General features: G+C 38.8%; 2 protein-coding genes across 3 annotated transcripts; both read left to right on the top strand.

Annotated features, from left to right (window-relative positions):
* Positions 1-27,051: 27,051 nt before the first annotated feature.
* LOC148876183 (ABC transporter G family member 22-like) lies at positions 27,052-33,279 on the top strand. Of its 2 annotated transcripts, none has more exons than XM_088966278.1 (11): positions 27,052-27,377; positions 27,662-28,132; positions 28,443-28,561; positions 28,647-28,885; positions 29,220-29,375; positions 30,982-31,165; positions 31,248-31,556; positions 31,658-31,949; positions 32,040-32,320; positions 32,438-32,545; positions 32,784-33,279. In XM_088966278.1, exons 2-11 carry the CDS (start codon positions 27,673-27,675, stop codon positions 33,033-33,035), a joined length of 2,400 nt encoding a protein of 799 aa, XP_088822404.1. In that variant the 5' UTR covers positions 27,052-27,377; positions 27,662-27,672; the 3' UTR covers positions 33,036-33,279. The 2 variants fall into 2 exon arrangements, with proteins under 2 accessions (XP_088822404.1, XP_088822405.1); XM_088966279.1 differs by having other exon boundaries at positions 27,238-27,377; positions 28,455-28,561.
* Positions 33,280-55,771: 22,492 nt separating this feature from the next.
* LOC148876182 (protein ACCELERATED CELL DEATH 6-like) lies at positions 55,772-66,209 on the top strand. Its single transcript, XM_088966610.1, has 4 exons — positions 55,772-56,213; positions 56,306-56,428; positions 64,863-65,293; positions 65,610-66,209. Exons 1-4 carry the CDS (start codon positions 55,772-55,774, stop codon positions 66,207-66,209), a joined length of 1,596 nt encoding a protein of 531 aa, XP_088822736.1.
* Positions 66,210-72,089: the final 5,880 nt, after the last annotated feature.

The following is a 72,089-nucleotide window of genomic DNA, read 5'->3' as shown; positions in this document are numbered from 1 at the left end:
ATGAGACCAAAAAGAACCCTATTTTTATCCCCTAATGTTCACTATTTTATATTTATTTAGCACTTAAATGGACTCATTAATCTTGTATTTCGATTCAGGGCAATAAAGAAGGCAATTGGAAGAAAACTGGGCAAATCGGGTGATTTTGTACAGTTTCGGTGATAGTTAGTAATCTGGGTCTAACTCTCAATTCTGAACTCCGAATTGGACAATTCAAGAAGCATTGGAAAGATGAAAGGAAGACCCACAGCTTTTATGTTTTGGGTTTTGACAGATTCGGCCCGCATAGAGTACGAAAACGAGCCCGAAGTTGGAGCAAGTTCGCAATAGGCCCATTTGACAACTTAAGCCCAACTCGTAGAAGTACCTTGAAACAACCCAACTCGAATTCAAGAGTCAAGAGTCCAAATCTCGAATGTAGTCTTCAAGGAGAGAGTCTTATCAGATCTAAAGTCTTGAATGTAATCCTAGAGAGATAAGATGATTGATATTAGATCATTAGATAAGAGATAGATAGGATTAGTTCAAAGAAGATCAAGACTCCCTAAAGATAAGATGATCTCCTAGAAGGAGTTGAAAAACAACCCTCTCCTTTGGCTATATAAAGAGGAGGGCGAACCAGATCTAGCATCACTCACTCCAAGATCCAAGAGATCATCAAGAAGACCAAGAAGCTCAAGAAAGCAGTTCGGCCATGGAGAAGCAAGGCATGGAGATTGAGCAGATCATGAGTAGCTAAGCTTCTTTTTCTGGTTCAAGGGGGGAGGTTCGATTATGTCATTGTGAGGTTCTGTAGTTAATTTATTTTCTTACTTTTTAATTCAAGTATTCATTGATTCTTGAGCATATTTTTAGTGGATGTTAATGTTAATTAGTTTGACAAACTGAATTAATGTTGATTTTCCTACTACTATCCATGATTTTGGTGATCCGTAATTGTCACGAATAATGGTACAAGTAGCAATTAGGTTGAAATTTTTTTGGGTCAATTGTTCGTGACAGCCTTTGACCAATGTTTTAATATGGTTCAACCTAAAAGGAATCGATGGAACAAGATTCAGTAATTGCAGTTATCTCAATTATTGTTATTTTGGTTTAACTGTTTTCACAAATCTTAACGCTATCCCTGTTTAACATGGAACGCTATCGTACCCAGTTGAGTGATGATAAGTGTTGATCGAATGTTTGGTTTGGTCAACTGAATTAGGAAAACACAAGGTTTATTATGGCTATCCTAATAAATCTAAGGTTAAATGCTTGAATTGCGAAAATGCTGAAGTGTACCTAGGATCGATGGCCAATCGATTCAACCCGAAACCTTGAACCAGAATTCGGTAAGACTGATTTTCTCTTGTTTAAGTTGCTATTTATTTTCTTTTCTTTTAATTTCAGTATTTAAATTCTCTCACTCAATTACATTACCCATTCGGCAAAGAGATTATTGATTTGCTCCCAGTGGGATTCGACTTAGAACCACTTTTACTGCAAATATTTTATTGTGAGACTAGTATTAATTTTGAGGGCTTCGACAAATCCGCCAATGTATCAGCTATTTTTAGGAGCAACCCCAACCAGTTCAATTATATAAGGGCTATGTCTGCATTCTGTCTCTTGATTATAATTGGGTGGGAATTAGTTTTCATTGTTCTAAATTGTTTAATACCTTTCCGAGATCTATACCTATTTTTCTTATGATATAGTTGTAATATATTAAAGAAATAAATAGTTTAGCTGTGAAGCTATGGATTAAAATTATAGCCATTGCATAATTAGGTCTTATTGAGTCAGACTTGATAGTCACAATTATAGACCCTATGGAGTGTAATTTAATGCTAGTTTTGCACATTTACTTGATTGAGAGTTGAGACCGCGCAACCCAAACATTAGTTAGAGTGTGAGTTCCATGTATTTTATAATTAGTGTGGGGAATTATCATTAGTTCCACAGGTTTCATCTATTCCTATAACCCCACATTTTATGACAAATGTAAGTTACTATTATTGGTTGCACAGTTTGTTGAACTGCTATTGCATTCAACTAATCCTATCTCACATACACTAGACCCAGTCCAATTGATAGCAGGTATCCCTGTCATGTGTGCTTTCAAATTTATGAGCATTTACACAAGGAACATAGGTCAAAACTAATTAATATCTTATTAACTTGTTATAGGTATCTCATCCTGTTTGTTCTCATATTGATCGTTATTTAAGCATGTATTATAAGAAACTTGTTATATATTAAATGGAAGTTCACGGGAAAAATGCAATAGAAAGCAACTCCTGGGTAAAGTTATTTATGTAGATAAATGCATTTATATGGACACATGTTTTTTGGAAAATATTTAATGGAAGTGTATTTATTAATCTTCTTTTGTTTTTTAGGTAAAATTAAACAATGATTGTTTTATTCATTAATTTGTCATTATTTTTTGTGAGATACACTAATACCGAAAAATGAATACATGGATGAGCCCTCATTCTCATGCTAGTTAGCTCGAGATTTTATCATTAATAATCTAAGTAGTGACGCCAATGCTTTGAAACTCATATAAATATTATAACAAATAATATACTATAATAATGTTAACATATATATATATTGGAAATCAATCTTTTCATTATTCAGTAGCTATAATAGTTTTTCTTAACTTATGTTTGTAGACATTCCTATATACACTAGAGTGGCGAGCCTAAGTTGAGCTCTTCACATCAAGGTTCAAAGTATCGACATGTATGGGCTGATACATATTGTTTCGGGACTCCTCTGATACGTCTCTATAATAGGTGTATCGAGGGTCTGACCGATTCAGGGGGTGGAAGAGCTCTAAACCGGCCCCCTCCTAAACTGGTTTCAGAAAAGAAATAAAAAAAAATTAAAAAAAAAATAGTATCGATTCACATGCCCATACCCATGTATCGGGTGTATTGATATTCTGAACCTTGCTGCACATTGAAAACCCTACTACAATCCCCTTTCAATGAAGAAGAGATTAATAAAGAAAAGATTGCATATAGGTGCATAATCTACCAGTTGCAATGGCACAATAGTTAAAGAAGGTCATTTGGTATCCCTAGAAACAAAACATGGAGGTAAATCAAACCTGTGCAATTTAATTGTGAGTTCTCTATGTACCGTGCATGGTAATTAAGGACAACAGACCCATGTGCCCCTGGTAAGGTCAACAGATTTCATGCTTACCTGCTCTGTCTCTGTCCCACCCTAAGATGCCCAATTCACATCCACCGTGACGTCACAACACTCGTTTGTAATCATACTAGGGAAGAATTCACGTAAACCACTTCTTTTTTTCTAACTTCAAATGTTAGTGTGTTCGTGTTTGCTTGAGAATCCTAAGGGTATCAAAACTATAAATATTTTGAATTATCAATATAACATTTGCTTCTATTGTTGTTTCTTTAAAAAATACCAAATTTAATATTTATCTTATAAATGTTAACACCCAATCCAATGCTTATATTTTTTAGTGGAACTGGTTATCTGATATAATGTGATAACATCATTTTTCAAAAATTTGTACCGATCAATAAAACATTCCAAGCAAAAGTGGCAATGTTACCAAACATTTACGAATGCCAACCTAGGTTTTGATTCCACCTGTCCATAATGATATCAATATTGGCATCGAGAGTCTCCATGGCTTCCTCCCATCTGAGTCTTACAATGAATTGGAGGATGGACAGATTGGGTTGGCTTGGCATTTAGGATGAACTATCTGTCCCACTTGCTATGCAGAACACCTCCTCTTCTAGCCATGTTATTTTGCTTGTCAAGAACACCTCCCATTTAAGGGTCATTTACTAAAACACCCCATAGTTTCATGAATTATTAAAATCTATCATATAGTTTGCATTTTATTTAAACACACCTAAAGTTTGAAGTCGATTTAATTAATCAACATTCTATTAGATGAGAGTGAAAATTGACAGCTTTAACCTTAATGTTCATTTGAATAAATTTAATCAAGAGAAAAATAAAAATGAAAATATCATTTTTTTGTACACAAGCAACCACTCTATGTGGCTCTATTTGTTCAATTTTGTTTTCTGTATGAAGACATGTTAGGGGCAATGTTTTCAACTCATTGTTGACCCAATTGGTTGAACCATTTGGACCATCACCTAGCCATGATTCTTGGTCTAGTTTTGTTGAAACCTATTATTCAATCAAAACGCATTGACTTGGTCAAAAATTGTCCGAACAATGCGGTTCAACCATCGAGCCATTCGACCTAGTCACCGAGGTGCGGATTACATAGTTAATGATGTACAAACTTTCAGAAGCCATAACTTTACACTTTGATGTCTGATTGGGGTTTTTTCTACTTTAGATAACTTTTCAAGATCTATGTCCCAAGGTGACATAGGCGACTTGCCCCACTATTTTTGTGAAAAAACCTTGTTTTGGCATGGAATCACAATTTTTAATATTTTTTACAAATAAAAAATTTAAAACTGAATTAGGAAACATAAGTCAAATATAAAATAATACATATATTATATATAAAACATAATTATATACTATTTTATCTATAAAATATATATTTATACACACACGTGTATCTATCTATCTATCTATCTATATATATATATACATAAGTGCTAATGTAACACGGTCTGACCCGTTGGATCCAAACGATCAAACTAGTAACCTGCTATCTGGAGGCAAAAGAGAACCGACCTTTGGATCAGTTTTTAAAACATTGGTTATGGGTACTTTTGGAATAAACAAAAAATCAAGTAATGCAAAAGTATAGAATAGGTTTAAATAAATTGGTGAAATTATAGGGAAATTACTTTCAATCGTGATTGAGTTAGTTAGCCTATTGTACACCTTATTCGTAGCATATTCCAACCACCTCTCTTAGGGGAAAAATTGACTATTTTCTCTAATATATTGCTCCTCACTGATCTTTCTCTTTAAAATTCTTTCTCATCAATCTGCTATATTTCCGTCCTCCACTTGTGAGCTTGGATAACATTGCATAAACTTTTCGCAGTATTTTTTTTTAATAATAAAAATCAACAAATACTCCGTAGAAACACAAAAAAGAAAAAAAAAAATAACAAAGCAAAATCAGCAATCCAAGGTGTAGGTGCACAGTGGGTGAGATATATACGCATCGGCTCTCTAGTTGGAAGTCTTTGTGGTAAGATGTGGATTATCTTCCTTGAGCGCCAATCCATTTGCATGAACGCAATAGAATTGGGTAATTATTGGTTCCCCATTTACGCTTCTCTCATCTTCCCAGTTCCCATGAACAGCGCTAATCCCCTGATGCAATAGCCCCTATCACACCATTAACCATTAATTATATCTGAGTACGAGTCGGAACAAAAACTTAATTTGGAAAGAGTACAAATATATATATATATATATATATATATATATATATATATATGTACAATACAAATGCATATAAAATTTAAGGTTTTATACTCTATATATTTGTATTTATACTCCTTCTAAATTGAGTCCAAAAATAATTTCTTATTCACCTCTCTTTATCCACATCCTACCCACAGTATACTGCAGCCTCACATCTCACAATACAAGATGGTGGATGTATGACAATAATTGAAGATGGGTAAAATGTGAGTATAGAATTATGAGCAAGAAGTCCAGAGTGCATGTCTTCTGGGTGTCAATATCAAATTTGGATCACACTTCGATTATTCAGCAGGCTGAATTCATGGGCCATTGTGAAAAGTGAGGTCCATATATTTTATTACTGGCATACAAACCTATCATTGATTGCACAGCCCGCTAAATAGCTTAAGGGTTCATCTAAACTTTGCTTATCAACATCGGCATGGGACTCGCTGCCTTACGGAACCTTGGTTCTGCTTTAAACTACTGATTTCCATCTATTCCCTCTTCCCCAAATCTGGATCAGTTAGGTTTCATGGGTTTTGAAAGGAGAATTGGGCCCTCAAGGCTCGACAATAGCACCAAGAATCTGGATACCTGGCTACCTGATATGCCTACCCTAGGATTTAGGGCCCATTTAAGACCCACTAAGAAATTTGTCCAAAATTTTCTCTCCCACCATTTTCGTAGGTATTGGCCACACAACTAGTAAATCCAAATAGAAAGCATGAAGTGATAGATTTAGCCAAGGACTCCGTAATTGAGTTAGTGGTATGCCATCCCTCATCCCTATTTTCTTTTGTTCACATTTCTTCAAATCTCACCATGGGTTTTGAATCTTCTCCATTCTCTTTAGGTTGTATTTGGGTATCATTGTCGTTTTTACTTGACACATTTGGAATTTATTTAATATTTGAAAAACTATCTTGTCTCATCAATACATAAGATTGCCACTTCCACCAGTATATATAGAGAGAGATATATATATACATAAAACTTATCATTGGCATTTATAGTGGAAACGTCAAATTTAACGGTTCATGAATAACCAGCAACAGATATGTAGAAAAAAAAAATCCTTGTACTCGTACCTTCTTCTTTTTCATTACAATTTCTCAAAATATTTAAATCAGCAAAGCCCATGGAGTCTAAGTGGTCCGGCCCATGTGAGCTAATTCATCCCATATATGTTGCCTACTTGCCTATGAGAGAAATATATGGATTGCCTCTATATTACAATCCCTCAATATTAACAATAATGTTGGTCCCCTGGCTTGTGTAGGGCTTACTTAACACTTAACTCTTACCGTAGTTGGATGAAAGCGTCTGACTACTTACTGATTTTCATATCTAAACCCAAAATCCCTATACCCTTTAACTTTAAATCCTAAAATTAACGTGTAAAATGCAGTTGTTCAGATGCATGTCATCTTCCAATTTGCTAGGAGCTAAATATTCCCCATTTTGAGTGAATTCTGATGAACTTTTTTCAAATCACAAAAACCTCTATCGCACCTTTCACTCGTTTCATTACATTTGCCGATCCTTTAATCTAATAGCTCATAAGCTTGCCGGTCATGTAGGAAATCCCTTCATCAAATCAGAGAACCTTATTGGGCCAAGCCTCAGGCAACCATGGCCCAACATTCTTCTACTCGCATCAAACTTAATTGTAAAATTTGCACCCAATTTAATTGTAAATTGGGTGATTGAAACTTGAAAGTTTAGTATGCCTATCAATTGACCCAGTATATTTTGTCAATCCCCAAGTTAAAAATATTGATAAGGAAATCTCTAAACTTTTACTTGCAATTAGGGATTATGGACCAAAATTTTCACTATAAATTTAATTCCAATGGGAGTTCAATTCATTCCAACTGGGTATTCTTCATGTATTCAGCTATTTCATTGGGTAAAACACGAACGTTGTCGGATTGAACATTTGTAAAAGTTTCCAGCTAGCTTTAATAAAGTCTATAATAAATTATAGCAGTGACTAAGGATTAAATCTTGATTTCACCAAGTTGAGGGCAATTATTGTTTTCCTTTTTTTCCTTGTTAATCATAATACTGTACTTCATTAGTATATAATATAAACAAATTATACAATCATAGGTTAGACATCTCCCATATATTTTTTACAATTGTGCCTAGGGAAGTTGTTCCCGACCCACTCTCTATTTAGCTAATCCATCAACTGTTTCATTTAAAGACTTTTTTTTCACTCAATGAATTTGTAATTTCATATTCCCTGTCAACCACTTGAATTTCTTTATTAGATTTCTGTATCAATATTAGATAGCCTTGGAATCCCCTCTAATGATTAATTTTTAAATTTGCACCTTCTTGGTCGCTGAATTCTCTGTAATACTGGCCGCTATCAATTCTGATGAGGGCTACCTTTCTTGTGTTGTCCTTTAGAAGGAAAAAAAAAACCTTCCACCCAGCTACTTAGGTGGCATTCGGTAGCATATATATATTGTGGATGGGACCATTTTGGTCTTGTCCACAGTAAGATATGACGTTCTGCTATGTGTGGATGGTCTCCATCCACAAAATAGCGTGGACAGGGATGAGTCACACCCCAATTTATTGTCCATAGCATTTTCTCATAGATGGTCCATACTATGGTGTAGACAGTTTGTGGGAAGGTTTTAGTGTAACGCACATGTGTTACATTGGCCCAATTACTCTCATTTTATTTAATCTTTTAATAATTTTTAACTTTTAATTTTTTAATATTTTATCAATAAAATAATAATTTTTAATGTTAATTCTACTACAAGTTCGACTGTTCTCCTTCTCAACTCTTTTTTTTCATTATTTAAATATTATTTTTTAAATATTTTTATCAATAAAATAATATTTAAAATATTAATATATAATTTTTTAATATTTAAAATAATATTTTTTAATTATTTAAAAAATGCAATTGTTGTCTACACATTGATGACTTTTTTTTCAATTTATTTACCATACATATATATGTATGTATTTTTGTATGTATGTATATGTATATATTTGTTTATTTATAAATATGTTTATATTGCATTTTCGTAATTTTTTGTGATATTTATTTTTTATAAAAATACATGTATATATATGATAAAATAGTTGAAAAAGTGCTTTTATTGTTTTATTTTTATTTATATAGAATGCTATATTTTTCATTTTAATAATTTTTAAAATTTTACAAAAATTAAATTGAATCGGATTATATTTGGATATTTGACATCCTAAATGGATTTGAGCTTGAAATAACCTTTGTAAGATCCAATCAGATTTTCAAACCAAATAAGATAGGAGATTTATATTATCGGATCGGATTCAGATACACCCTAATTTGAATCCAATATAATCCATTTGCATTCCCACTATGTTCCCCAATCTGGGTTGTGATAGCGTAGATCATCAAGTAGAGCAGTTGATTACTTTTGTAAAATTTCTAGGCTTGTCTATGTGTCGAATCCAAGGAAAGCTCGAAGTTGAACTTCTAGTTGTCATAAGTGTCCCTTACTTCTAGCTCACATTATGACAGATTTGGATGGTGTGAAATCTATTTTCTCTTTAGCAAAATCTTTTATTTTATATTATTTTGTATGTAATTGCACCTTACATATTTGTATTTGAACTCCTTCCAAATTAGACTCAGTTTGGAAGGAGAATAAATACAAATATATATACAGTACAAAAAACTTATATTTTGTATTATTTTATATGTATTTGCACTGTACATATTCGTTTTCGTACTCTTTTCAAATTGAGCGTTAGAAAGTTTGCATTTTCTTCATAGGAGTAAAAGATCCAAATTGTTTTAGGCCCATGGGTTTTGATTTATGACCTATGGGGCTCGCTGGTAGGGCTAGCAATCTTGACGCCAACCCATTTGACCCACTCAACCTACTAACCTTGGAACCCACACATTCTATTGGCGGGTCAATATGGGTTAAGTAACCCATCAGGTTCAGTTGAAAAGGGTTAGGGTGGGTTTGGTCGAGGATACTGTTAGGGTTAGGATCGGTTGGGTCAAAGTCAAATGTCTATCTATACTTGCCAAATCTCACAACTATAGTAGTTAAAGTGACTTAAACTCAAGCCTCCTAGAATTTCCACTTCTAATTACAACTCTAAACCACCATGCCACATTTCATTTTGTAATTAAGAGTGAAATAAAATAGATTTTATTAACTTTCATGTTCACATCCAATTTTACATGAAAACACATTTACAAAAGCAATTTTATAAAGTAATTTTATGAAAGGTACTTTTACGAAAGCACTTTTGCAAAACTACTTTTATGCAAAAACACTTTTATGAAAGCACTTTTTATAAAATTACTTTTACGAAAGTACTTTTATAAAAGTATTTTTACAAAAGTACTTTTACAAAAGCACTTTTACACGAAAGCACTTTATGAAAGTACTTTTACGAAAACACTTTTATGAAAGCATAAAAGCAATTTTCTAAAATTACTTTTACGAAAGCACTTTGAAAAAGTACTTTTACACAAAAGCACTTTTATAAAAGTACTTTATGAAATCACTTTTATAAAAGTACTTTATGAAATCACTTTTATGAAAGTACTTTTATGAAATCACTTTTAAGGAAGTAATTTTATAAAAGTGATTTCATGAAAGTACTTTTACAGAAGCACTTTTATAAAAGTTAAGCATTTTTTTTTGCATTTTATGCAATTTTCTACTATTTTCTACATTTTATGTAATTTTTTGGTCTTTTTTGCATTTGTTTTTGTAATTTTCTGGTATTTTATACATTTTCTGAAAATTTCTGGTATTTTTCTGCATTTCCTACAATTTTTCTGGTATTGTTTTCATTTTTCTGATTTTTTCTGCAAAAGTTCTACATTTTTGCAATTTTCTGATCTTTTTCTGCATTTTTCATAAATTTTTGCTATTTTCTACAAATTTTCTGCTATTTTCTGCATTTATCTACAATTTTCTGCTATTTTTTTGCATTTTCTACATTTATTTTCAATTTTCTGCTATTTGTCATATGGCAATCTTGAGAGATGATTTTCTCAGAAATGTTTTTTTTTTTTGGTATATGGGTCGACTTGGCTTGGTTCTTTCATGTGGCGTCCTTGTGAGAGATTATTCTCTCAAAAATTGTTATTTTCAAGTATATAGGTTGCCCTGACCCATTTATGCCATGTGACAGTCTTGAGAGATGTTCCTACAAAAAAATTGTTATTTTCGGGTATATGGATTGAACCAACCCATTTATGCCACATGACAACCTTGAGAGAGTGAAAGAGATGTTCCTCTTAAAAATTATTATTTCGAGTATATCAGTCATTTTGATCCATTTTTGTATTTATAGGTGAGGGTAGATGGGTCAATATGGGTGAAGGTGGTTAAGGGTCAATATGGATGGGTCAAGTGGATCAATATGGGTGGATCAATGTGGGTCGGGGTTAAGGTGGATTATGACTCTTTAACAAGGATTGATGATAAATCATGGTGGGTTGGTATTCAAGCCTTAGCCAACCCAACCCAACCCACTTATTTGCCACCCCTACTCACTGGGCCTAGTCATGTTTCTTTGTAGGATTGGTCTTTGGCTTTTTCGGGTTGTTTGTGTAGGTGTTGCTTTTTATGTGTCTTTACAGCGTGTTTATTGTACCTGGCTGGACTTAGTTCTATTCTATGTGGGATTGGGGCAGCTTGTATGCTTTTACCTATTTGGAGGCCTTTTTTGCTTGCCTCTCCTTATATACAACTTTGTCTTAATAAATTTGACCTTACCATTTTCAAAAACAACTTGATACCAAGGAAACAAGATTTTTCTCAACGATAATTTCAATTACACATTAATTGTTACATATTATTTAAGGTAGTATATAGTTGAAACATGCATACCTTAAAATAGCTTGGGTGAAATTGCTTGAACCATTGGGCCCTTTTTTGGCATCATTGAATTGTTAACAACATTGTCATCTATCTAATTGAATCGTTGAACCATTTGAGTTGGTTAGTGGGGTTACACATTATACATAAATTCTCTTTTTTCTTCCTAGTTTTGTATTCCATTTTCATCATTAATAAAACAATTATTATTTACCACACATTTTTCTAAATTTGATGAATATATAATAATAGAGATGTGCTCAATTGTTCCTATAAATTTCTATATTTTCTAAAATTTTATGTTTTTTATTATTTAATTATCAAATCTAGGGTTGATCCACCTAGATAGTTTAATTGTTGGCCCACCACCTGGATGGAAAAGCTATTTTGCTTATGACAATAATGAAAGCAATTTTTATTTTCATAATTATTTTTGTTTAATATGATGAATATATAATATTAGAGATTTATTCATTTTCTATAAAATATCTGATTTTTGTGCTTCTGTCTTTTCTTGTAAATTAATATTTATTACTTAACTATGACATCATGAGTTAATTCATTTGACATGGAAGATTAGACCATTGACCCACCACCTAGATACGGATATGCTTTTGCTTTTGGATTAGTTTTAAATTTTGTATTTAATTTAAATCATTAATTAAAATTGTTCTTTTTTATCACACTTATTTTGTTCAGTATGACTAACATATAATATTAGAGGTGTACTCAAAATTTTTTTTTATAACTTTTGTGCCTTTGTATAATTTTTTGTTTTTTCTATTTTTAATTTTTTTTTTACTTTTTAAATATAACAAACATGGGTTGAACAATTTGACCCAAGTTGTGGAACCACTAACCGACCCTTGGATAAAAAAGAATGGCTTCTGATGGAGGGTGATTTGACCCGACCTCCTAACCAGGGGACACGTGGATATGACTCAACGTAAATGACAGCTTGGCCACAACTCGACATAATGAGATCACTGAAATCCCAGCAGAACAGCTCGCCACAAGACAATTCGCTACAAAACGGCTTGCTACAAGGCAGCTTGTTATTGAGTAACCCGGAGTCTTTGAGAAATTTCTCATTCGACAAGACCGTGCCGGTCAGACTGCTCTCACGTCTCTTGTCTGGCGGCGCAACACCTACCAGTCTAGAGGATTGTGCCCACGTCTCATGTCAGGCGGCGCCATGTACGTCAGCTCTGCATAACGTTTCCCAACTGACAGGACGGTACTCTGCGGCAGTTACCTGCACTAGTCGAATCAGCCTGGAAAATAACGGTTGTAGCAGAGAATCAGAGGCGGTTACACCCAATTTGATAGAGCATCAGTATATAAAGGCCCCGATTCCCAGGGGGCAAAGGTGAATTCTTTTGAGTAAGTGCGCATCTCCACTCTTAACTCATTTTCCTTTACAACTCTCTAAGCTCTCCATCGAGTTATAACTTAAGCATCGGAGTGTTCCCGCCGGGCGAGCTCCTCGGGAATCCTTTGTCTTCTTCTCCTTCTCATGCGTTGTTCGTTGCCAGTTAGGAGTGAGGCCCCTGCCAGGTAGGAGTGACCAGATCGCGCTACAGCATTTGGCACCGTCTGTGGGATACGCTTCAAAAAGCTTCTCACCAAGGAACTTCAATAAGACTTCAATGGCTTCCTCCAGCAACGTCGGACGAAGTGCCAACCAATACACCTCCGGGGAATGGCCTTAGCTCCCTACCATCTGCATTGGCCAGTTCACTGTACCCCTCTCCACAAACGGAATCCCTACCCTGAGCGCGCCTCAAGTCATGGTGCTAGTAAATGCTCCACTTCCTTCACCGGTAGAGGTGACCTTTGCAGAACCATCAGTTCTCCTAGTGGTCTGACAGAACCAGCTAGAAAACCTAGTACACTGCGTGCGAGCTATTCAAGCTCAAATGCAGCAGGTCCACTAGTTTCAACTGTACCAGCCGCAAATGCTCCACCATGTCTACCAGCAGCAGCTCCCACCGCTGCCTCAGCATCAACAACAAGTTCCACCTCGACACCCCACTACACAGCAAGCCCAACCCCGCCGTCGCAGCGAGTGTCTCCCCCACCGAGGAGAGACCTCCTAAACTCATAACCCTCTCAGAAGCCAGGTCTCATCCCATGGCAAGAGGGAAAGACAAGTTACTCCCCCCACCTTGCAGCCTATAGTCAAGTTGGGGACCTCTCAGCCAGTTAGACCTGAGTTGCCTCGGCGTTCACAGTTTGAACTTCCGCTTGCTGAGAACCAGTTCGAGGTCCTGGCCGCGGGCAATAGACAAGCCCCTTCAGTTCACAACCAGCAGCAGCAATCTGAGCCCCACCCTGGGCCCATCAAGCTCGGCAACACAGAAGCAAACGATACTAATGCCGAGCCAACAAAGCAGTGGAGACACCGCTGAGCTCACCGAACTGCCACTCACAACCTACCCGAGCTCAAGGTTAAGGAAGAGGGGAGCTCGGCCGAAGTGGAAGCCACTTCGCTCCTCTCAATGTTGTCCCCCCAGTCTTCAGAATTTCTAGCCGTCCCCATGCCTAAGGACTTCAAGGTCCCTCCCTTGGACAAGTATGACGGATCGTTCGATCCGAATGACCATGTCGACACCTTCCAGTCGCAGAAACACTTGGCAAGGGCCAGTGAGTCCTGCATGTGTGTGGCCTTCTCTACCACCTTCAAAGGAGTAGCCCACACATGGTACAAGAACCTCACGCCCGGGTCAATAAGAAGCTGGGCGCAGTTCATGCAAGTCTTTACCTCCCATTTTGTCACCAGCAAGCGGTGCCCGAGAACCTAGGAGAGCCTCCTCGGCATAGTTCAGAGGGAAGGAGAGTCCATCCGGAGTTACATCAAGCAGTTCAATAACACTTGCCTACAGATACCCCACTTGGACCCCGCAATGTGACTCACAGCAGCCAAGAGAGTCATAACACACAAGGAGTTGAAGTGGCATGTAGCTGTCAACCAACCTAAGACTATGACTGAGTTCCTCAAGCTCGCAAACCAGTTCATAGGGACGGAGGAGGAGATTAACCAAAAGAATGAAAATGTTCCTGAAAAAAGGAAAAGAGAAACTAGGTCCTCGACCCACGGGGATAGCAAGAAGAAGAAAGACTCAGCTTGGGGGGCAAGACCAGGTCAGCCTTTCCAGCCCCTCTGGTAGAAAGAACTGACTACACACCCCTGAACGCAAAGCGGTCCAACATCCTCATGGCGATCTAGGACGCCCCGTATGTGAAGTGGCCACCCCAGTTGAAAGGGGACCCCAGTGTAAGGAATAAGAATATATATTGTAGTTTTCATAAAGATCACGGTCACAGTACCGAAAGTTGTAAGAACCTCCACGATGAGATAGAAGAGCTCATCCGTTGTGGATACTTAAGGAATTTTGTACAAAATAGTAATAATAAAGCAAGTCGGTAGGGGGAGAAAGGTAGAGATGCTCCCGAGTCTAGTAGCAGGTAAGCAGAGCAGCCGCAGAGGCAACCCCCTGAAGAGAGACCAGTTCGGGGGACTATTCATGTGATCATCGTGGGCTGCACTTCGACTATAGCTCGGATTTCAGCTTGAGAGGTCTGAAGGGAGGAGCAAAACCCCTCGAAGCGACCAAGGACAGAAAACCCGATCTTCTTCACTGAGGACAACGTGCACGAGGTCCACTACCCCCATGATGACTCGCTCGCCATAAAGATAAGGATTAATGACTTTGAAGTCAAGCGCGTCCTCGTCGACTCCGGCAGTTCGACAGATATTCTTTTCAAGGCAGCATTCGACAAGCTTCAGCTCCAAGAGAGCGATCTCAAACCCACAAGTACTCCCTTGGTAGGCTTCAACGAAGAGGAGGTCAGGCCCCTACGGAGAATCACAGTACCTGTGGAGGTCGGCTTACCCGAGCTGGGTAGCCAACCCAGTCCTGGTAAAGAAGGCCAACGGTAAATGGCGCATGTGCGTCGATTATACCGACCTGAACCGAGCTTGTTCGAAGGATTGCTTCCCACTCCCCAAGATTGACCACCTGGTGGACGTGACCTTGGGGCATGAGTTGTTGAGTTTCTTGGATGCCTACTCAGGCTATAACCAGATAAGAATGGACCCTGCCGAAGAAGAAAAAATAGCTTTTGTAACTGAACTAGGCCTATACTGTTACAAGGTCATGCCCTTCGGACTGAAAAATGCTGGGGCTACCTTCCAAAGACTTGTAAATAAGTTGTTCGAGTCATTGATCGGCAAGAAAATAGAATGTTATGTAGATGACACGGTCGTCAAAACTCAGTTTTCAAATGATTTAATAAAAGATTTGCACTTTGTTTTTGAAATTTTGCGTAAGTTTAACATGAAAGTAAACCCAAACAAGTGTGCCTTCGGTGTCCCCTCGGGTAAATTCCTATGGTACATCATCAACTGGCGTGCCATTGAGGTCAACCTGGATAAAATTAAGGCTATCCTAGATATGAGACCACCCCGAAAATTGAAGGAGGTTCAGAGGTTGAATGGTCGTATAGCCGCCCTGAGTCGCTTCATGTCCAAATTGGTAGATCATTGCCTGCCTTTCTTTAAGGCGATTAAAACCAAAGGCTTTGAATGGACTGATGACTGTCAGCTCACGTTCGATGAGCTCAAAAGGTATCTCGCCAGTATCCCAGTCTTAACCCGACCCGAGGAGGGTGGTGTTTTGGAGCTGTACCTCTCTACAAGTAATGAGGTGGTAAGCTCGGTACTGATAAGAGAATACGACCTTCAGTACAAGCTCATACTCAAGCCCGAGGTGTCTGGTAGGTTGACGAAGTGGGTGATCGAACTCAGCGAATACGACCTTCAGTACAAGCTACGAACTGCCATCAAGGCCCAAGCCTTAGCTAACTTTGTTGCAGAATGCACTTTCAGCACCGAAGTCCCCAGGCCGGTCGAGCCCGAGGCCCCCAGGTCGGATGAGCCCGAGATTCCCAAGCCGATTGAGCTCGAGCACCGTGAGGTAGCAACCAGTGTAGCTTCTCTCCTAATTAGATCGGACCCGAATTGGGATGAGAAGCCTTGGATCCTTCACGTGGATGGCTCGTCAAACCAACAGGGCAGCGGAGCTGGAATCGTTCTGTATGGGCCAAGCGGTGTGAAACTGGAGTATGCGCTATGCTTCGAGTTTGCGGCGTCCAACAATGAAGCGGAGTACGAGGCGTTAATAGCTGGGCTAGCTCTAGCGAACGAAGTGAAAGCCAAGCACATCGTCATCTATAGTGATTCTCAACTCGTGGTCAACCAAGTTACAGGTGAATATGAAACTTGTGAGCCAACCATGATCGCCTACTTAGCCAAAGTAAGAGATGCTCTACTCAACTTCGAGTCACACTTCATCAAGCAAATCCCGGGAGCAGAGAATGCTGAGGCCGACACCCTGTCCCGGTTAGCCAACACCAGTGATTATACCATGAGAACCGTGTACATAGAGAACCTACCTCGGCCTAGCATTCTCGGGGGGGTTGAGGAGGCTACTCCTATCATACAAGAAAAGCCAAGTTGGATCAATCTGCCCGCAAGCTTCCTGCTGCACGGGACCCTCCCTACGGATCGTAATGCCACCAAGCAGGTAAAGCGTTAGGCAGCCAAATACGTCATAATAGACGAACGGTTATACCGAAGATCTTACTTGCTCCCCTATCTGCGTTGTTTGCAACCTTCTGAGGCCAAGCTCGTGCTCTGCGACTCATGAGGGCCTATGCGGCGGACACTTGGGGGGAAAGGCTCTTGCCTAGAAAGCACTACGATAGGGATACTGCTGGCCAACGATGAAGGCAAATGCGATCGAGCTCGTCAGATGATGTGACAAGTGCCAAAAGCATGCTAACATCCACCACCAGCCTGCCGCCGACCTGAAGTTTCTCACCAGCCCGTGGCATTTCACATAGTGGGGGACCGATATACTCGGACCATTTCCGCCAGCGACAGGGCAGAGGAGGTTCTTAGTGGTGGTAGTTGATTATTTCACTAAGTGGGTAGAAGTTGAACCTCTCACAACGATCACGGCGCGGAATGTGCAGAACTTTTTCTAGAAGAATATAGTGTGCCGTTTTAGACTACCCTGAGTACTGATCTCTGACAATGGTAAGAAGTTCGAGGATATTAAATTCCAGAACTGGTGCAAAGATATGGGAATTCAAGCAAACGACCAAGCGGAGATCACGAATAGAGCCATCATCCACGGACTGAAGGCATGCCTCGATCGAGCTAAGGGACTATGGGTAAACGAGCTACCCAGTGTACTATGGGCTTATCGGACCACGGTAAAGACCGAAACAGGCAAGACCCCCTTCAACCTCACTTATGGCATTGAAACAGTCATCCCAGCTGAGATCGAGGTTCCCATGCTATGTCTAGAAGCGTATGATGACAAAACAAATGAAGACAAGCTATGCACCAACCTCGACCTACTTGACGAGGTACGGGACCTTGCATACATTAGGATCACGGCCTACCAGTAGAGAGTAGCTCGGTATTATAATGCCAAGGTCAAGAATTGGAACATCCACGTCGGAGACCTAGTTCTTCATAAAGTTATGGTGCCTGAGCCAGGTGTTGGTAAGCTCGGGCCAAATTGGGAAGGACCCTACCGAGTAAAGCAGGTGCTCGAGGAAGGAACGTATGAGTTCGAAACCTTAGAAGGGAAACAAGTACCTCGGGCATGGAATATTGTCAACTTAAGGCAACATTACCTGTAATCACCGAGCTGAGTGGACTACAAGTTGCTCCCGAAGCCTAAGGGCCAAAGCGCCGAGCTAACAAAGACCTCGGCACTATAAGACTCAGTCGCCTCTTCGGCATGGGCGAACTCCAGAAGGGGGTGGACCGTAGTCGCTCCTAGAGCCTAAGGGCCAATACGCCGATCTAACAAAGACCTTGGCACTATAAGACCCAATCGCCTCTTCGGCATGGGTGATCTCTAAAAGGGGGTGGACCGTAGTCGCTCCCAAAGCCTAAGGGCCAATACGCCGAGCTAACAAAGACCTTGGCACTATAAGACCCAGTCGCCTCTTCGGTATGGGCGAACTCTAGGAGAGTGGACAATAAGTCACTCCCCCAACCTAAGGGCTAAAATGTCGAGATAACGAAGACATCGGCACCATATAAGACCTAACCGCTTCATCGGCATAGGCTAAGAATTAATACCAAAGGCGCAGGCAGCTTAGGTGTGAATCCTGTGATGCATAGCCCGCCCCGGTATACAAGTTGGACCCGTTAGAGACAACCAACTTCAACTTCAGTAACCCAGGTGTAGACAGGTTGGGCATATGCCTTTCTATGTTGCTCACCTCGGTGTGCATCATAAAATCACCCCTACTAAGTACGGGGAGACAACTCGGGGTGATGATAGTCGAGAAACCCCACTTCGGGTACTTTAGCCCTAATAGTTCAAGTGAAATAGTCACTTCGGCAAAAGAATAAATTGCACAACACTTAGCAAAAAAAAAGAGAGAGAGAGACGAACATTTCATTACTAGTTCTTATAAAAAAATGAGCCTAACAGCCTAAGAGAGTACATCAAGGCAAAAAGAAAAAAGAGAACTGGGCTCAGTCACCCAAGAACAACCACTTCAAAGATTCATTCAAAAGAAGAAAAAAGGGCAACCAGCCTCAAGGTCCCACCACCTCTACATCCTTGTCGCTCTCCTCCAAGGAGTTGGGCTCCTCCTCCTCCGCAGTGTCCACCATCTCTTTGGCCAGGTCCTTCATTGTCATGCCTTCAAGGTTAAGTCTGGAGAACTTCTTCCAGACCAACCATCGGCAAAGCTTGAACCCCGAGCGGTAGGACTTCAAGCCGTACTCGACCTAGAGGTCATGGAACTGCGGGGACTCTTTACATTCCTCCACCACGGCATCGAAGTTTTAGGTCCGCTCGTGGAGCATGGACTCCAAGCTCTGGACCTCCTGACAAAGAAGCTCCATCTCCATCGTCACCCTCGAAGACTCCTCCTAGTAATGGGCACTCTCCTTAGACAATCGAGAGATCCATGCTTCCTGGTCCTTAACGAGCAGCTCCTGAGCCTCACTCCCCTTTTGGGCCTAGAGGACCTCACCCCGGGCCTGGTCGAGCTCGCGTTGGAGCCTCCGCACTTCTGACCTCTGGTTGGTGGCATCCTAGGAGTGAATAGTAGTCTGACAGGCCATGGCGTAGATGGTGGAGTTCAGCTGCCAATAGAAAGCCGAGGTAAGTAAAAAAAAGGGGGGGAGAAAACAGGAAGAAGCAGACACTTACCACCATGCAGTGAGCCGAGGTCAGCTTGGAGAGCTACCTAGGGGGCATCCTGGCCCAGCCCGCGATCTCCTCATGACTGACCGCCTGTCTCCTCCGCAAGTCCACGAGATCGCCGCCTCCCATGGCTACTCCCTCAAACGATACAGGTGGGACCTCCGATGGCAGAACAAAGGCTAGGTCCACAGCCTCGAACTCGGTGACTCTAGAAGTGGATGTTTGGCCAGGGCATGACCTCTTCGCACTACACTTCTGGTTGCTTGACAACAGGTGACGTGCATCCACACCAGACATGTTGGCTGCAAGAATCACAAGGCATTAGTCCAACCTGCAAAAAAAAAAAAAAAAAAAAAAGAGAGAAGGTGACCTAAAGGTAACCTACCAGAGCTCAGGCCGGCCTACACGAGCTTGTCCTCAGCCAAGTATTCCGAACAGAGAAAGTCGACCCCTGCCCAGGACTGCAGCGTTTCCTGAACCTTCAGGTCCAAGTCAATGCCCGGATCCTAAATGGCGGCTCTCCAATAGGTCGGAAAGGGCCATCCCTCGGGGTTGCGAACTACAAAATAATCCTGCTTCTAGGTTGGGATCCTGTTAGGCAGCTCATGGAAGAGTTTGAAGCTATGATGGGCAGAAAAGTAATAAGAGTGCATTTCTAGAGGTGCTCCAGGAGAGGCATTCTTGATCGACAATATAAAAGCAAAGGTGTCAAGGGAAAGAGGAAGACAGTACTCAAAGAATAGGGAAATAGTCCCCACCAAGTTCCAAACAGAGTTTGGGTGCAATTGGTCTATGGTGACATTGAAGTGGGAAAGAACCTCCACTATCAGAGAATGTAGAGGGAGTCGAGACCAGCCACGAGCTGCTCTTTAAAAATCACGATCTCGTCATGATCGTGTTCCCAAGGATAGTTGTCGGATGGGAGGCTGTAAATAAGATCCCTGCGGAGGTTGTAATGAAAGACTAGGGCCTAAAGTCTCTCCATAGACATGGAGGAAGAGCCGAAGCTATCCGGCTCCCAACCCTAGGAAGTGAAAGCGAAGTTACCAGAGGCTTCCCAAGCCTCCAAAGACCACCCATCGGGGAAACCCCAAACTACCCCTGAGCTCGAGGGGACCTCACCCTGGTTACTGTCCCACGGGTACCCAGACATTATTGGACAAGATAGGGAACTCACTAGAAAAAAAAATGGACTGAGAAAGGGATGCAAAGGGGAGAGCTCAAGTCAAACAAGTCGAAGGCGCGACCTCAAAACCGAAAGCATGGCAAGTTGGCGTAAAAAAATGAGGCCCGGGGCCCTCCTATTTATAGCCACTGTGCCCGAAAGCCAACGGCTCCGATTGGAGCGAATCCAATAGCTCACATTGAAGATGGCCACACGTCTTCCGAAACTTAAGGTAGTTTGGTGCACTTTTTGGCGCCCGAAAAACTGAAAACCACGCACGATCACTCAAAGTAATTTGAATAGCAGGTCAAATCCACCCGTCATTTCATGAACTCCCCACACTAAAGTAAGACCCTTAGCCCGAGGAGTGGGGGGCAATTGATGGAGGGTGATTTGACCCGAACTCCTAACCAGGGGACCCGTGGATATGACTCGACGTAAATGACAGCTCAGCATGACAGCTTGGCCACAACTCGACGTAATGAGCTCGCTGAAATCCCAGCAGAACAGCTCACCACAAGACAGCTCGCTATAGAACAGCTTGTTGCAAGGCAGCTCATTATTCGAGCTCGCTACAAAGGAGCTCACTAATGAGTAACCCAGAGTCTTCGAGAAATTTTTCATCCGACAAGACCGTGCCTGTCAGACTGCTCCCACGTCTCTTGTATGGTGGCGCAGCACCTGCCAGTCCAGAGGACTGCGCCCACGTCTCACGTCAGGCGGCGTCGTGCATGCCATCTCTGCATAACGTCTCTCAACTGACAGAACCGTACTCTGTGACGGTTACCTACACCAGTCGAATCAGCCTGGCGAATAACGGCTATAGCAGAGAATCAGAGGCGGTTACACCTGATTTGACAGAGCATCAATATATAAAGGCCCCAATTCCCAAGGGGAAAAGGTGAATTCTTTTGAGTAAGTGTGCATCTCCACTCTTAGCTCATTTTCCTTTACAACTCTCTAAGCTCTCCATCGAGTTCTAACTTAAGCATCAGAGTGTTCCCGTCGGGCGAGCTCCCCGGGAATCCTTTGTCTTCTTCTCCTTCTCAGGTGTTATCCGTTGCCAGCTAGGAGTGAGGCCCCAGCCAAGTAGGAGTGACCAGATCGCGCTACATTAGTTTCATTTCTAGTCAATTTTAAATTTTATATTCTATTTCCACCATTATTTTAAATACTTGTTATTTATCATATTCATTTTTATTTAATATGATGAATTATAATGCTAAGATGCGCCCAATCTTTTTTTATGAATTTTATTTATTTTGTATTTGTGTATTTTCAAATTTTTATTATTTAATTATGACATCATTAATTGACCCATTTGACCGATTGAATATTTACCTACAATTAGTGGGAAAATAGGATTTCATTTCTAAATTAATTTTACAAATCTAGGATTTTATACTATTACCATCATTGCATATGGATTTAAATAGTGGGATTTGATGATGAAAAACAAAAATTGCTGAAATATAGAATTAAATGAGAGAATGGTACTGAATTCTTCAAATATGAGACTTCACAAGATGAATTTGGATGAACTTAATAGTAATATTCAAATTAATTTTCTGCTGTAATTACATTTTCTCCTCACTCAATATATGGTCATTAATTGCTAAACTTTTAGAGTATGTGATTCTTGTATGCCCATATTCTATTTATTATCATTTGATACCTACTCTTTAAGCAGAACCTTTTTTCTTTGTCTTAAGTACTCGTTAGGTCAATTTCATGTGCAAAACAACTTTAAGTGACAAGGCCCACATAGTTGGATAACAATTAGTGTTGTGTGTTTAGTACCATTGGTGTTTCTACTTGAAACATATTGGATTCATCAATACAAATTGATGAGAAATATGTTTTGTCATATCACATGTGAGAGCTATTTTAGCTGAAAAGGTGCCTATATATCTAGGACTGATACTTGATGTTTATAATTGAAATGCTAAATTGACATATTTCAAGTTGAAACAACGATCTGTATTGATGAACCCAAAACATTTTACATAAAAATACGTATAGTAATTTATGTTGATTAACCTAAAATGTTTCAGGTAAAAGCAGCACTGATATCAAAAACAACCTAAGGTAAGAGCTATCAGACAGTCACTTTATTGTTTGCTTCTTCCTCAAGCCTCTCTTTCCACTGGTACATGTCCCAACAACACATGAAGACGTGTGTAATTGGATAAGAAATAATAGGATACATTTATGACCCTTTGTCTTATCTGTTTCTTCCATGAATACCACTCAAATGTATGGCTAGCTTCCCTTCAAACTATGTTTTCTTTCTGATGATAACTATTGCTTAGTCGTCAGTGCACTTTGTCCTCAGATTTTGAATTCAGGTACTGTTTATCATTAAGTTCTACAAGACCAGAAGTCGACCTGTGATAGAGGTACCGATAGCTAAGGACTGAAACATGTTGAGTTGGGTCTTCAAACTGGAGAACCGAACTGATTGGGTCTACATGAGTTAGAAGGGTAGATATATAGATTTAGGGTTGGGTTTAGGGCTGCAAATGTTATTTATCTATCCGATCCAGTTAAGGGTGAAACCGGGTCCATGATATCTATCTTTACATCCGATTCTATTCAATCTGATGTATAGTTAAATCTTAGTTAGGGACTGTTTGGTATGTATTTTCATGCAGTCTTTCGGTTGTTTATAAATTGGGTAGATCAATTTTTGGTTTATTTCTGTTTGGTTTATAGAAGATCTAATCACTAAAAGTGGGAGTGTTGAAAAGACAAAAAAATCATTTTGAAAATATTCAATTCAAATAAAAATTTTCACGTCTTTCGAATTTTATTCAAAGACAGAAAGAAAGATGCACGAAAAGACATACATCTACTAAATATTCTTTAGGCTGCTCAAATCTTTATGCAAAAACTAAATGTATCTTTTAACTATCAAAACTATAAGAAGATCTTCCAAAAAAAATATGCCTAACAAAACTCTAATTGGATTATTGGGTGAGCTAGTGCCACGCCTTACACCCTACACATAACTCATACGAACAGACAGGGGCATAACGTTTTGGCACATGATTCACCATCGATGTGCATTGCACGTGGTGGCATCTGACTACCTTCTCTCAAGTTTCAATCAGCACGAACACGACTACACACCATGAGAGAGAGAGCGCGAGCGAGCAGGGCTTTATCCGTAAGCCCAAAGGTGCGGAGATTTGAGGGTCACGTTTTGCCCTTGTGCTCAGGGCATCGCCCAGGCAGGTCACTTGCCAGTCACTGTGTGTGTACGCCATCCTGCAAGCCAAGGACTCTAAGGGCACCTTGGTTGATTATGACTCAAGATAGCTCCAAATAAAGCAAGCGGTGTTCTGGATCAATCGGATCAATTAGAATATTAGGGGCCCGTTTGATTTGCAGGAATAAGAAAATAGAATTAGAATCGAAATGATCTATTCTGACTCCAACCATTCGGTTGCTTCTGGTAGAATGACATTTTATCATTTGAGAGAATGGGCATTCTCTCCCTCACCATTGGGTTTGAGATTCCCATTCCTTCCGATTTTTATTCTGATTTCAATTTCCGTCTAAATCAAACAAACTAATGGAATATATCATTCCGATTTTAACTCCAATATGGACCTTAAGATATGTCTATATATCAAATATTTTGTGTAAATTTATATTTTTTCTTGAAGATAGGAAGAAAAAACTAATTAACAGAAAAAGAACTTTAAAAAAAGGGGCTTGACAACACAACAACAAGAAAAAGAAAGAAAAATCAAAACAAAACAGAGGCACACCACACCCAAAGCCCTAACTTGAAAAAACACCTGCAAACAGAAAATCAACCCTTTCAAAGAGAAGAACAAACAGGCTCCCACCCTTGGAAGCCAAAAACCAAACCACCGACATCCAACCAAAACAACCTCCCAAGTCGACCTAGAACTAAGCAGTCCCTCTGTCTCTCATGGATTTCCTTAAGCTGTGTTTGGTTGCAATGCAAATAAATTTGCATTGATACAAAACCATGGCAATGCAAATTATTTGAGTGTAAATTTTGACATATTTTTGTTTCAAATTTTAGTTTATTTTGTTTGATTGCAGTACAAATAAATAAATTAAAACATAAATCAGAATAACATGAAATCCAAACAACATAAACAAGAATTTGTATTTTTTACATTTATACTCCCATGCATTTGTGCTGGTGCAAATAAATTTCCATTGCAACCAAACACAACCCTAGGGGTGCTCTCAAAAACTGAAAAACTGAATTGAATCGATGACTGAATCAAAAAATTGGAAGTTAACCAAACCAATATGTATATATATATATATATATAGACATATATATAATATAATATATTACATATAGTATTGATATTATATAATTATATAATTATATAATTATTGATAATATATTATAAATTAAAAAAATGAAAAGCCAAAGAACCTAACTGGTCAATTGGTTAACCAATTGCTTTCAGCTTACTAAAAGACGGGTTCAATTTATAAAAGGACCCACAATTCAGTTTACCCAACGTTTTAAAAAATGATCTGGAAACAGAATTGTTCTTGCCACCGGTTTCCGAGTCAACTGTCCGATCGTCCGGTTCGAATGAACAGCCCGTTCTGAGAGTAAAATTAAAAATAATTAAAAAAATAAAAAAGCGGTCAAAAACCGTTGAACGGATCGACGGTTCAATTGCCCGAGTCAATGGTTTATTGAATTTTTCAACAGTTTTTGACCAGATTCAAGGTTTTGGATAAAACGGAACCGGTTGCCTGGATGGTTCCTAGGCCGAACGGTCCGACCGTCTAGGTCAACGGCAGTTTCATAAACGTTGAATTTACCAAGAATACTCCTATTTTCCCTTAGTGTATAAATTTATAGAGGATATGCATATTATGATGCCCTTCCAATGAATTGTTTAACTAAATAAGTATGATTCAGGACTCCTAATTTTCCTCTAGTGTATAAATTTATAGAGGATATGCATATTATGATGCTCTTCCAATGAGTTGTTTAACTAAATAAGTATGATTCAGGGGACATATATAACTATCAAAAAACCCACATTTTGGTCTATTAAATATGTAACCTTCTGTAGTACATATTAATTAGATGACCCTGACTAGTAGTTCTCATATCTGCTTGTACTTCATCAGATACAAGCAGTTCTCATATCAACAATCCGGATGAGTGAATCATATGGATCAACTTCTTTTTTCAATATTCGGTGCTATGCACTACTAAATCTCCCCTTGACCCCTTTTCTCCGGTTGTGGGATTCGATTCCGCGTCATTGTTGGAACAAACAAGACAATAGACCAGTGAGACACCTCTTGGTTTAACCCATTGCAACTTATCTTCCATCACAGGTAGTTGAAAATCCAGAGGAATTGACCACATTGTGGGTCTACTGATGTTACAGGCAAACTTTAGTATCATATGTGCAACACGATTATCTATACGAGAAGTGAACGTGACAGAAGCATTTAATCAAGGGAACACAAGTTTTGGATCCAACAGGAGAGTTGTAATCTTTTGAGCATCTCCTTCAAATTAACTTGAAAAGCCATTGGTTAGAGAACGATATCTTCAATATTAAAGCCAATAAAGCAATTCATTTTAGAGAAGAAGTAAAGGGTGCCATATTTTGTGTAAATAAAATCTGGGGCTGTCAAGCATGATAACGGAGTCTGAATCTTCTCCTCACACCAACCTCACAATGTCTCCTATCCTCCTATCGGGAACAGATGTTACCGATACACCGGGATGGGGCTGTGAGGTGCACTCTGTATGAAGCAAATCGCGATTCATGATAGTGGAGGTTCGAGCCTGAGTGCGGCCACCTTGTGCTAAAGTGTCGAAACTTAGGACCCAATCCAATCTATCCCTCCCAGGACCAAGACCCTAGATAGCTAGAACCAAGTAGGTACATTCACGGGTTCAGACACGTAGAACAGAAAATAAAGCTTTCAATTAATATGGTTTCCATATGAAGTACATTGGACATGACCAGCTTCAATTAATTACTAACTCTCCGAGTCCGACTACCAAATACATTGGACGATCATATTTTCCCTTGAAAGGGTTTTCTTAGCAGTTGAAAAACTTTTCAAAACTGTGAGTTATTGGAAAGAAAATACATTGGATCTATCCTAGATTTCCATGTTAGGATTTCTTTACCGCCGGTGATCAGTTGGCTTTATACCGCTCTTTTTGAAAATATCTCTTCAATTACTGCTAACTAACAACTTCTCTCTCTCTCTCTTCTTTTATTAGAGCACTGTTATAAGCTGATTATGATCAACAATTTAGTTCCTATGTCAAACGTGTAAGGACCCATTTCAATTTGACAAGATTGGATATCCCTCTAGAATTAATGAACGACTCTCTGTCAAGTTAGCTTGAAAGAAGAAAGCATTAAATAAGCAAGAGGTTGGGCTAGCTTTTTCATGAAAAGACAAGCAAGGCCTTTTAACTTAGAAAACCAAATTAATGGGTCGACCACCACCAGATTTTATCAGGAGGAAAGAAGGCTAGCTAGTGGCATCAAGCATTGGTCCACACAAGCAAACTTGGATTCACCAAAGGCCTATATATCCTTGGATGTGAACTCCATGGAGTCACAACTACTTGAAGGATTACCACTTATTAGGATTAACTCGCAGCCAGTCTCAACTGATCTCCCGTCTCAGAAAGTCTAGAATAAGGTTCAAGTTAAGGTAATCTCCTAGCTTTTGTCTTTACTTCTTTGAGCGAGCGAGCGAGAGCGAGAGCGAGAGAGAGAGAGAGAGAGAGAGAGAGAGAGAGAGAGAGAGAGAGAGAGAGAGATTATTTGATGAATTAGTTTAGTAGTTAAGCTATGGCAGAATCATTCTCTCTGATCTCTAGAAGGTCTAATGACTCTTTTGTAATTCTTCAACTTCTGCCTTTGATTATAATTAGAGATTTTGAAACTTTATTCGCGTTTTGTTACAAACTCGTCATTTTCTATTTGTGTAATTAGTTGTTGGACAGATGGAGGTGAAGCAAGGAATTACAGTAACAAAAACCAAGCTGCAGTCTCAGAATTTTGATGAGATAGGTGAAGATGTATCCAGATCAACGTCAACCCAACTTTCCATATCCATCCCTGCAAAGAAAGATGCTAGCAGCAGCAAAACCTTGAACATAACTGGACAAGTTGACAGTCACAGTGAACCTGAGGATGGAAGCAGAACAGCAAGAAAGCGAAGCCTTGGAATGAAAATGGACTCATCAAGCGAAAAACTTATCCATAAAACGAAGTCACTGAGTGCCCATTTTTTTGTGGATATAGATAAAGTTATCAAAAATGACACTGGAAGCTTTGGAGAAACAAGTTCTACGCATGATGGAGCTTCTAGAAGCCATTTGGGCTTCTCCTTCTCACTTGCTGGAGCAACCGTGGGTTTTGATGATATCTCAGATGTTAGGAGACTGAAGAAACCCAAACACAGTAAGAGTTTACCAGTTCTACTTCTGCCCTGTTCTACTTCTGCAACTGCTCTTTAGCTTGCACAGCATATGCACTATTGTCAACTCCCATTACTATGAAACTAATCTTCAATCTGACCTCCCTAGTTAATTAGTAAGAAATAATTATTTCTCCAAATTAACTGATAAACCAAGTGAAACATAATTGAATAGTAAAAAAGATGGGCCAAACTGCCCAATTACTCTTAGTATCTCTACTACCAATTTCTTTCGTCTTTCCATTTCCTTTTTTTCTGAAGCTAGGTGACAATTCTGACAAATAAAAAAATTAGATGACAATGCAGTAGCCGACTTCCCCATATCTTATGATGATGATGATGATGATGATGACCAAGATCAATGCAATTGGAAGAAAATTCAAATTGAACCTACTTTGCCCATATGTCTAAAGGTAACTTTTAAGACTATCTCTTTTGGGCTTAAAAATTTTCAAATACTGTTCAAAAGGGTTTTAACTTCTGTGGCTCATACCTTAGTTCCAAGATGTGAGATACAAGGTGGCGCTGAATGGAAGGAGGAGCTCTGATGCTGAGAAATACATACTCCATGGAGTTACAGGTTCGGTGCACCCAGGAGAGGTGCTTGCTCTGATGGGACCATCAGGAGGTGGGAAAACAACATTGCTTAATCTTCTTAGTGGAAGAGTGAAAACGGACGATGTTAGCTGCAGCATTACTTACAATGACCAACCATATTCCAAGTCATTAAAGCGAAGGTACAAGCTTATAAATACAAACTACTGCAACAAGCTAGCTAAAAACGTAGATAGTTAAATAATTTCTATAACATGATACATGTATATATATGCATGGATGAGCATATACAGTCGACCATGTAATTTAATGTCTTATGTACAGAGAGCTGCAATTTTGTATCTTAAATTCCATGGGAGTGCAATAGTGTCTGCAATATTGTGTTCAAGGTGAAAGATTTATAGCTCATGGTACTGTTACCAACTGTGAAACATGCTTCTATACTGTAGAATTAATTGCTTAGTACTATATAAGATTGATTACTGAGAGATTGAATGCTACTACAATGATGAACAGGATTGGTTTTGTGATGCAAGATGACGTGGCTTTTCCTCATCTCACGGTGAAAGAGACTCTAACGTATGCTGCTCTCCTACGTCTTCCCAACACACTAACCAAACAACAAAAAAAAGAAAGAGCTATGAACGTGATCAGCGAACTTGACCTTGAAAGGTGACCTCTCTGTTTTATCTTAGGATTAACTAGAATACCACCATCTCCGGTTCATCCCAATGAACTAAGGCTGCGTTTGTTTATGATACAAACGCAGAACCGGGGTATTTATGTACTCTGGTTCGTGTTTGTGAGCATTTATTTTCCATACAAAAACGTAACGATTAAGATGTTAAAAATGTTTTTTTTAACATCACCGTGATAAGAGCACATTACTATACCCATTTTTTTGGATACAAATTAGTGCTCTTCTGATAATGGGTGTGCTTGACCGAACATTTAAGGCTTAATTTGGATGGAATATAAATACAAATATGCAGAATGCAAAACTTTGTATTTTGTATGTATTTACACTGTACATATTTGTATTTGTACTCTTTTCAAACTGAACTTAAGGCATTTAATGAGAGGGCCTATGTTTAATTTGCACCAATTTCAAACAAATAGGGAGAATACAAATGGGTTACACTTTTTATTCTTGAACTAGAAAGAAGGTATCTATGCAAAGTACATATTTGAGTTTGCATCACAACCAAACGCAACCTAGGCTCAGTTTGGGAAGAGTACAAATGCAAATATACATGGTGCAAATGCAAGGTCTAAGAATATAAAGTAATACAACATACAAGGTTTAGGAATATAAAATACAAGGTTTTGCACTGCACACATTTGAATTTGTGTACTCTTCCCACAAGGAAGAGTACAAATACAAATATCAATTGTACATATTTGTATTTGCATCTCAAAGTGGCATGGTCTAATGATCCAAAGACTATTGTAATATTTAGGCCCTGTTTGGTGCGTCTTTCTATGCAGTCTTTCGGCTACTTACAAGCTAGGAAGACTGAAAACCGGTCTATTCCTGTTTGATACGCGGAAGATCTCGTCACTAAAAAGATGTGAGAAGCCCATTTTGGGCTGATTTCAAGAAGTTCCAAAGGAAACTTCCTGTGTCTTCTGTGTTTTAATCTTGCGCAGAAAGACCCGAAACGATGCACAGAAAGATGCACGTCTGCCAAACAGTCTTCAGGCTGCCCAGATCTTATGTCAAAAGCTCAATGCATCTATTGATTGTCAGAGCTACGAAAAGATCTTCTCAAAATGACTTAACAAATGGGCCCTTAACCTTTAATTGGTAAACCCATTTGGAATTCAATAACAATCTAAGTTGCTATTTAGGGTTTACACTAGGGATCCATAACATAGAATCTATGATCAATACAAGATAACAAGAGAGAAAACAGATGGTCTATTAATACATAACATACTAGCTAGTACATAGCTCTGAATTTGCACGCGCCTATTGTGTCTGTACTTGGCTGGTTGATACTCATGTCATGAATCTCTTGAAAACCTGTAACACCCATCTTATCTTTTAGAGAAGATGTCCCATATTTATCCATAACTCAGAAATTTTACCTAGACGTGAAATGATAGAGATCAACTATGGTAGCTCTATTATTTTATACCCATAAAACTGTTTCAGTTGCCTGTTTCTCACAGCAGACAGGTTGACAGACCATTTAAACACAAAATAGGTAAAGATAACATTTTCACATATTAGCTTCCGGTTGTAAATTGAAAAGTTGGTGCAATTTTGGCACAGGTGCCAGAATACGATAATTGGAGGGTCATTCGTGAGGGGGATTTCAGGTGGGGAAAGAAAAAGGGTCTGCATCGGCAATGAAATCTTGCTGAACCCATCAATTCTTTTCTTAGATGAACCAACCTCTGGTCTAGACTCAACTACAGCTCTTAGAATAGTTCAAATGCTACACAATATTGCAAAGGTAATAAACCATGGCATTTCTTATTTTCTTTAATTTAGAGGACACCCTTCAATTCCTTGAATTTCTGTGTGGGGTTTTGTAGGCTGGCAAAACAATAGTGACTACAATTCATCAGCCATCAAGCAGACTATTCAACAAGTTCGATAAGTTAATTCTCTTGAGCAGAGGCAATTCATTGTATTTCGGAAAAGCTTCTGAAGCTATGCTGTATTTCTCTTCAATTGGTTGCTCTCCTCTAATAGCTATGAACCCAGCGGAGTTCTTAATTGATCTTGCAAACGGGAACATAAATGACAAATCAATCCCATCTGTTCTGGAGGATAAAATCTTACTTGGAAGCCAATTTCCTGAAAAACAAGATGGAAGGCCATCCCCTGTGGACGTCCATGAGGTTATAAATTGATCATATGGCTAATCTTATGTCTGCTTATTTGATTCTTTTACTTTTCATGGAGTTCCTTCAAATATATCTGCATTCTGTCTTCTCTGCAGTATCTTGTAGGTGCTTATGAAACAAGAGTTGCAAATATGGAGAAGCAGAAGCTTCTGAAACCTGTGATGGTTGATAGTGAGTTAGAGATACAGGGAAGGTCACATTCAATAGATTGGGGAGCATCCTGGTGGGAGCAGTATTCAATTCTTTTCAGGAGAGGTCTCAAAGAGAGGCGCCATGAATATTTAAGCTGTTTACGAGTCACCCAAGTTGTATCCACTGCAATAATAATAGGACTCCTCTGGTGGCATTCTGATGCTTCATCTCCCAAAAGGCTGCAAGATCAGGCAAGTATTAATTATTTTCCTAGTCCTGTTCTGCTCTAGATGCTGCTTTTTCAAAGTTGTTCAGTCAATAACAACGAAGAAGGCTTGCAGGCAGGGCTGCTGTTCTTCATTTCTGTATTCTGGGGATTCTTTCCTGTATTCACAGCCATCTTCACATTTCCACAAGAAAGAGCAATGCTTGCAAAAGAGAGAGCAGTAGGAATGTACAAGCTTAGCGCCTACTTCATAGCCAGAAACGCAAGCGATCTTCCTTTAGATCTCATTCTTCCTATTGTGTTCTTGGTGATAGTCTACTTCATGGTCGGATTAAAGCAAACCTTTTCTGCATTTTCCTTAAGCATGCTTACATTATTCCTCACCATTGTGTCTGCTCAGGTAAGAAGTAAAGGGTATTCTCAATTATCAGAGTTGTATTATTTTCCCCAGGAATATAGAAGTCTACATGAAAACTCAACTAGCTTAACTCATTGATTGATAATTTTTCCATTGCAGGGTCTGGGATTGGCCATAGGTGCAGCATTCATGGATGTGAAGAAAGCAACAACATTGGCTTCAGTTCTTGTTATGACCTTCATGTTAGCTGGTGGTTTCTTCGTTCAGGTAGATTATTAATCCTTACCCATATAAACCACTTTCACCATATTCTTGCTACTCCAGCTCTCAAAGCCAGAGCTTCTGTGTCTCAGTTACAAGCAACAGATTCAGCGCTAATGCAATAGCTGGATGTACCAATTATCTGTACACTTTCTCATCTTGATATGCATAACCTGCCCGTTTCTTACCACTACAATGATGATGATTCACCTTTTTTTACACTGAATCTAATCTATGTTTGCAGAAGGTCCCATCTTTTATGTCCTGGATACGCTACATCTCCATCAACTACCAGACATACAGACTACTTCTTAAGATCCAGTACAGTTGCTCTGGTTCGGGTCATGGATCGGCTGCATGTGATTCCCCCTTCATTAAGGGACTTAAAATTGATGATGGTGGGAAGGAAGCAGGGGCCATGATTACAATGATTTTTGGGTATCGATTATTAGCGTATTTGTTTCTACGGGGAATCAAACTTAGGAAAAGAGATTAGACCACGGACCAAACTGTTAGATCAGTAGTAAAGATGAAGATGTTTCTTTGTTATTCTTTTAGAAGGTTTCAAGGAATTAGTGATTGTTCCAAGAATGATTGGTTCTCTGTCGTGAAGCTTCTGCATTAATATTAAACTTTGTGCTATTGTATGTTCTTTTTATTTTTTATATTTTTAAATTTTGAGCAAACTTATGTGACTCTATTATTCGTTTTAATAACAGTAGAGATATTTCACAAGTTCACACTTGAGAATAGATCTAATGAATCTAATTAATCTTTGGTGCTACTATGTGCTAGCTAGGGTATAAATGCAAATCATAATATTAATAATTAATAATATTTTAAGGGACAAATACAACGTCTTTAGAAATTTAAGGGAATAATACACTTAGAGTGCCTTTTTTTTATGGATTTTGAGAGACGGGAAAGTTGGTCCATAGTGTTAGTGTTATGGACGCCTTCCTCGGGAAGACGTACCATCGTCGTCGGCAGCAACAGGCCCCGGGCCCATTGCCAGCAACAGCAAGGATTCAGTGATGCTCATCCTACCCAGTTCGGCAACAGCAGCCTTATCTAGATTAGATTAGCTCATTTTGCTTGTTCTTATCTCTTATCTTATTTTGTTAATAGCTTATCATATTAGGATTAGCTTAGCTTATCTTATCTTGTTAGTAACTTATCAGATTAGGATTAACTTATCTCATCCTTAGCAAGATAGAATTGGAAGTCTCCCTATTCAACAAGGAAACTCCCCTTGATTAGGACTCTTGTAATCTCTTATTTAAGGAGACCCCATTATTGAATGAGATATTAAATTATTCAGTCAAGAGTGAGTTAGGAGAGTTGGTGATCTCTTGGACAAATCACCAAAGGCACCAAGATAGGTTCATCACGAGCAGGAATGAACAAGGGAAAATAGGAGGTTTTCCCCGTGGATCGACCCGTGACGAGATTCTATTCCCGAGCCCTCAACAACTTGGTATCAGAGCAAGGCGTCATGGAAGATCTGGAGTAGCTACCTTCCAGGGTCCACGACCTCGAGCACCAACTCATGAAGACCAACTCTGAAGTTTGTGAGATCAAAGGTGTAGTGTGAGAATTGTGGCAACTAATGGAGATGTTTCTTTCCAGCAAGGAAAGAAAGTCTGACGGAGGGATAGCTGCTAACGACCGCCAGCCAGATCTATCAGAGTCTTCCGACAAACAACAGTCCGTCGGCCATGGAGCAGCCATCATCCCCAAGTACAGCAGGCTGGAGTTCCCATCATACAACAGCAACGGAGACCCCTTAGGCTGGCTGTATTGCTGCGAGCAGTTCTTCTAGAATCAACGGACAAATGACCAGAACATGGTAAGCCTAGCTACCTTTCATTTAATAGAAGAAGCACATCTTTGGTTTTATCAGTTAGAGCAAGAAGAACCCGGGCTCAGTTGGCCCCAGTTTAAATCCTATTGCCTTCTTCGGTTCGGACCCCCATTGACCAGCAACCCACTGGGCGAGCTAATTAAATTAAACAGACCGGAACAGTTGCTGAATACCAGCAACAGTTCCAAACCCTCCTTGCGAGGGCATCCTCCATGTGGCCAGACCAGCAAGTAGATATGTTCACAGCAGGGTTAGCAGAACCCCTGCGAGTGGATGTCGAGATGCAGAATCCCCAAATTTGGTCACAACCATGAACTTAACTCGCGCATTTGAGCGCAAGATGCAGCTCAGTCGCCGAATTTTTAATGTGGGTCGCCCACCAAACTCATGGGTGCCCCCAAGACCAGCAATAACGACCCCCTCTTCTACTACCAGCTAGGAAATGAAGCCTCCCACGACCACCACCTGTAGAGCAGTGACAAGTACATGCAGTAACATGGTCACTCCTCCCATCAAACTCTTAACCAGGGCAGAAATGGCAGAGTGCCGAACGAGAGGTCAATGTTTCAACTGTGATGACCTCTACTCGGCAAGACAGATGCAAGAGGCTTTTTTGCCTTCTCATAGATGAGCAAGAGGAGGAGGAAGGGGAACCCGTCAAATTCGAACTAGAGATCTCTCTCCGTGCGATCACCGGTATTAAATACTTTCAAACTATGCAGTTATAGGCTCAGATCGCAGGTCAGCCGGTGTGCATTCTCGTCGATTCAGGGAGCACACACAACTTCATAAGTGAACATGCAGCCCTGTAGTTAAAACTACCAATGGAACTCCAGCCGCGACTATAGGTAGCCGTCGCAAATGGTGAAAAAGTTTACAGTCCAGGGATTTGTAAGGACGTCCCAGTACAGGTCAATTCTAAACTAATTGATTTATTTGTACTCTCATTGGATGGGTTCGATATTGTTCTCGGGGTCAAATGGTTAATTACCCTAGGCCCGATTTTGTGGGACTTCAGCGCACTCACCATGACCTTCCACCTGAATGGCAAGCAAGTTTCATGGCACGGTTGCAGGGTAAAAGAAATGACACCGCAGGTTCGTGCACTCCAAACAGAACCGACAGCCATGGAAAAACTTATCGCCGAGTTTTCAGATCTGTTCCAGGAACCGAAGGGCCTTCCCCCTTCTTGAGCTTGCAACCATCGTATTCCTTTGGTGGCGGGTTCAGCACCAGTCGTTGTCAGGCCTTATCGCTACCCTCACTTGCAGAAGGATGAGATAGAAAAACAATGTATAGTGATGCTGAACCAAGGGATCATACGCAAAAGTCACTCCCCCTTCTCTTCGTCAGTTCTGTTGGTGGCGAAGCAGGATGGAACATGGAGGTTTTGTGTTGACTATAGAGAACTCAATGACCAGACGATCAAAGATAAGTTCCCTATTCCCGTTGTGAACGAACTGCTGGACGAGTTGCATGGTGCCCAGTATTTCTCTAAGTTGGACCTCAGGTCCAGATATTTCCAAGTTCGTATGGCTCCCGGTGACGTGAAGAAGACTGTTTTTTGCACCCACCATGGCCACTTCGAATTTTTAGTCATGCCATTCACACTCTCCAATGCACCATCTACATTTCAAGCACTAATGAACGAGGTATTCCAGCCCCATCTGCGCAAATTTGTTTTAGTTTTCTTTGATGATATCCTCGTTTACAGCAAATCATGGGTAGAGCATGTCCACCATCTGAGGACCATTTTCGTACTCCTACGCCAACACAGCTTATTCCAGAAATGGTCCAAGTGCTCCTTCGGGGAACGACAGGTTCTTTACCTTGGCCACATCATCCATAGGCAGGTGTCACAGTTGATAGTTCCACAATTCAGGCTATAATAGAATGGCCAAAACCTCAACTTGCCAAAGCCTTATGTGGGTTCCTCGGTTTAATGGGTTATACCGCAAATTTGTACAGAAGTATTGGCAGCCCCGTTAACCAACCTGTTGAAGAGAAACTCCTTCCGGTGGGACGACGCAGCTGATGAAGCTTTTCTGTCACTGCGAAATGCACTACCTTCAACCCCTGTCCTGCAATTACCTAATTTCGCCCTCAAATTTACAGTTGAGTGCAATGCTTCCAGAGTGGGCATCGGGACCGTACTACAGCAGCAAGGGCACCCGATCACTTTCTTCAGCCGCAGATTGGCCGACCGGCATCTGAAGCTTCCAGCCTATGAGCACGAACTAATCAGCCTTGCCCAAGCCATCAAGCACTGGAGGTCGTATTTGTAGGGATGATCATTCATCGTCAAAACTGATCATTACAGCCTCAAATACCTATTAGAGCAACATCTCACCACTTCCCCTCAACAGCATTGGGTTAGCAAACTGCTCGGGTTTGACTTCCGGGTGGAATATAAGGTAGGATCCTCTAACCACACAGCTGATGCCTTGTCTAGGTGAGAAGAAGACGGGATGGTTCTATGTAGCATTTCCCAACCTCGGATCTCTCTGTTTGATGACATTAAGAAGGCAGCACCACAGTCCCCGGAATGGTCGCTCTTACTACAAAAGATCTAGACCGGCACGGCCGACCCCCATTGGTCACTTCACGATGGGTTGGTACTGTATAAGGGACGAGTCCATCTTCCAGCAGATTGCCCGTTGATTCCCACCATCATCACCAGCATCCATAACTCCACCCATGAGGGCATCCATCTTCGAGTGATGCTCATCCTACCCAGTTCGGCAACAGCAGCCTTATCTAAATTAGATTACTCATTTTGCTTGTTCTTATCTTATTGTTCTTATCCCTTATCTTATCTTGTTAATAGCTTATCAGATTAGGATTAGCTTAGTTTATCTTATCTTGTTAGCAGCTTATCAAATTAGGATTAGCTTATCTTATCCTTAGCAAGATAGAACTAGAAATCTCCCTATTCAGCAAGGAGTCTCCCCTTGATTAGGACTCTTGTAATCTCCTATTTAAGGAGACCCCATTATTGAATGAAATATCAAATTATTCAGTCAAGAGTGAGTTAGGAGAGTTGGTGATCTCTTGGACAAATCACCAAAGGAACCAAGATAGGTTCATCACGAACAGGAAGGAACAAGGGAAAACAGGAGGTTCTCCCGTGGACCAACCCGTGATGAGATCCTATTCCCGGGCCCTCAACAGTTAGATAGTGTATGCCCTTAGCTCCAATCAGATTGATACACATTTGACATTTATTGTAAATGAATAAAAAATACATAATTGGTTCATATTATATTTGGTTTGTTTCTATGTAATTACCCTTAAACTAAACACTTATGAAACTCATGTTAGTTTAGAATGTTTACAGTCATTGGATAAGTCTGGGGAGGTTTATCCTGCCAAGGATGACACTAATGTGCTAGGGTGAGACCCGAAGCACATGTAGTGTGGGTTTGTTTGAAACTATGAATCGGATCATTTTCCAGTTGAGCCCTAGACTTTGGAGATAGATAGGCAAAACTCAAAAGTTACACCTAACCCCTACACTCGATTATGGTATTGCATTAGGTGTTGGATTGGATTGTCTTTGATATACCAATCAGTGAGATCCTTAGTGGGGGTCAAAACCTGGTTATGTTGGGGCGGTCCAAGAATTCACCTGAGTGGGTGATTATAGTGATAGAATAAGCCCCTTTGTCGAACAAAGTGAATAACCGGGGAACAACACTCTCTCTGATGGAATCCCAAACTACTGAAATTGATTTTAAATTTGTTTGAGATTTGTTTTGAGCAGAGAATGCGACATTGTACCTTGCAGCCGAGGGAAAGGTCCTCTCTTGTCGAGCAATGTTTGATTATTATGGGCTAAGATGTTAAGTGTAAGACCATTTAGGGCTTTTACCTGATGGGCTAACTCACTTAAGTCCATAGTTCTTGGGCCTTCATAAGGTGGATGGACCCAAGGACCATTTATTGTAAATGTTGGGCCTGCTAAGAGCCCATACTGATGGGCTGAGGGGTTCACTATCTTCAGCAGGTGAATTTAGCTAGACCTTGTAACAGAGGCTAGGTTGAACCCATATGGCTTTTGTAGATATCAATGTTAGGGTCCCACACCATACAAAGAGAGCCAAGCTAGCTAGCAAATTAAAAGGGAAGTGAGCCTAATAACATAATGGGTCTAAGGCCCATTTCGAACTGGGTTAATGAGATTAATCAAAAGTGGGTGAATTTGAGTTAAAATCTACTTCTGGATCAGCAAAAGATATGTCTTATCCACTTAAGAGTTCAGATCCAAATAAAGATTTGGATCAAAGAACACTTTCCTGATAGGATTAAGAAGCTAATCTAGAGAGGTTATAAATAGAGGGTGAAATCCTCTGTTAAATAATTTTGCATATCCCATTCTTCTCTCTTTTTTTGCCACCCTACCCACTTCAATCTCCATAGTCTTGGACTGATCAAGAATTGTTCTTGATTCTAATTCTTGCTAAAAGAATCAGATCTAAAGTTGTGCTCACATCCCCTGTGTGATCTGTTGAGCAAGAACTAGAGAAGAGAGGAGAGGAGAGGAGAGGAGAATAGAGAGGGAGAGAAGAGAGGAGACTCGAGTGGACTAAGAGCTCTCCTTAACTCAATGGGCGAGAGTTAGTATTATTATTTATACTGGCCCAATCATACAACATAAAGACAAGGGAAATTTACAACAGTACCCTTGTGGTACTAAACCTGAGAACATGAACAACTGTTAACATTCCCCCTCAAGTTGGAGCATAGATATCAATCATGCCCAACTTGTCACACAGATCATGATGTCTAGAATGGTTTAGACCCTTTGTAAAGATGTCTGCAAGTTGGTTCTCAGAATTAACATAGGGAGTACACACTTCGCCTATGATGACTTTCTCTCTGATAAAATGCTTGTCAACTTCAATGTGTTTTGTTCTATTATGTAGCACCGGATTGGCAGCAATGTTTATAACTGCTTTGTTATCACAGAATAGAGACATAGGTTTGTCCACTAAGGCCCAACTCACTCAACAAATTCTTTATCCACATGCCTTCAGCTACCCCGTGGGCCATAGCACAATATTCGGCTTCAGCACTGGATCTAGCCACCACATTTTGATTTTTACTCCTCCATGTGACAAGGTTCCCTCCTATAAATGTGTAGTAGCCACAGGTAGACTTTCTGTCACTTTGGGATCCAGTCCAATCTGCATCTATATAAACCTCAACTTTTAAATGTCCGTGCTTTTGAAATAACAAACCAGCACCCAGATACTTCTTTAGATATCAAAGGATTCTCTTTACTGCTTCAAGATGAGAGGACCTAGGAGCATGCATGAACTGACTGAAGACACCAACAACATATGCAATGTTTGGGCGAGTCAGAGAAAGGTATAACAACCTCCCTACAAGCCTCTAAAACTGTTTCACATCCTTGAGAGGTTCACCTCAACTGTCACCTAATTTATGGTTGGGGTCAATGGGAAAGTCAACTGGTTTCACCCCCATCTTTCTGTGTCTTGAAGTAAATCTATGACATATTTCCTTTGAGAGATGAATGGGTAACTTCAATTCCAAGGAAGTATCTGGCAGGTCCTAGATCCTTCAATTCAAACTGAGTGGCAAGAAAAAACTTCAACCTCTGAATTTCATCATCTCAGTCACCAGTAACAATTATGTCATCTACATATACAATTAGGGCAGCAATTTTACCTTCTCCTCTTTTCACAAATAGTGTGTGATCTGATTGACATTGCTTGTATCCTTTCTGTTGAACAGCCACATAGAATTTGCTAAACCAAGCTCTTGGTGATTGTTTTAGCCCGTATAAAGACTTCTTCAACTTGCACACTTTCTGTTCATTGCTTTAAGACAGAAACCCAGGGGGTTGAATCATGTAAACTTCCTCTTCAAGGTCACCATTCAGGAAAGCATTCTTGATGTCAAGTTGATGTAAATCTCAGTCCAAATTAGCAGTAAGGGAGAAAAGCACTCTAATGGAGTTCATCTTGGCAACAGGAGCAAAAGTTTCAACATAATCAACTCTATACACTTGAGTAAACCCCTTTGCCACTAAACAAGCTTTGTACCTCTCCATTGTTCCATCAGCCCTATGTTTGATAGTGAACACCCATTTACATCCAATTAGAACATTTCCCTTAGGAAAATCAACAAGATCCAATGTGTCATTCTTATGAAGGGCATCAATTTCTTCCTTCATGGCATTTATCCATTCAGGAACTAAAAGAGCTTTTGCCACATTCTTAGGGATAGGAACATTGTCAATGGAAATAAGAAAAGCACGAAATGAGGGTGAAATGTTCTCATAGGAAACAAATTTGAAAATGGGATGTTTAGTGGTGCACAATCTAACACCCTTCCAGTGAGCAATAGGACGGTTAAGGTCATTAGCAGCAGAGGAGTAACCAAGAAATATGCAAGGGATAGCATGAGAATCCAATTTCCCACATGTGGGAGACAGAATTTGGACAACACCGACAACCAAAAACACGAAGAGGAATAGAAAGAAGGGGAGCCTTAGGAAAGAGAAGTTGATGTAGGGCTTTGTACTCTAACCAACGAGAGGGCATACGATTTATAAGGTAAGCGGAACAAAGAAAAGCTTCAAGCCAAAAACGTTTGGGGACATTCATATGAAGTAGTAAACCCCGAGCAACTTCAAGGAGATGTCGGTTCTTCCGTTCGGCCACACCATTTTGTTGTGGCATGCGGGCACAAGATCTACGGTGAAGAGAACCACACGAAGCAAAAAATTCTGTGAGGTTACTATGAAAAAATTCTTTGGCATTATCTGATTGAAATTTTTGAATTTTAGTATGAAATTGAATAAAGACCATCTGCTGGAAATTTTAAATAATTTTTGGTACTTCCTCCCTGGTTCGCATCGGGTATACCCAAGTATATATAGAATAATCATCAATGAGGGTAATGAAATACTTGTAGCCACTCTCAGATGGTAAAGTAACAGGGCCCCATACATCAGAATGAACAATGTGAAAAGGAGATTCAGATTTACCATTTCTTTGAAGAAACTGAGTTCTACAATGTTTACTTAACTGGCACGCTTGACAAGAAAAATTAAAAACAAACATTGACTTAAACAGTTCTGGGAATACAACTTTCAAAGACTAAAAAGACAAATGACCTAGACAACAATGTCATAAATAAGCTCTCTTCTTGCAGGACTGATTCATAGACTCTGTAACATGAAGACCAGCCTTATTCTCCAGCATGTAAAGTCCATCAACCATGCGTCTCCTACCAATCGTCCTCCCTGAGGCCAGATCCTGAATCACACAATGAGAAGGGAAAAAGGTCACTGAGCAATTCAATGAATTAGTAACACTACTAACAGAGAACAAATTAATGGGAAATTTTGGAACATGAAGGACATCAGAAAGTGTAAGACCAAGAGGAAGAGATAGGGTTCCTTGACCAACTATGAAAGTATATGATCCATCAGCTAGTCTCACCTTGTCTCTTCCAGAAAGAAGGTGATAGGTTTGAAAGTAAGAGGACTTACCAGTCACATGTTTTGATGCTCCAGAATCAATGATCCATGGAGAGTCAGGGGTGTGAGAAGTAACATGGAAAGTTGTGGCAGGGTTATCTGACGTAGATGCAAATGAGTTGAGGGAGGAGCAACCATCTAACGAAGTGCTCTACCATAGATCTCTAAATGGTCACGAAAGGAATTTATAATATCCTCCCTCGGGTTAGATCCAGTGAGATGTGTCTGAGTCATAGTAGAAGTGGAGGGCTGATTCTCCCGAGTAACCATGTTGGCAATGTGATGTTTCTTTGTACCTTGCTGCTCGGGCCTCTTATTCACCTCTGAACCTTGCTTCTTAGTTAGATCTTGAGCCCATTTTGGTTTCCCATGAAGATCCCAATAGGTACCTTTAGTGTGTCAGGATTTCTGGCAATGAGTGCACCACAATTTTTCCTTATCTTCAATTTTTTTCTAGAGATCTCCTTTCCTAGAAAAAGATCCCACAATAGTAGAAGCACCCCCTTTTTCTACCAACACAACTGCATCCCCAACAGGACTGTTCATCAAATTTCTTCTGCTCTCTTCAGATTGTACAAGGGCATAGACTTCTTGAACTTATGGGAGATCCTTAGAGCTAAGAATCTGAACTCTGATAGATTCATACATAGGATTTAGACCATGTAAGAAGTTAAACACCCTTTGTTGGGAGACAAGTTGCTTGTACAATTTTGCATCCTCATCACACTTCCAATCCACACTCTGGTAATGGTCCAACTCTTTCCAGACAGAGGTCAAGTCAATGTAATATGCAGATAAAAACCTCTCCCCCTGTCTATAAGTGGATGATGCTGCCTAAATAACTAGATTTTGCTTGTTCCCAGGTCTCATTTGCAGTTTCATCCCACATGAAGTTTTTTCTTATTTGTGGTTGCATGGAGATCAATAGTCATGACATAACCATACTGTTCTCCTGAGCCCGTCTATTATATTCAGCATTCCCAGAGGGTGGTTCTTTGATTCTTCCATTTATATAGCCTATTTTCCCCCTTGTAGTGATGTATAATTTGATCCCTCTTGACCACCCTAAGTAATTTAAACCATCAAGAGGGACAACAGCCATAGGAAAGGATAGGTCACCCCCACCCATTCCATTCAGCATTAAGGAAACTCCAGATGTGGCTGAATCTTCACTACTCGTGATATCGGGATTAAAAAAAAAAGAACCAAATGAATACTACCGTACTAGAACAGGTCTGTACAACCTACAATCCTTTTAGGAAACTAAAAATAATACTGCAGTTGCAGTACATCACCAGGTTTGAATGACCTACAAATGAACCGAGGTCATATGACCTCCCAACAGAATGAAAAAGATAGTGGAGTTCACCACACAATCGGTAGGCCTGATAGCCAAACAGTCACTGAGATTAATAGGGTAGCCGAATAGTCAATCAATAAGATCAATACAACATCAGCTTTAGGGCATCAATAGTCCATCATAGGGTTGAAGGAATAAAAAATAAAAAATAAACTCAGTTGAATACAGCAGCTTGTTAAGGAATACAGTCAATCAACAGTCCATCAATCAACTAAACATTCAACCAATAAGCTAGAACTCTTTTAACTTCAGAAGATAACTTCTCTATAAGCTAGAACTCCCACTACGAACCTCAAGAGATAGCCTCTCTACAGTCAAACTGACGGTGGATGCAACTTCTGGGCTGGAAGATGAAAGGTCTCTATGACTTCTAGATCAAACTGAGTACACAAGATTAGCAATTCGATGGAGCCAAATCTGGAAGATGAAAGGTCTCTATGACTTCTGGGTCGAACTGAGTACTCCAGTTAGCAGTTCAATGAGCCAACTCTAGGAGATGAAGAGTCTCTATAACTTCTAGACTAGAAGATGAAGAAGGCCATCTGCTCGACATTGAATAGCAGGTTTGCTTGACACCACCCTTCAGACCTGGACAACTTGCTCTGATACCATGTTGAGCAAGAACTAGAGAAGAGAGGAGAGGAGAGGAGAATAGAGAGGGAGAGAAGAGAGGAGACTCGAGTAGACTGAGAGCCCTCCTTAACTCAGTGGGCAAGAGTTAGTATTATTATTTATACTGGCCCAGTCGTATAGCATAAAGACAAGAGAAAATTACAACAGTACCCTTGCGGTACTAAACCTAAGAACATAAACAACTATTAACATGACCCTTGGTGAATGATTGCAATTCTTGCTAAAAATTTGTTTTGCTGATCCTGCCTTATCCTAAGTTGTGCCATCTTCAGTGGAGGTGGGATTTGGTGACCTTTTTGGGTGTGAACACCAACGGTGGGAGCTACTTTCGTGGATTCCATATCAGGTATATCCCTCCCTTAAACTTGGTTATAGATTTGGTCCGGTTTGTTTCAAGAACGAACCTTGGAAAGTGTAGTTTTTCTAAATCAGGGAATACAATTCCTGAAAGGGAGAAAGAAAAGTTTTGAAATTTCGCCAAGCCACCCTGCATGGTTCGGTCATCCATATGATTCGGTCATCCATATGATGGATCTCCCTTCCCTCCAGTGGTATCAGAGCTAGGTTCAAGTCTTGAACCAAATTTCGACCAAATCTGAACCTACGCAAATTGGGAGTTTATAGTTTTCTGAGAATTTGGTTCTCAGTTTGGGGTGTTTGATCTGAAATTAATTCTTTATTATTCTGATATGATTATGGAATTGTTCTGTGATTGTTTCTTGATTATTTGGGTTGTATGTGTGATGGAGATCGAAATCTTTTATGGCGCCAATATTTGCACACCCTGCATTCTTTATTCTATTATTTTGGTCTGTAAATATATATATTTTTATTTTCTAGACAAAATGTATAAGATTTGATTTGACGTAATTAAAAGAAAATTAGGGTTTTCTTTTTTTACATTGGAAGAAGTGCTGGTTCGCGTGGAAGAGAAGAAGACTTTTACATATGCAAGATCTGCAATCTGCGATTTGTAAAATCCGTTTTTGCTTTCTGCGATTTACTTTTGTTTTGCAGGTTTGCAATCACACATACAACCCTTTGATTGTGTTTCTTGCTGATTCTTGATTGTCTTTAATCGGTTGGAATTAATCTCATAGCATAATCTTGAATTGAATCTTGTAATAAACATCAAACCCAAGGCCGTTTGGCCCAGATTGGTCCAAACTGGTTAGACCGAACCTATAGTTCAATGCAGCCTATTCTCAGCCCCAAAATTCACATATGGGTCAGGGATTTGATGGCCCATTACATGTAATTCGGCCCACCCCTGTAAAACCCACTTTTTCTAAGTCAAAGCAAGATTAACCCATATTTGACATAACAATTATGTGGGCCGAACTACCTTTTGCAGTTTAGCCTATGTACCTAAATAATATTATTGGATAATATTATAGACCTTAATGGGTTGATAATGTCTTAACTTTAATTAATTAGGAATTTATAGTTCTTTTATTTGTTTGGATCTTTTTTCTTGCATGTGGATGTATGTGATGTGTGATGTGTTTCGTACATGGGCCATAAGCACTTAGCATATGTTTATTCGTTAGTGGCTCTCTATGAATACCACGACTGAATGCACATCATTACCATGGTGCCCTAAAGATCATTGAATGATCTCCCTTCTCAGTGGGCCCTAGATTAGCTTCCTCCCCAAGAGGAACCATGCAGAACCCTAGTCCATTTGGGCCTATTTGAATTTGACTTTAAGAAAGTTAGTGAGAGCCACTTTGGTTTGACTTAAATCAGATCTAGGGACATTTCAACTTGTTCCCTTCAGATATATAAGTGCATGTGATAGGAAAATTCATATGATGAATTCTCTAAAAGCCTTTTGTCATTAGCATGAACATGCGTTGTGTTAATAATGAGGAGATGCACTATAAAATTTGGCTATCCATTTGCTGATCTAATCTATTTGATTGCTTCATAAGATGATAGAGATGTCATAAACTGATGTGAGAAGGGCCTATCCTAAAATGGAAGACTCTCTCACAATACCTTGGAGTCCACGAATATGACAGGTCAGCACTTATTGGACAAAAAGGTTTAACCTAAAATGACAATGAACATTGTCTTACAGAGGCCAAAGGAAAAGCTCATAAGATGAGTGGATGTGATCCTTCATAGAAAGTGGTGGGGCTTTGTAGTTAAAACAGTTGGCTCTATGCACCTATGTGATTTCCCACATTTCTAGAGACATAATCGTGTCTCCATCATTGAGATAGGAGGGAAATCTTAGAGATGAAGAAATGGAAATGGAACATAGATTAAAAGCATTTTCTATGTAATGCAAAAATTGAGCCTAATCTCTCGAATAGAGAATTTGGATGTAAAGCAATCTCACAATGGGCTGACCGAGGAGGACATAGTGTTAAGGAGAATTAAAAAAGGAGTTGGAAAAGTATTATTGAGGGAAGAAATCAGTTGGAGACAAAAATCTAGACACAAATGGATTAAGGAAGGCGATGGGAACACTAGATTCTTCAATGATTTGGCCAATGGGAGACGAAGAAAGAATTTTGTGACCAAGCTAGAGATAGGAGAGGAGGTGATTACCAACCAGGATGACATAGCCAGAAAATTTGTGGACCACTTCAAATCGATTTATAGAAGGCCTTTGAGTGAGAGAACAGTTATGGAAAGGGTGGATTGGCCAAGGATTGATGAAATGTGGCAAGGTGGCTGGAAAGGGATTTCGAGGAAGAAGAGATTAAGAAAATTGTCTTTCTAATGGATAGATCCAAGGCTCTGAGTCTAGATGGCTTTACAATGGGTTTTTATCAAGACTGTTGGAAGGTGTTGAAAGAGGATCTAACTGAAGTCTTTAAGGAATTTACAGACAATCACACTATAAGCCCTAGAATTAATGCCACATTTTTTGCCTTGATACCTAAGAAGAATGATACCATCCACCCAAAAGAGTATAGGCCTATTAGTCTAGTGACAAGCATCTATAAAATTCTTGCTAAAGTACTCTCATTGAGAATCAAAACAGTCCTCCCTACCATCATTAGTGAAACTCGGGGGGCTTTCATTCAAGGGCGACAAATAATAGATCAAATCTTAATTGCGAATCAGTGTGTGGAGGAAATGAAAAGGTCTAGTAGGAAATGATTCATTTGTAAATTGGATCTTGAAAAGGCCTATGATTTGGTGGACTGGGAGTTTCTATTAGAGGTTATGCGGAATGGTGGTTTTGGGGACAAGTGGTGTAGTTGGATCTTTGGGTGTATCAGTACTTGTTACTGCTCTATTCTGGTAAATGGTACGGTGAGGGATTTTTTTTCCAACTTGCAGGGGTGTCAGGCAAGGGGATCCACTTTCACCATTCCTCTTTACCTTAGTAGCTAATGTGATTAATAGGATCATTATTAAGGCTGACAGCGAAGATGCCATTAGGGGTTGGAGAATAGGGAGACACCAAGTCCCTGTCACCCACCTTCAGTTTGCAGACGACCTAATGATTTTTTGTGAAGAAGGTCTTAGTGAAAAGGTAGCAAACTTAAAGGAGTTAATAAAAGGATTTGAAAGTGTCTCTAATTTGAGAATAACTGGAAAAGAGTTGCGTAGCAGGTATAAATTTGGAGGTAGGGGAGGTCGCGGCTATTGCGGAGTGTCTTGAGTGTTCCACCTCTGCTTGACCTATGTCATATTTAGGGCTTCCTTTAGGGGAAAATCCTAGGGAGAGTAGATTTTGGACCCCTAGTGTCGGAAAATTTTGAGAAGATTAGTCTCTTGGAAGATGAACTATATCTCTTTAGGAAGAAGAATTACCCTAATAAGAGCTACCTTGGCTAACTTGCCTACCTATTATTTGTCTGTCTTTAGGATACCAGTTAAGGAAGCTAGGAAGCTGGAGAAGTTGATGAGAGACTTCTTATGGGAGCCGGGACAAGAGAAAAATGATCACTTGGTTAATTGGGAAATTGTGTGCAGAAGTAAAGAAGAGGGGGGTATGGGAATTGGGAGGGTAAATAGAAAGAATCAAAATCTGTTAGGGAAATGGTTGTGGAGATGGCCTTTGGAAAGAGAGAGATTGCGGCATGAGGTGGTGGGAAGCATTCATGGGAGGTCAAAGAATGGATGGGATGCTAGTGTATCGAGGCAAGCTAACCTAGCAACACCTTGGAAGGCTATTCACAACACCCTTCCTCAATTCCTCAATTTTATCAGGTATGAAGTTTGTTCTGGCAACTTTATCCTTTTTTGGGAGGATATTTGGGTAGGAGACTCATCGTTAAAGGATTTTTTCCCCTCGCTTTTTTCTATTTCTTTGTACAAAAAAGATGTGGTCTCAAAATTTGTCTCACCCTTGGGAACACCCTTAGATCCTACTTGGGATTTTGGTTTTCGTAGAGGACTTAGGGATGCTGAAATTGAGTCTCTTTCTTTTTTGCTTAGGTGTCTTAATCAGGTTTGTTTGGATCCCTCCAAGCCAGATAAGAGGGTTTGGACTCCTAGACCCAATGGAACCTTCACTTGTGCTTCTTTTTTCAAGTCCATCTCTCAACTTTCTACTCACAAACCCTTTTCGTCAAAAGAAATTTGGTGTAGGCCAGTCCCCCAAAAAATTATGGTTTTTTGTTGGGAAGTTTTCCATGGGAAAGTAAACACTTTAGACAACCTACAAAAGAAAAGACATTTTCTCTGTATTTCTCCTAATTGGTGTATCCTCTATAGAACTCACGGTGAGGATTGTTACCATCTATTAGTATCTTGTCCCTTTTCTGCAAACCTTTGGGCTTTTCTACTTTCGTTGTTTGGGGGTAGTTGGAGTCTATTAGTAGAAGTTCACATGCTCTTCAACCATTCTACCTTTTATTGGCCTACAAAAATAGGAAAAATTATGTGGAGATGTGCTCATGCTGCCTTGACTTAGACTCTTTGGGAAGAAAGGAATCTCATAATTTTTCAAGATAAGGAAAGGAACAGCCAAGATTTGAAAGACTATGTGTTAAACAGGGCAATACTTGGCTAAAGACCTTGGAAATCTTTTGTCATTTCTCCTTTAATGACATTTGGAGAAATTGGTTAGCAGTAGCAAGGTGTTCATCTTTAAAGGCCAAATCAATTACAAGCTAGTTTCCTCCACCCGAAGGCTCAATTAAGTTGAACTTTGATGGAAGCAGCATGGGTAATCCAGGATTATCCGGAATGGGGGGTGCTTTGAGAAATGAAAAGGGAGAGACTTTGTTGATCTATTCAGGTCCTTTGGGAATTGGGAATTCCATCAGGATAGAACTTTTAACTACTGTACAAGGGGTCCAATTTGCAAACCAGCTGGGGGTACAACAACTAATAATCAAGGGGGATTCCAAAGTGGTGGTGGGTTGGTTGAAAATTTCTGAAGAGGCTATGTGGCAATACAAAAATGAAATGAAGAAATTTAGTTGATTGACAAGGAATATGTTGGTCATTGTACAGTGGGTGGGGAGATCAGCAAATGCCTTGTCAGATGTGTTAGCTAAGCAAGGGGTAAATAGGGAAGAATTATTTTGGGCTCAGTTGTGATTCTTATTTTTCTTTCCTAGTTTACTTGTAAGTTTCAAGGAGGGGCTGCAGCTCGCGCCTCTCACTGGGATGATGTATGAACTCACTCTAATTTGCTTCTGAATAAAAAAACTTACTATTATACAACAAAAAAAAAGCATGAATCAATTTAGGTTGTGGACTAATATTTTGCCTTTTATTAGAAATGGCAAACGGACAATTTGCCAAACTATTGGATGATAACAAGCTTAAGGGCCCAAACTACGCTGAATAGTTTCATAACCTTATGCTGGTTCTGACATCCGAGAAATTGGACAATGTTGCTAAAAACCCTGCACCAGAATGTCCAGGTGATTAGGTTTCTGAGGCCTGTAAGAAAGAGTATCGAGAATGGGAGAAGAATTCTCTTGCATGGTGTTACATTATAACATCCTTAGACAATCCGATACAGAAATAGTTCGATAAGATCGAAGTGTCCAAGGATATCATAGATAGTCTAAGGACAATGTATGAAGAGCAAAATCATTCTACTCGACAGAAGGTCCTAATGTTGTTTATGACCACACAAATGACTGAGAACCAACAGTTTCATGACCATCATCTAAAGATGATAGGCTACATTAATGAACTGGAGGCTCTTGGGTCTGGGCTAGATGATGACATCAAATTTGACGTTGTCTTAAGTTCCTTGCCCCCCTCCTTCAATTAGTTTATTATGAATTACAACATGAATAAGCTAAAGGTTGGCCTTCAAGAACTTAGCAATATGTTGTAGAAGGCTGAAGAACTGATAAAGAATGACAGGTCGATAGCCATGCTTGTTGAAGGTGGCAAATCGGGCAAGAAAAAGAGGAAGGCTAAGAAGAAACCCTAGAAGAAAGCTGGTAAACCTAAAATGTGGAAGAATGATAAGATATCAGATGCCTGTCATTTCTGCAAGTAGACGACCATTGGAAGAGGAATTGTTCTCAATATCTGGAGGCCAAGAAGCAAGGTAATTTCGAATCCTTTGTCATAGAAACCAATTTGTTGGTTATTTCTACACCTTGGTGTATTGACTCTAGGGCTTCTACTTATGCATGTAATACATTACAAGGGTTCAAGACAAGTAAAAGGCTGAGTGATGAAGAAGTGGTACTTGTGGACTTTTGCAATAGTTGTAGCTATAGCCATAGGAAATGTAGAGTTATTTTTCATATAAGGCATTACTGTAGTTAAAGATTGTCTTTATATATCAACATTAAGAAGAATGTTGATTTCAGTTTCAAATTTGTGTTAGGATGGTTATTCTATTTTGTTCAATAATATCATTATTATTAAACTAAATAGCAAATTCCTCGCTTACGGAGAACTTGAGAATGGTCTCTATGTTCTCCATCCTTCTCTGGAAACAAACATCGAAAATTATACCCAAGAAGGGATCACGTGATATGGTTAATCCCACGTGCCTGTGGCATTATCGACTTGGCCACATTAATATAAATTGTATCACAAGGTTGGTAAAGGATGGTCCTTTGAATTTTCTAACTATAGAACATCGTCCAACCTGTGAACCTTGCCTTCAGGGTAAGATGACAAAAGGGCCATTTACGGAAAAGCTTGAAAGATCAATGGACACTTGACTTGATACATATTAATGTATGTGGTCCCACGAATGTTAGGACATGTAACCAGCACATTTATTTCATAACATTTACCGATGATTTCTCTTGATATGGTTACGTGTACCTAATGAGACATAAGTGTGAATCATTTGAAAAGTTCAAAGAGTTCAGACAAGAGGTACAGTTGGGGAGACAAATCAATGCGAATATCTCTTCGACGAATTCAGGGACTACTTAAAGGACAATGGGATTCTATCACAATTAACTCCTCCTGCTACACCACAATTAAACGGTGTATTGGAAAGGAGAAACTAGACTCTATTGGATACGGTTCGTTCACTTCTCATCCACTCGGAACTACCTATATCCGTTTGGGGGTATGCATTGTAGATTGTGATATACGTGTTAAATTGGGTTCTAACCAAATCCGTTCCTAAGACTCCCTATGAGCTTTGGACTGGTAAGAAATCAAATGCAAGACACTTGAAGATTTGGGGTTGTCCGGCACATATTAAAAGAACAAATGCTAACAAATTGAAATCTAAGACTAATCGTTGCCTATTTGTAGGTTATCCCAAAAGCTCTGTAGGTTATTTATTCTATGACCCAAATGAGCAAAAATACTACATCTTGGACAATCATCGTTAGGAAATCGTGAGAGATGTTCCACATACTCTAGATAATAACCAATCTAGAAGATCTACCCGGATTTCTAGGCCTCCAGTTCATTTCAACTATGATCAAGAAGGTTACTTAATAGAAGCCACGATTAGTGAGGAAGATCCCATGACTTATATAGAAACTATGTTGAACATACATTCCTTGAAGTGGATAGATGTTATGAAAGCCGAGATGGACTCGATAGAGACCAACAAGATCTGGACTATTGTAGACTCACCCCTGGTATAAAAGCAGTTGGTTACAAACGGATCTATAAGAAGAAGATAGACCCTAATGGTAAGATCGATAGCTATAAAGCTCGTCTTGTGGCATAGTGATACACTTGGAAAAGAGGAATCAATTATGAGGAAACCTTTTCGCTAGTAACCATGCTTAAATCCATAAGGATCTTGCTACCTATAACAGTACACTATGACTATGAGATTTGGCAAATGGATGTCAAAATCGTATTCTTGAATGGAGATCTTTTTGAAGATATCTCTATGCAACAACCACGAGGGTTTATTGTTATAGGTCAAAAACACATGGTGTATAAACTCAATCGATCCATTTGAGGACTTAAGCAAGTTTCTAGGAGCTAGAACATCCGGTTTGACTCTACCGTCAAATAGTTTGACTTTGAAGAATCCGGATGAGCCCTGTGTTTATAAAAACATAGTGGGAGATAAGATTATGTTTCTTGTTCTGTATGTAGATAACATTCTACTCATTGGGAATGATATAGGAATGTTAACTACAGTGAATGTATGGCTTTCGTAGCAATTCTCCATGAAAGATCTTGGAGAAGCCTCTTACATCTTGGGACTTCAACTCTATAGAGATAGACCGAAGAGGATATTAAGATTATCCCAATCTATTTACATTGACAAAATTATCAAAAGACACAGCATTGGTCTATCTTATTTGGGACTTCATATAAGGTTATTTGGTTGTCGGAAGAGGGTGTTCTCATCCAAATCTGTTCAGCATTACAATCAACCTCCTAGTTGTAAGAAATATTGGTCTATCTTATTTAGTTCTCAAATAGCACCCCTTGATATACCTTCATTGCCTGACTAGCAACTCGTCGAAGCTTGTCTACCCGTGACACCTAGTTTCCCATGGAATCACCTCTTCTTCCATGGTGTGTCAAAAAGAATGAGTAAAGTCCCATAATAAACACTTGTTATTCCTATGCACCTTCTTGGCTCAAGTGTGGAGTAGATTTTTAGCCTAGGGGGTCTATGTTGGTATCCTAGGACTCTTGCTTTGGAGCTACAATGGTTGGGTTAGCATTGTGTAAAAGAAATAAGCTTTAGAGGGGTGTGATTCGAGCTGCCTTCATAACTACTATCTATGGGCAGTGAGGAGCCTAAGACGTTTTTATAAATTATTAATTAATATTTTGATTTACATGTGAAAAATTAATATTTTGTTTATTTTTTTAATATTAAGAATTAAAGTAATAAAATAAAAATCATTAAAATATAATAAGTATATATGTTTACTTGTCCTAAATGGATACCCATAACCTAACTTAACCCAACCCTTTTAATTTGACCCAATGGGTCTGCTAAACCAAATTTGTTGTAAAGGGCTACATAGGTTGGATAGGTCTCCCCAAACCCCTAGATCCCATATATCCCGAGTGAAGGTGGGACTTGGCCCCAAGTCTTTGCTACAACCAGTCAAAGACTTTATCAATAAGCTAGCTAGCACCTTCCTGTCCTAGGGGTGGCAATTTTTTACCTACCCCAACAGATCCATCCAACCCATCCACTTGTAACCCAAACCCTTCCATTGTGACACTACAAGAAAACTGACCTATAGTGGTGGATAGATCCACCACTACAGCATCCAATATATGCTACTATAGGAGTGTAGCGGCGTATTAGTGGCAATTACACTTCCGTTGCTACAGTTGCATTGATAAAAAACAATTTGCGGCAAATAGAACATCCACCGCTACATCACTATAACTTGGCGACGCAAAGGCAACAATTAGCGACAGAAATGTCACTAAAAACATGATATTCATTGTCGGATTAAACAATAGCGGCAAACAATCTGCCACTATAGATCAGAATCACGACATATGTATATAATATAACGGCGTTTGTAACTACTAAAAGTGATATTCCATTAGTATAAAACATATACCGACAAATATAACCACCGCTATAACCAATTCTGTGGCATATATATTACATATAGCAATGATTATATTCGTTGCTATAAATTAATTTATGGCATATATTGTATATATAGCGACAGATATAGCTGCTGCTATAAACTACTTTGTGTTGTATATTCTATGTATAGCGGTGGTTATATCTGTCACCATATATAAAAATTAATAAATTTATAACGGTAGATATAAGTGGTGTATAGTGGCGATTATAACCACCATTGTATCAATTTGTATAAATTAATTTAAATAATAATGAATTCGTAAGTTGTCAAACCTGTAATACCTGTTGATGCAAAAATATCATATTTTTATATTTGTAACTTTAAATTACAAATAATTCAATAACAAAATATAATATATCCATATATATCCAAATTTTAGAGTTTCTATACATTTATCATAATAAATGTATAATAACTAGTTGTTTTGTTTCATATTAAACAAAAAAAAAAATGTAAAAACTATGACTTCTTCAAATCATGCTCCCATATGCCTATTGTTGTGTCTTATTTATATATTCAACTTTAAAAAAAAAAGAAAAAAATTAAAAAATTAAAAATTAAAGTCATGTAGACTAAATTGCATATAAAACATCATTTAAAAGCAAATATAATTCAAATATAACTTACACAAAATGATGGCTAAGCGATAATTACTCCAATTGCATCTCCAATTGTTTTATAACGACCATATGGTCGAATTAAAACTTCTTTGTGTATAATAGGCACATCAATAAATCTCCTAAAAATCTGAACCTAACTCAATTCCTACTTTTGTTGATGGATCTTTATTCAAAATAACTCCTTGAGCCACAATGATTCCAGAGTTTTTAAAACTCTTAAGGTGAACATTTATCTGTTTTAAAATGAAAGTAATGAATAATTTAGTGCAAGTAGTAAACTGTAAAATCAATGGGAAGGGCCTTTATTGTTGTAATGATCATAATATGAAAAATACTTCCATGTCATTTGAAAATTTAATATTCTTTGTTTTCTTTCTTGGTGGCACCTGTAATTCAGAAGTTAATTTTCAATTATTGGATTTAAAATATCAAGAGTTATATTAATTATAACATGCCTTATTCATACTTCTATGGGATTCATGGGTCCATTATTTTAAAGTGGACCACTCAACATTGCTCGAGCAGAAGTTACCTAATAATACCAAGTTTAAAACAATAATGTTAAATTTCAAAAATATAGTTATAAACTAGTTTGCATATGTTTCATTATTTACCTCATGGGTTACAATTAAGTAGCTTGATGTTGAAGAATAATGTTCTCGAGTAGAATGTGCAACTGCATTTTGGTTGATAAGATTAATAGATGTATATTAATTGAAACCAAAGTTATCACTATTTTCTCCAAGTGTACAACCTTTTCCTTATATTCATCGAGTTCCTTTCTCATTTCATTCACATTCTTTTTTTGAGCAACATTATCCACCTATCAACTTTGAAACCATTTAGGTGTTATACCCCATAAGCACTTAAGAGTGGGGCCTAAACTATAAGTACAAACACGGCCTGATCGCTCTTCTCCCATTACTTGAGAGAAAATATCATCCTTGCCAATATAAGACTTTTCAACTGCAGACAATTGAGATGTTCACTCATTAAGCATTAACTACAAGAAAAAATAAATATTGAAATTAATTATGTAATTATCTACCTAACATAATACCTTAAAATATGAATCATGTAAATGGGTTTTAGTCCTGACTACAAAACTAGAAGTGTGAATGATCAGATACCCGATTATTTGCTGGTGCCTACAGACCCGTGCTAGCTAGAAATGGTTGATGAGCACTAAGGGTAGTTCATCCATCCTAATTATGTCCCAAAATAACATGTATTTTCTTGATTCAGATAATCTACTCCAGGGGGACTATAGTATGTATTTGCCCCTACACAAGGCCATGGACCGGGGTGACTGGGAGAATGCCAAAAGATTCCTTGACGACCATCCAGATGCAGTGAAGGCCAGGATCACAACATATGGGGATACTGCCCTGCATCTTGCGACTGACAATGGCAATGTTTTCATGGTGGAGAAGATGATACAATTGATGTCTGCACAAGACCTGGAACTGAAGGAAATTTACGGTAACACAGCCCTTTCCCGTGCTGCCATGGGTGGAATTACAAAGATAGCGGAAATTTTAGTCAGAAAGAATAGAAGTTTGATATGCATACCAAATAATTTTGGTTACATCCCAATTATTGTGGCTGTTAACAATGGCAAGAAGGATATGGTGCGTTTCCTTTACTTAGTCACACCGGATGTAGACTTTAATCCTGAGATAACCAATAGTAATGGAGCCCTTCTTCTTACTAAAGCAATTTATGTTGAGATCTACGGTGAGGACATGTAATTAAGCTTATATTTTTCATATAGTAGCAGAAGCAATTCATTATACGTACGTACCCTTGTTGTTTGCTTTCTTCCACAGATGTTGCTCTGAATCTACTCCAGCGCTTTCCACGGTTGGCTATTACGTGCGATTCTAGAGGTGAGTCAGCAATCACTGCACTGGCTCGAAGGCCTTTAGCATTTCCAAGTGGAAGTCGGCATGGTATTTGGACACAATGGGTCTACTCAAGTAGGTGCCTCCGTTTCTTCTTTTATTATATAATATTTGCTCATCATCTCATTTGTTTCTTTTTTTCTTTTTTTCTTTTTGTGAAGGTAAAAATAATAATTTATTAAAAAGAAAAAACAGAGCATATATACAAGGAAGGTCACTAATACATAATAATAATAATAAAAAAGGGTAATTTTTTTAAGCTGTCGTTATGGTTTAGCTAATTCACTAAGTGTATTCTTACTATTTCAAAATTGACTAACACTACCCTTACTGTTTTTGACAATGGACCAACTCTTCCCTTACTGTTAATGTCCACTAATGCTCCATCAATATTGATGTACATGTGACTGCATGTGACCAATACAATTTTTTTTAAAACCCAATATTACCCCCATACCTTGAGCCCCCCTACTCTCTCTCTCTTCTAAGACCTATCCCTCGGCCTCTGTCTCTCTCCATTCTCAAACCTCCCCCCCCTCTCTTTCTTTCTCTCTCTCTCTCTCTCTCTCTCTCTCTCTTGCCTACACATTGATCGCTGGTTTATGACGAGTCTTCCCCTCTCATCATAGCAGTTCTGCCATAAATTATACGATTGAGCAAATTTTCTCTACTTGTTTCTTCGTTGACAAACTCAACATTTGAAAAAGCTTCTAGTATGACAAATAAACAAAAAAAAAATAGAAGAAAATTCAAAAGAAAACAATGAAACAGAGTAACCAAAGATCCACTCTTTTCTAATTTCTTACCTCAAAAACCTCAATTGCTAAGGAGTATGGAGATGAGGGAGAGGGAGGAGAAGACTAAGGAGTATGTTTGGATCCGTGCGTGCATCTCTTTGTGGCTCTGGACGGCAAAGATCATGCCACCGATGATTACGACGTAAATGGGTTGGATGCGCCAAGATAATCGCGGAGAGGCTTGCCATGACACCGTTCTTCCATTCAGGAGAATTCAACAGCAGAAGCCGAGTGAAAGATGGAGGGGGATAAGACACAGGTAACGGATTCTCAACAGGAAATGGTGACATGAATGAAGTGGGGCTCTTGTTTATACTCAACCGCCCAGCACTACTTCTTGCAACCGATGAAGACATGTGACATAATTCAGATGTTTGTTTAGTATCGTCGCAGCTGAGCTACCTTTGTAATTATGCCAGCCTTGCGTAATGACCGTTTGTTTTGTTAATGAGCTCGTTGTGAGATCCAATTTCAATAATGGAACCTCCATTGACCACTGCGATTTGGTGTGCTTTCTTCACCATCAAAAAGGCGTCGAGAGCTTGTGTGCAACCACCTAGTTATTAAATTATTGGTTATTTTTCAGAGAGTAGAAAAGATTTAGACACTGATTTACCGTTCAAACTCAACCAAACAATTGAAATCATCAAATCATATTGACTTTTAATCTCTCTCTCTCTCTCTCTCTTTCTCTTTCCCTTAGTTGGATTTGGGTGAGCCGGCGTAGTGCTTTTCGGACAAACCCAAATTTGAGATAACCCTGATGAGAGCCACCAGAGAGATCGACGGTAGCGGAAATCCGAGAGAAAAAAATGATTGTCTTGTATCTGAACCTAGATATGAGATAACCCCGATGAGAGCCACCGGAGATGTTAACGGTAGTAGAGATCTTAGAAGTGGTAGAAGAACCTGAAAAAACAACTTTTTTATCTCAAACCTATAGTAGAAATGGTAGCAGAAGTGAAGATGAGTAGAGAGAGATTGCAATAGTGGAGAGGAGGAAAATAAGGAAGAGAAGAGAAGGGATAAACGGAGAAGGACGAATCAGGTTGCTTATGCCTAAGTAGCGACAGGAAATTCCAGTTTAATCTGAGCATAGGTGTAGAATTGGAGCGGTCCTCTTTGTCCAGCTGCGAGCGCAGTGGCGGCCTCCGGCTAATCTCACGAAACACCACACCCCCTAACCTTCCAAAGATCAGCTCTAAAAAAACCCATAATGATTAGTTTTTTTGTAAGAAAGAGAACCGAGCTAGGGAATCTCTCTCTCCATCTGTAAGTGAGAGTTGAAGATGGGGAAGGTACGAGTTGAGGAATTGCCATTCTCTCTCTTATTATTTGTTCTTTTTTCACTCTCTGTGGATCAGAATCAAGCTATCAATTTCAGAGAGTAAGTGTTTCTCTCCCTATTCTCTGTTTTATTTTGTAAATTTGAAGAAGAAGAAAGGGTAAAATAGTCTTTTTGCCTTTTTGTTAATGGACGTTAACGGTAAGGAAAAAGTTAGTCAATTGTCAGAAACAGCAAGGGTAGTGTTAGTCAATTTTCAAACAGTAAGGGTACACTTAGTCAATTAGCTAAACCATAAGGGCAGTTTAAGAAATTCACCCTAAAAATTAAATTAAACTAAAAAAAAACCATATAAAGAAACACCCAAATCTCCCCCAAGAGAAAAAGCCAAAAACTAGACGAGCCACGACTCTAATGATCCAAACATGGGTCAAACCAATCACCCACGCCAATCTGAAACTCTAAAATAGAAATCCCAACGATAGAGGAGGAGATCAAATCAGCCCCCACAACATGTATTGGGAACATCTCCCGATGATAATACCAGAAATAATGATGTCATCATCGGGAGATGTTCCCAATAGACAGTGGGGATGTGCTGTGGGATGTTGTAGGGGGCAATCTTGTGGGGGGCTTATTTGAACTCCTAAAATAGAAACTCTCAAGTGAACCATTCTATCCATATACAAATCCACCACTTTTCCTAGCTTTCTGTTATGCTACACAAACTTCTGCAAGTTGATATCATCTTTGTTGAGAGAGTCATTACATTCTCCGTCCTCATTGCTTGGAAAGATTTCATAGGCAGGCCCTTCTCCACATAAATAGAAAAGAAAAGGCACAGTCTTATTCATCTGAACCAAGTCATTTACCCTACCTTAAATACTAATTCGGATTAACTGACCTTAAAGAACCCTATCCATACCTACCCACATGACACTATAGCCATGTATCAGGAACATTTCCCCATGGATGATAATATACAAGTGGAGGAAATGTTCTCCAAAGTGTGGTTGTGATATCATTCGGGTAGGTGTGAGTAGGAGATCCAAACTGCCTAAATACACACTTGCTCTGAAATGGTCGCTTTTACCCCATCTCTTATGTTGAATTTGGATTTTCCACCCACGATAACTCTACATAGAGAACATGGAGGACATTTCATCCTTTACATGTTACTATGCATGAGGAGATGTTCTCAAATCATGGAGATAGTGTTTTGTGGATAGGCGTAGGTAGAATTATTGTGGGTAGGAGATCCGGAGTCAGGGGCAGAACCGGGGGAGCCATGCCCCCCCTAGTCCAGAATTCTTCTCATGGAATAGAGCTTTCCATGTAAAATTCCCCTCCCCCATTCCACTTTAGGTTTTGGCCTCCTCACAAAAAATTTCTGACTCCACCCCTGTCCGGATTCTCTTCTATTTGCAACGTCACATGGCCACCACCACATGCAAGTGAAGTACATTCTCTCTACTGGTTGTGAATTGGAGCCACACATCTCTATTATAAACTGAGAGATGTGTGACTTTATTCACAGCAGGTAGAGAGTGAGTAGGAAAAGATAGTAGGAAATCTGGGTTCTTCAGAACCAACCATCAAGTCCCTCGGACAAATTCAACCTGGATCACCCTGTCACCATTTTTGGTGTTGTGTGAAAGCCCACCTAAATGGGCACTAAAAGTCTTTAAGTTTCTGGCCCAACTCTTACAAATATGAGCCCGAACTATTCTGGTCTGACTACAGCCTTGAAGCATTCCTCAACTGAAGAAATTAGAACAAAAGTTTTGGGCTTGAAAATTGGGCCCAACAGACACCACGAAATCTCTTTTCTACCTCACTAAAATGAAAAAAAAAAAAAAAACTCAAAGTCACTGATGTATTAATATGACCCCACCTAGAATTAAATGAAATGACATGTTGATGGGGCACAAAAGCAAACGAACCTGAACCCGATAAGGTCTGCCATTCCTCTTTTATCTTTCCAAAAAAATAAAAAAGGTCTGCCATTCCCATCTTCTCCACTCGATGACTGCCCAAATGACTCTTTTGAGCGGAAGAATGACAAAAACCTTAGGTTATGTTCCTTTTGATATAAAATAAGAAAGAAAGAAAATTGAGGGAATTTTGAGTGGAAGAATGATAAAAGACGTGTGGTTTATTACTCTTTTGGCGACAGGATCTCCTCAACGCAAAATCCTGCAAATATTCTACAAGCATGAATATTTTGCCGCACACTTAAGAACACCTCCAAGAGATAAATAAGGAAAATATTTCTGATGTGTGGCTTAGTCTTTTGGGTCCTTTGCTACATCTTTCTGAGCGCCTGTATGAAAAGTTTTAAAGCCCACATCTTAGTAAACAGATCTTGGAAGTTGGCTACGATGACTTAACCCTTTCAGCACTTCTACAGCTAGGGGTGTTAATTGATCGATTTTGGGTTGGATCCAAACCGATCCAAATCTTTTTAAGTCGGATATAGATGGTTCATTATAATTGTTAGATTGGGTCAACCAAAACAAAACCATCTGAATTCTTATTGGTTTGAGTCGGCCCTAGACCAAAACCCCAATGGTTTGATTGCCAAACTCTATTTCATCAGCGGCAAGAGGACGATCAGCGAAGGCAGACATGTTCAGCTTCGGAGTTGTGGTCCTGGAGTTGACCAGCGGCCAGAAGAACTCCACGTTTTACACTCCAAATCGCACCAACATCATCTATCATAACTTACAGCAAGGTCTATAATTGTATTGTATGAGGGTGTCCTCATCTGGGAACTGTGTATTGGGACAGTAACACCCCCCAATTCGGATGCTTGATCATGTGAGCACTGTTGAAATGTCAAATAGCTCCGACAATGTGGTCATTTAGTTTAGACTGGATTGGGCCCAATCCGATCCATTTGCATTTCAATTGGATTGGATTGGGTCCGGTTTGTATGGAATTTGGGCCAGATTTGGTCCAATCCATTTGGAAATGGGCCAATGATGGACTGGATCAGATTGGATCAAATCCAATCCAATTGACACTCCTATCCACAGCTATCAGGTCCTTGATTCATGTATCGGTTCCTATTGAAAGATCGAGTTTAATTTTTACTAGCCCAAAGCTTTGTTATATCCTAAGATTCATTGTCATCGTTCGAGGCTTGAAACTTATTGTTAGCATAGAGAATTAATAGAAATTACGGATGGTGAATTTCTATTACTATTATCAAATTTAGTCCATAAAGTAATTCCTTTCATTTTTTTTCTTTAGGTATCCCTGTGAAAAGCTACACCGAAGGCATATACAACTCGAGCAACAGATATCAATTTCAAATGATTCAGAGAGGTCTCTCTCTCTCTCTCTCTACCAGTCACTTGTTTGGTATAAAAGGACCTGCGAACTGTTGGATGATCATGCATCTTCTCTAGGAGACCAGCAAAATTAATCAGTTATGCAAATGAAGAATATAATGATCCATCTCATCTTAGTACTACATTTAATTTGATCTAACAAAATACTCTGTAAAGAATTAAAGATAGAAAAAAAGGGATCATAGCTGATAAGGTCAACTTTTGGGTCTTATTATCAATAAAAATAATCTTTTTAATATAATTTATAGAATAGGGTAACATTTTTTAAAAAATATAAAAAATGGTAGAAACACTGTTCATTTCCTTCCTTCTTCAGACCACTGAACAAATCTCCCCACCTCCGGTCTCTATCTTTTCTTTCCTCCTCCTCCTTTCAATGGCCATGAAAGAGCTTCATTACTGCTTCCTGAACCCTTGGCACTCTTTTCGAATCCACCTCCATGCCCAAGATTGCCAGAACCCTCTGCTTTAGATCCTTGGAAGATTTAGTTATTTCAATCAGTGCCTTGGACTAGAAGCAAATGGCTTTGGATTCCGTCGAAGATTTAACCACGAGCTGGTTCTTCAGGTGGAGAAAATTGTCCAGATCCATAAGAAGGTGCAGGTCTTCTATCTCTGTGAGAAGAAGCAAAGAAGATGAACAGTGTCTAGTGGTCTAAAAGGGGATGATTTGTTTGGTGGTCTCCCCACCTGAGGTGGGGACGATTTATTCGGTGGTCTGCAGAAGAAGAAGAAGGAGGAGGAGGAATAAGAAAGATAGAGACCGAAGGTGGGGGTGATTTGTTCGATAGTCTAAAGGAGGAAGGAGATGAATAGTGATTTTACCCTTTGTTGATATCTTTTTTAAAAAAGTTACCATATTCTAGAAATTATATTAAAATGATGACTTTTATTGACAATAAGACCCAAAAGTTGCCCTTATGAGATATCCCCCCCCCCCCCCGCCAAAAAAAAAAAAAAACTCTAGCTACAAACAAAACCCAAATCAAAAAGTAAAATTTATGAATGCTGCACACTTCTGGCATGACCATTGTTTTAGATGACACTCGCCATTATCTAGTGGTGATTCATATTTCTCGAAATACATGCTGAAAAAGTGAGAAGATATGTTGGACAAAAGACCCTAAGGCTTAAAGTATACAATACTCTCGAAATAGGGCATACTGTATCCGTATCCATGGTCATGGATATAGGTGTGTATGTATCCCATGATTATGTGTATTGGCACATTACACCACTGTATTGAGATGTATCATGTGGTATCAATGGATACAAATTGATATGCACTAATATAGAAGCGTGTCAATACTTAGTTTGACAAAATTGTATATTGTGTTTTTGGGTTGCTTTTGAACGTCAATAAAAATAGAAAATTATAAACTGAAATAGAATTATTATTATAAAAATTAAGATAAATAATTGAATATTTAATATCCGCATAAAATTAGTAAAAGTAAAAATAGTTATTACTATATAAAAATACTAAATAAATAAAATTTCCCAAAGGTTTGATAACATTTAAAAGCAAGTGATAATTATTATATGATGTGCACATGTTCTAGAGCCCTAGAAATGTTGAGTGTAATGTTTCCATTCATATAACCTATTAAAGTTTGCATTTCTCATTTGTCTATACCTTATTCATAGATAATTCAGGTTTAGATTTAGTGTTTTTAATTTATTAAAGTGATTTGTATGCTTATTTCCCTAACGTATTGTCCATATCCATGCATTTCCAAAGTATAGAACTACATTTGTATCTAACTTGTCCGGTATGATACTCAATATCAATACTTTGATAATTGTAAAAACACTATTATTTTCACATCCTAGATGAAGTGATTCTCTTAAATAAATTTATTCCTACTATATATACATTCAACTTGGCATCATAAGTGAAAATTGTTATAGTTTATACTGCATTTCTTTGTTTGTTACACCAAATAGCATGGAGTGCCCTTAAAACATCAGGTATGCAAAAAATTAAAAAAGAAAAACCAATATCATAAGACTTGGATCATTTGACATCTGGATATGTTGATCTTTTTTCTTTTCTGATTAATTTATGAATTGCCCAGGAAGTCAGAAAATGCACCAAAAGAAGCTGGTACTTGTTCAAGATTGAAATACTAAATGTCATTTGTTTCAATTGGGAAATTGGATGACATGCATCTTAAAGAGGCAGGAGTTTACTTACAATACTTACACTATCAAATTCGGGATGGTTTACTTGAGGTAATTTTTGAACTTTAATAAAAATTCAAAAATTATAAACTAATATAAATATAATTATAAAAACTAAAATAAATATTTTAAGATTTAATTTTTGCCAAAATTTTGATAAAGGATAATAATTATAAAAATAATTTATTTTATGTATGTTAAAAATGAAAATATATATACTCTTTGAAAAAACTAGTTATTGTTTATATAAAAAACTCAATAAATATTTCTTTTCAACAATTTAATAAAAATTGAATTAGAGTGATAATTATTGTATAGTGTGAATATGTTTTAGAGTCCCAATATTGTTGATTGCAATGTTTCAATCTCTTCTTATAACTAATTGAAGTGTGCATTTCTCATATGGTTATGCCTTGTTCATAAATAATTCATCTTCGGATTTAGTGTTATTAATGTATTTATGTGATTTGTATGCATTTTCTTAACATATGTAAGCATTTCTATATCTTTCGTCCATATTCACGTGTTTTCAAAATGTATCTATATCAAAGTTGTCAGATACAATATCCAATACTGGCATTTTGATCATTGCAAAGAGCCTACTATTTCTGTATCCCAGATTAAGATACACACTTGAATAAAATTTATTCCTACTAATAGTATATATGCTTCCAACCTTTTACCATAAGTGATCGAAAACTGTAATATTTTATGTTGCAGTTTTTTGGTTGTTACATCGAGTAGCATGGAGAGCCCTTAAACCATTAGGTATGCAAAAAATTCAATCACTTGGCTCATTTGATCATTGGAAAAATCATAATCCTCTGTTTTTTTTTTATTATTTTATCAACTGTGTCCAGGAATTCAACAATTGTACCAAAGGAAGTTGGTGCATATTCAAGCGACTGAAATATTAAAAATCATTTGTTCTGAAATTGAGAAATTGGATGAAGAGCATCTTACAGAGGTAGGAGTGGATACTGCAATGGTTAGAGCTTCCATATTTGGGATTGTTGAGATTATTGGTGGAATTATCAGATCTATTCCCAGTAAATTATATACCGTAGATGAAAATGATCGAAACATAATTTCAATTGCAACTGTACATCGACGACACAAAGTCTTCAATCTCATACATGGGATTGGTACAAAACATGAGCACTTCGAACGATATGATGATCAAGGTAACTCCATGTTACATTTAGCTGCAATGCTATCACCTTACTCACAGCTTAGTAGAGTCTCTGGTGGGGCAGTTTTGCAGATGCAACGAGAGCTTCAATGGTTTAAGGTCAGCTCCTCTTCATTAATTAGTTCTACCTAGATGATGACCGATTTCATTTATGTTGTTGCATGAGAATAGTTAATATGTTATACAAGTTTTAGCGCTGCCCTAAAACAATGAAATCAAAGCCTTCGATTTATTACTGTGGTCCCACCTTGAATTAGATAAAGTGACATCATGATGGAGCCACAGCTATACAACAAAGGCTTGTCAGTGTTTTCTGTTTTAGAAATGCACTAGAACCCATGTCCTAGTAAAAGTGAAGTCATTAACTCATGGTATATATCATACCTCTAAACTCTCCAAAACTGTCAAATAATAGGAGGTGGAGAAGTTTGTACCACCTTTATTCAGAGAAAGGAAAAACAAAAATGGCCAAACACCTCAAACCTTGTTTTCTAAGGCGCATAAGGACTTGGTGAAAGAAGGGGAGGAGTGGATGAAGAACACAGCATCGTCATGTATGGTTGTGGCAACTCTGATTGCAACAATTATGTTTACAGCAGCGTTCACTGTGCCTGGGGGAAATAACAGTGATACAGGCATTCCTATTTTTCTAGACACCAAAGCTTTCATGATTTTTATTATCTCAGATGCATTCTCGCTCTTTTCTTCTTCTACCTCGGTATTAATGTTTTTAGGAATCCTCACATCACGGTATGCAGAAGAAGATTTCCTTGTATCCTTGCCCAAGAAATTGATAATCGGTCTTGCCACCCTATTCTTCTCACTAGCAACTATGATGATAGCCTTTGGTGCAACCCTTTTCATTGTTCTTCATCATCGAGCTCAATGGACAGCCATTCCTATTACTTTGCTTGGTAGTGTCCCAGTTGCCTTGTTTGTATTACTGCAGTTTCCCCTTCTTGTTGACATGGTTGTCTCCACATACGGATCTGGAATCTTCGGTCCAGGAAAGTGATAGATCAAGATTCAAGGCTGTGTGTATGTGTTTATTTTTGAGAGTGAGAGAGAGAAGGAGAAGAGAAAAGAGATTGAATATCTACTATAAAGTGTGTTCATTAATTAGTTTTCTTCTGCTTTGCTAATTAATAACATTTATTGTTTTAGATTATTTGTCAATTTGTAATTTGGGATTGTCAAGAATTGGCTTAATCTGGATTATTCCCACACTTTGAGAGAGAGAGAGAGAGAGAGAGACTATATATATATGGTTTTCCTTATGATAATTGGATGACCATAGACATGAGTCATAGGTTTCTTTTGCCTCTCTTAGAGTCTCCAAGCTGAATGAAAAAGTAGAAGGAATTATGGCTTGATGATCATGATATCAAGTATCGAAATTAAAGGTTGAACCTGAACTTTAAGCGACGTTATGGTTTATAATTGGGTTGCAAAGCTTTTCAGTAATTAAAGTCATCTATATAAGCATGTCATACCATCAATATCTATACATTATGTTGCAAATGGTTTAGGGAACCATGTTGGAGAGCTTCTTCCGCATCTCATTTAGGCTGCATTTGACATATTTTATTTTAAAGACTTATCTCCCTTTTGCACTTAAAATTTTAGTTTTTGACTACATAACTGAATTTTTAACTACAAAATAACAAAAGATAAAATCCTTAAAATAAGGAATGCCAAATGCAGCCTTATTCTCTTGTCTTTTTACCTAAACCTATATTGATTGCAAATATTCGTTTACCCTACACCCATCATAACTTGTCATGTATAGGATGTTAGAAAATAGCCTGGACTATTTTTAATTTCTAAACAGCCAAAGTTTTTCTACTCCACAAAGCTGGATAAAGGGTATATCAAGTATCAACATTAAATTTGGCTCTTCATTTTTTTAAACCAAACATTGCTTATATGCTTTCTGCGTAGGTCCTCCTATACCTCCCAAACCCAAAAACCACAGCATGAAAGCCCATCCAAACGATAGGGGTGAGCATATTCTGGGCCCAGGCCCTGGAATATCTTGGCGGGCACGAAATGATCACACCTACATAGATGAGCACTATTTGGTGTCTAGTTGAATCTTACTTAAATTGACCTTAAACACGTTCTACCCGTTGGCCTAGGAGCCCAGCCTGATCTTAATAAGTCAATATTAACTAACGTTGTTAAGAAATGGGCTAAAACATGTTTAAAAAATAGCCTAAAAGACATAAACCTCCCCTCCCCTGATATTTCACCTAATACTGAAATATCCCCTCGCTTTTTAAATTGGATTTAGACCTCCCCTTTTAATTTTTTAAACCATTGTCTCTAACAGAGAAAGCAAAATGACTAATATGCCCTAAGTTAATTTTGGAATTAGATTGATATGTAAGCTCAGTTTGGAAGAAGTACAAATACAAATAAATAGAATGCAAAACCTTATATTTTGTATTATTTTGAATATATTTGCACACTACATATTTGTATTTATAGCTGTAATTAATTCAAAGATAAAAACCATCATCTTCAACCTTGGAACAGTGAAGTTGACTTTTGTTCATATCACCGTTGTATCCAATTGCCGCCAATGGAGCTGTGATAACATCTCACACAAGGGCATTTTTCTTCTCTCCAAAAACCAATGCTCATGTTGTGATCAAAGTGATCAAATCAACAAAATACATTTCAAGGAAGGAAAAAACTAACTTGCATCCCAAACTAGTATCGATTAACCAAATCACAAAGCAGAGAAGGAAAGTAAATTATGAGAGCTTGAGAGGAGATGGCACAAGCCATTTTCATTGTGCAAGATGTGACCCGATCATTTCGACTGTTGAGAAGTCACACCATACCTGTAGTGGGATTGGGCACTTGGAGGTCTGGTTCGGAAGCTTCCAACTGTCTTCAGTGCAATTCTTGAGGCTGGTTATAGACACGTACGTGGACACAACTTAATTTGGAGTATGGAGTTCAAGAAGATCAGATATGCACTCAGGAAGGCCATACAAGCAAACGTGGATAGAAAGCATCTCTTCATCAGGGTAAGAGATGCTCTAAATAACACCCTCAAAGAATTACAACTCGAATATCTTGATCTTTGTCTGATCCATTGGCCATCTCAATGACTGATGGCTTCAGGTTGGGTTTTCGTTTCATATAACTTTGTTCATGATTTCCTTTACTTGCTGAAAGGAGGTTTCTTTTTTCTTTTTTTCACACAACAAATATGCAAAGAGGTAATAGAGGGCAAGATTGAAAATTAAAACTCCACACATGACGTCACATTCTAACAGACATAGATAGAGAATTGACGAATGGAAGGTTTTTGTCCACAAACATTGTTTGAAAAGGGAGGTCTAAGTCCATTTTGAAAAATGAAAAAATGTTTTAGTATTTAAATAAAATATTAACTGAGGTATAAGTCTTTTATCCTAAATATATATAAGAAAAAAAAAACATTGAACTAACTTGAACCCAACCGATGGTCTCAATCCAACCCAACGCAGCCAAAGTTATTAGGTTTGGTCTTGAACCTGGTCTGATTAATTTGATTAAATTTGCACCTTCATGAAAACTGGTATCCATTTGTGTAAGACCCAAACATAGGTTTTCAGACTATTTGTTCTTCATTGACACATCTCTACATCCGACCCACTGAAAATGGAGTTCGCATCTCCGCCCCACCGCCTGTCGCCCCACTCAATGTGCGACTGCCCTCGCATGCGGTGGGGTATTCCCGTGTGTGGGGCTAATGGGACAGCTGTTAGCTCGTCCCTGTAGCCCCAAAACGAGTTCAAATTTTGTTCTCCCATACAACGAGTTAATGGTTCAATCGCTTGAGTCAACGGGTTATCGATTTTTTCAATGGTTTTTTTGCCAAATATGATTCCCGTCAAATGGTCCGATGTCTTGGTCAATGACGGTTTGAAAACCTTCCTCCCATATTCCCGCCCCTTTATTCTCAAATCGTGTCTAACACCGTTCTACTCTCCTTCGCCTGAACTCGAATCCAACTCCATCTCCAGCACCAGTGGTTGCTCCGGCCAGTTCATTGTCACCAGGCGGCCACCACCACCTATTGCCCCACACCCCTATCGCATGTCCAATCACACGTGGTGGGGCGTTCCTACATGCGGGACCAATGGGACAGTCGTTAGCACATCTTGTTAGTCCCAAAACGAGCTCAAACCTCCTTTCTCCCATATTCCTGCCGCTTCAATCTCAAATCAGCATTTTAAAAAATGACTCGGAAACAGAACTGTTTCGGCCACCATTTTCTAGGTCGACGGTCTGATCGTCCGGTTCGAATAGATAGGTCGTTCTAACAAATATATTAAAAAAATAAAAATGGTCAAAACCGTTGAATGGTTTGATGGGTCAACGGTTTGACCACCTAGGTCAATGGAACTGGTTAGTCGTTCAACCTGGATGGTCGAACCATTAAGGTTGAGGGGGTGGGAATATGGGAGAAAGGTTTTCGAACCGTCGTTGACCTAGACAGTCGGACCGATCGGCCTGGGAACCGTTCACGCAACAGGTTCCATTTTCCTCCAAACCCAGTATTTGGCTAAAAACTGTTGAAAAAGTCAACAATCCATTGACCCAAGCGTTCGAACCATCGACCATTCAACAATTTTTAACCGTTTTTTTATTTTTAATTATTTTTAAAATTTTAATTTATTTGTCAAAACGGGCCATCCGATCAAATAGGACGGTCCTGGAAACCAATGGCCAAAAAAGAGAAAGAAATTTGGGTTCGTTTTGGAACTAACAGGATGAGCTAATGGCCGTCCCATTTGCCCTACACGTGGGAACGCCCCACCGCATGCAGCTGGACATGTGGCAGTCGCATATTGTGTGGAGTGCTTGTGGGGCAACAGGAGGTGGGGCGGAAATACGAACTCATGAAAATGGACCCTGATCTCCTACCCACGACAATTCTGTCCACATCTACCCCTAAAACACTGAGCCCGGATCTCCTGCCCACTGCCCATGTTTATTGCAACTATACACGAAGAACATCCCATCCTCTACATAGTATTATGCAGGGGGAGATCTTCCCAATTCATAGGAGTAGTGTGTTGTGGGTAGACGTGACACTATCCCGTGCATGAAACATCTCTCCATGCATAACATCTTGTAAGGGTACGAAACGTTTTCCATGTGTAAGGTTGCGATCCGTGGTTAGAGTTTTCATGGGTAATATCCGGACTCATGAAAATGACCTAAATACCTAATTAAGAAGGTACTGTAGGCATACGTTAGTAGACAAGCATGCAATTGCAAATGCAATTAGCTAGAATCACCTACTGTCCAGTTAGTTACCTCTAACTATTGTTCAATTTATCGTCGTCTCTTTCATCATTCAAGTTTCTTCAACAAAATGAGTAATAAATTTTGTAAATTTCCTTACCTCTAAAATTGCCAACACACCTTCAATCAATCTCAAAAATCTACATTTTTCCACTCGCTCTACAGTAACCATTATCCCACCAACTAATGTGTTGGTAGAGAAGCACCTTCCGATAGAAAGCTCCATCAAGGAATGGAATTGAAAGCCCCATGATGTCTTTTCTCATCGTTACACCTCATTTGAGTGTAGAAGGTATTCTCATATTAGAAATTTAAGATATATTTGGTTTGGTTAAAAAGAATTTAATGTCATAGTAGATCACATGGTTTTTAAAACCGACCCAGAGACTGAATTGATCAGAGGTTCAGTTATTGGGTCGAACGGTCCAAATGATTCGATTGAACGGTCAGCCATTTTTGACAAAAAAAATTAAAAATAGTCAAAACCGTTCAAATGGTTTAAACAATTAATCGCCCGGATCGAAAGTTTGCTAACTAAAATCAATGATTTTGAACAAATTTTTGATTTTGGGGAAAACCGAAACCAATCACCTGACCAATTCCCAGTTTTTCTGGTCCAACCGTCTAGTCCGTTCCAGTTTTGAAAACCATGGTAAATCATTCCTACATTAGCTTAACTTAACTTGATTCCTTTCTTAGGGGCTGTTTAATCAACAATGGCGTTCCAGACAAGGTGAATATGCCTATATGCCCCATAACCACTCAATCTCTCATTTCACGTGCATGGTTGACGTGGGGTACAGCCCCTAACACACCCATTATGTTCAGCTAATCTCTGAACTTGTTTTAGATATAAATGTCAGAAGCACTTCACATTATGTTTAGTTTCATTTTCATATATTTATCAAACAGATTGATTAGTCAAAGAAAGCTTGGATAACAACTTCTAATGACTGATAGAGATATTCTAAGATACTTTTAGTGGTCAAAAGAAAATATTGCAAATACAAAGATGTATAGTACAAAAGCAAGGTTTTTAATTGTACATATTTGTATTTGTTTTCTTTTCAATTAGGATCAATTCGGGAACAATACAAGTACGAATATATACAGCATAAATACATGGTTTAAAAATACCATATTTAAGGTTTTGTATTGTATATATTTATATTTATGCTCTTCTAAAACTCAATTTGCAACAATACAAATAAAAATATGTATAGTACATATATATGCAAATTAAATATAAGGTTTTGAACATTATATATTTGTATTTGTATTCCTTTCAAACTGAGCTTAAAATTGTATTGGGTTTGAAGGAAAAGTAAGGGAAACCTGTACAAGGAAACACAGCCTAAGATTAAATTTGCAGCAATTCCTGTCTATATAAAATCCAGATTTCCTACACTATTAATCACTGCAATAGGTGTACTTGTTGAGAAGCTCAATTATTCTTTTCACAGGTAAAATAAAAAGTCCGCCATTTTTTAAATCCTACTGAACAAGGAAACTGGGTTATGCTACCAACAAATACTTCTGGCAAGCCTTCCAACAAGAAACTACAGCCGCATATTAGTATATTACA

The sequence above is a fragment of the Nelumbo lutea genome, chromosome 1 (genome assembly GCF_056320005.1).
Source record: "Nelumbo lutea isolate HS-2025 chromosome 1, American lotus-T2T, whole genome shotgun sequence".
NCBI lineage: Eukaryota > Viridiplantae > Streptophyta > Magnoliopsida > Proteales > Nelumbonaceae > Nelumbo > Nelumbo lutea.
This window is presented reverse-complemented; position numbering and strand designations above follow the sequence as displayed.

What these genes read in the sequence shown, in the direction of transcription:
- LOC148876183 (XM_088966278.1), top strand. Translation starts at nt 27,673, where the DNA reads ATGGAGGTGAAGCAAGGAATTACAGTAACAAAAACCAAGCTGCAGTCT. An exon ending in CTTTGCCCATATGTCTAAAG is followed by an intron (nt 28,562 to 28,646) that starts GTAACTTTTAAG and finishes CTCATACCTTAG; the next exon opens with TTCCAAGATGTGAGATACAA. An exon ending in TCACCATTGTGTCTGCTCAG is followed by an intron (nt 32,321 to 32,437) that starts GTAAGAAGTAAA and finishes TTTCCATTGCAG; the next exon opens with GGTCTGGGATTGGCCATAGG.
- LOC148876182 (XM_088966610.1), top strand. Translation starts at nt 55,772, where the DNA reads ATGGACCGGGGTGACTGGGAGAATGCCAAAAGATTCCTTGACGACCAT. An exon ending in AATTTATGTTGAGATCTACG is followed by an intron (nt 56,214 to 56,305) that starts GTGAGGACATGT and finishes TTTCTTCCACAG; the next exon opens with ATGTTGCTCTGAATCTACTC. An exon ending in GAGAGCTTCAATGGTTTAAG is followed by an intron (nt 65,294 to 65,609) that starts GTCAGCTCCTCT and finishes GTCAAATAATAG; the next exon opens with GAGGTGGAGAAGTTTGTACC.